This window comes from Lytechinus pictus, chromosome 11 (assembly GCF_037042905.1).
Source record: "Lytechinus pictus isolate F3 Inbred chromosome 11, Lp3.0, whole genome shotgun sequence".
Lineage (NCBI taxonomy): Eukaryota > Metazoa > Echinodermata > Echinoidea > Temnopleuroida > Toxopneustidae > Lytechinus > Lytechinus pictus.
The window spans coordinates 35,113,917-35,164,648 of NC_087255.1; the positions used below are offsets into that span (position 1 = coordinate 35,113,917).

At 35.7% G+C, this 50,732-nt stretch overlaps 2 protein-coding genes across 2 annotated transcripts; both read right to left on the reverse strand.

The window, feature by feature from the left end:
* Nucleotides 1-466: 466 nt before the first annotated feature.
* On the reverse strand, nucleotides 467-23,960 carry LOC135156026 (uncharacterized). The gene is made up of 4 exons (XM_064106929.1): nucleotides 23,642-23,960; nucleotides 14,755-14,966; nucleotides 6,814-7,026; nucleotides 467-1,743 (listed from the first exon to the last, which is right to left on the reverse strand). Exons 1-4 carry the CDS (start codon nucleotides 23,642-23,644, stop codon nucleotides 1,617-1,619), a joined length of 555 nt encoding a protein of 184 aa, XP_063962999.1. The 5' UTR covers nucleotides 23,645-23,960; the 3' UTR covers nucleotides 467-1,616.
* A 9,627-nt stretch (nucleotides 23,961-33,587) lies between these two features.
* On the reverse strand, nucleotides 33,588-47,315 carry LOC129271710 (thialysine N-epsilon-acetyltransferase-like). Its single transcript, XM_054908982.2, has 4 exons — nucleotides 47,176-47,315; nucleotides 46,069-46,245; nucleotides 37,100-37,140; nucleotides 33,588-35,416 (listed from the first exon to the last, which is right to left on the reverse strand). Exons 1-4 carry the CDS (start codon nucleotides 47,240-47,242, stop codon nucleotides 35,195-35,197), a joined length of 507 nt encoding a protein of 168 aa, XP_054764957.1. The 5' UTR covers nucleotides 47,243-47,315; the 3' UTR covers nucleotides 33,588-35,194.
* Nucleotides 47,316-50,732: the final 3,417 nt, after the last annotated feature.

Below are 50,732 nucleotides of genomic sequence, written 5' to 3' on the forward strand. Positions count from 1 at the left end.
GGCATAACCATGTAGGCCTAGCACTTCTCATGACATGTCTAGCCATAGGCGGCGGAAGCGGGGGGGGCGTGGGGGACGGTCCCCCAAAAAAAATTTCGTTGTTCGTTGATGACCTTTTTTTTTTTTTTTTTTTTTTTTTTTTTTTGCTTGTCAAAAATTTGTGTCGGTCCCCAAAAAAATGTTGGTTGATATATAACCTTTTTTTTTTGCTTGTCAACAAATTTTGGTGGTCCCCCCCCCCTAAATTGTTAGGCTTCCGCCGCCAATGTGTCTAGCTCATCCCGGGAACAGGCGGGCGTGATGTGCTGAGCAGCACTAGCGTACCTAAGGGGGGGGGCAGACTGCCCCCCCCCCTGACGAGTCACAACTGATACAGGGAACGTGCCCCCCTTGAGAAGCCAAATTAATAATTTGTAATGTAAAAATGCAATACAAACAGACGTGAACCTTTTTTCTTTTTTTTTTTGCTTGTCAAAGAACGGGATTTTCTCATGTCACAACTTGCGAAATGGTTATGCATGCATGCATGATAATGGTGTCGCATGCGGTGATATAGACATGTCGCTCTTTCCATACAGGTAGCATATATGGAGCTACTCCATGCATGTAGTATTAACAAGAATTTGCACACGAACCGAAGATCTATTGTTGCCATATACTTTAGGATGCTAAAACTCCGAATTTCGTTTAGGACGACGGATGCTTTTACGAAGGTTGAAAACTATATATAATTCTTTCATTGGGTGTGATAAGTGTTTCCGTCCTACGAATATATCGTTAAGATTTGTAAGACTAGAAAGTAGTTGTGTCGGCGTCCTGAAAGGTAACAGGTGATCAATTTGAGCAGGGTTATGTTATTAGTCTGACGTACAGATGGGGGGGGGATTTGGACACCATGGACATCCCAAATTTTTAGTGATCAAGAAAAAAAAGAGAAGGGTGAATTATGACATTATTTTCAAAACGTTATGTCAAAATCCATTACAAAATTGCAGTTTTGTAGTAAAAATTGTGAATTTTTTTGCTCGCTCGCAACTTTTTATAAATTTTGCCCGATACTCCATATCTGGCCCCTCATTTTTTTTTTTGCACATTACGCCGCTGGTAGAAAGTGGTGGATGGATTAAACCAAAGAGGAAGCGCATCTTATGCATATTTTCCAATCACCCTAGTACAGAACGAAAATTCCTTATGAAGGTACAATGATATGACAGGTATGGTCATCTCCCCCCCCCCCCCCTCTCTTACTCTCTCCATTCATATCATATACTGCATCTACATTTTGGAAAATGGCGAAAATCTGCACACTATTATAAACCTAATAAATTATTTACAAGATTTTACCATAGCTTACCACAATAATATATTGATTATTAAGTACAACGCACAAACACTCAATTTCCTGGGATACCATTACATTGCCTGCAATCGGAAGAAGATTCAGATCTACATCCATGCATCATAAACGTTTTGTCTCAATTCGAAAAATATTCACTTTTCTAGTATTCATTACAAAGATGATATAAAATGGTTGGATACATTGGCATACTATCATTTGAAAGAACTTCGTCTCGTATTAAATTGGTTCGTAGGACAATCGTACGGGGATATATTCATTACCTGAATTGACGAAGATGCTCTGGGTTAGGTTTCCAAGGTTTTGATAGTAGCTGCCTAAAGAGGTAGATCTTCTCTGCCTCCATCTTACTGAATTTCCATAACTTGTCCGTGACTGGAAAATTTCTGATAGAGAGTGAATAAAGAGAGACTGTGTTCAGGTTGAGGCAATCTGTCGGGAAACAGAGAAATATCATGGGTAGCACGTTGAACAAATCTTATATATTTTTTAATGCAATTGTTGTGTTCGTGTTTTCGTTTTGATAGGGTTGATCTTTTGCGGAGTTGGGATGTTAGCATCCCAAAAACATGGGGGGAAGTACATGCTTTATATTCAATCCTGTCGCACAAAGCTTTTGTTCATGATTATCAGTACCAATGAAATTTTATAACAAGTTTTGTTTTAGCCAATCACAAACTAGCATATTTTAACTTGGGGGTGGAGTAGCTCTCTACCTTCTTTCTTTTTTGAAGTCCATTAAGTAATATAGCCCCTCCCCACATCTTTTCAGGATAAAATGGAAAAGATGAAGACGAGGTTTATAGAACGTCCATCCCTCTTCCGTCCCCTTAAGCAAGTCCACCAACAACCTCAAAATGAAATTCGTCTGACTACGATAACAGAAATGAAATTAACGAGGCCTCAGAGTCTGTAATAATATCTGCGTTGAGCAATCGCTTCGTATGTTGTCACGATGGACGAATAAACATGAATAATAATGGATTCGAAAAGGAAAACATGAAACAAGAGTGGACTTGTGGAGATTTGGCGGCTTGAGAACCCTCAATATCATAGCAAATTTATGTTGTCCTATGGTTGAATGAGTTGATACAATTTTTCATCATCGTGTTGACTTTTAATCGAATTTCTATAAATCTGGCTGATCTTATATACTTCCATTTATTTTATTTCACTTGATACCCGTTCCTATTTTCACTTTCTCTGATTGGATTTGATTTGGAGGGTTTTCCCAAGTGGACTTGAATTTGATTTTTTTTCTTCATAGAATGTGTAAGTGAGAATCCATATATTCCAAGAGTATTATAAGATAAGATCAGTCTTAACGTTTCAAATGCGTGGAATTGTAATACTTTAGGATAATTTAACCATGTTGACCCCATATTAACCAAATTACGATCTAGGAATGATATTTGGGTGCAGCAAACTAATACCATGAAATGAACATCTGATAATCCATATTCCTGAATACAACCTTTTAGAGAAGTCGAAAGGAATATGATAGTAGTGAACCACATCAGCAGTAATGATGCGAAAGCTCTTAGAAGGTTAATGAGAAATAAGCAGTAACGCAAGCGAAATGAGGCTTCAACTGAAACCGGCTATGAGCGATTCATATTGAATGGCCAATTTCATTTTTTACCAGCTTATAAGGCAAGAGGACTGATAATACGGAAGATCGACATACCCGGGCTTTTTAAAAAATCACTATGAGTATCAAAGCTTTAATATAATGTGAAAACTGTATTGATCATGTCTTTAATCGGATAATCTTTCTAATTAGAATATTAAAGTAACACACTAACACCATATACAGGAAATTCAAGAGGTTTTTTAACGACCCTAATAACTGATGGTTAATATACTTAATTGCGAGGGGTTTGTGCGTATGTCATTGTGGGTGTGTGTAAATGTGTGTTTTGGTGTTTGTTTGGTTTTTTTTTTTGGGGGGGGGGCGTGGATGCAGGGTTGTGTATGTGGATGTGAGGGTAGGAGGAATGTGTATTGGGTGTCAATGTGAGAGTGTTATATATCAAGTGTTTTGAGTGTTTAATGGTAAGCCACTGCGTGAGTGGGGTGGGTGTGTGTGTTGGTGTCAAGATGAGGGTGTTATCTGTATAGTGTATTGAGGGTGTAATGGTAAGCCACTGTGTGAGTGGGAAAGGCGTGGATGTTGGTGTCAAGGTGAGGGTGTTATCTATCTAGCGTTTTGAGTCGGTAATATTAAGCTACTGTGTGAGTCGGAGTGCTCCCAAGGGGGGGGGGGGAGGTTGATGGGGTTGATACTATGAATATATTCTTTCTCATGATTTTTTTTTCATTCGGGATCCAAGGAGTGCGTAATATAGGTTTGGGTGGTATTTTGATGAAATTGTTTGCCTCATGTTTTTTTGTATGTGCTTTGTCGGGCAAGCAGTCATTCTAAGCACCGTTACAATCTACCTCCACGAATTGGTTAAACCCTATATGGAGAGTTTTAATCTGTTATAATAATAATGATAATATAGGGTATTTATATTGCGCACATATCCACCTTGTTAGGTGCTCAAGGCGCTCCTATATTACCCGGCTAAGCTAGGCGTTCATAGCGCACACAGCTTTTTAAGGAATTACTTCCTACCGGTACCCATTTACCTCACCTGGGTTGAGTGCAGCACACTGTGGATCAGTTTCTATCTGAAGGAAATTACGCCATGGCTGGGTTATGATTATAGAATGGCTCGAAAACTGCCTTCACAATTATTAATTTCCATGAAGCTGAAGAAAAAAAAATGCCTTGCCGATTTCATTAGAATGAAATAAATCGATCTTTGTATAATGCATATAGCAGAGTGACCCACTTCTTGCTCCGTGAGCAATATTCTATGCATTGCAATGCATAGTCCCCCCCCCCCCCGGTGATGAATAGTTCTTATAACCTTCCTTATTCCCTGTAATTGCATTACTCTTCACTGCATCTAAGCTAGATGCCCTCGGTTGCCATGGAGACTAAGATGCCCGACAACGTGGTGTGCTCTCTCTCTCTCTCTCTTCTCATGTGATGGAGACATCGCCCACTTTCTCTATAATATCCAAACCACACTATGAATTATGCGGAAATAATGATTTACAAGGGTATGAGACAAACATGGAGGACTCAACATCCAATTCCCACGTTTTTGCCCCCACTCCCCCCTCCCCTCCTCCCTCTGTATGTCTGTTTGTATCTCTCTCTCTTTCTGCACGCCTTGAGTCGCCCCCCCCCCCAAAAAAAAAAAAAAAATACAAAAATGGCTTTCTATGTGTGATCGCTGCAAGGAATCGTCTCGATTCAATTACACTTAACTTAGTATCAATTTATTTTGCCTGGTTTTCCGTTTGTTTTCAGGTATCAATTCCGTTTGGGGTAATACGATCACTTAAAATTGAACATGCATGGAATATTACGCGAAGACTTAAGTATTCCAGCAGCTTGAACCCTTTCACGTAAGTAAATAATGCAACACTTGTTCTATTTTATTTTCCAAACGCTATGGTTTCATCAGCTCCACTTTAGGCATCCCGCCTGTTTGAAACCACCCCATCGTCCTTTGCATGTTATCAACGTGATCAAGGGATCTATTCGTTCTCTTTTATGTATGTCCATTTCGGGGGGGGGGGGTTATTCCAACAATTACTAGTCACCTCTACTCTACATGCATGTAACGTATTAAAATAGAAAAATACATACTCATGAAACTGACAGAGCCCCCCCCCCCCCCCTTTGCATAGAAATGTTCAGCCTCCCCCTTTTTTCTTATGCATTAAATTCAATTGCAGGGGGAAGCACAATGATAGCTATATTGTGGCAGACAATGTTTATTAAACTTTTGATGATAATAATAATATTCATTTTTTGTATAGCGAAAATTACAGTTAATTCTCTATGCGCTCTGAAAAGGTAGAATGAGAAAAAAGAAAAACAATCAAATTTAACCTAATACACCATAATGCAATTTGGAACTCGTCACGCCTAAATTAAAAATAAAATGAGATGAAATTGAAAATGATATTTAACGTTTTAAACATCCTTCCCCTACACCCGGGCTGAGAGAAGAGCCAGAGTTCGCTGCGGATTCATCTTTAATGAATTCACCCTTTTCTTCTCCCGTTCTCATTCGTTCTCCAATATCTCTACTCGCTGTATTTGTTTCTTATTCCCAACAATCCGAATCCCCATAATCTTCCTCCTACCAATGTTTCACTATTACATATACAGTCACCGGAAATAGAAAAGCCACAGTTCGGCAGTCTCTAGTCCCCTATATTTCAATCGTCCGTTCAAATTTTAGAAAGATTTCAATTCTCCCCCCCCCCATATGATTGCAAACCTAATATAACGTTGGAGTTTTAAGAAGACAAATGCAAATAATATAAATAATAAAAAAAGCAATTTACAGTTTTTGTGTTTTTTTTCTATGATATTCATGCAGTTTTATTCCCCTCAGTGTGTTCCAACTTGTATTTGCAACAATGATATAAGGATTGCCGTATTAATAGTCACAGTAATATGAAAAATGAAAAGAACAAGTGGTAGTAGCAGCAGATGTTATAGTGGCAGTAAAGTATTGAAGGTAGTAAGATTGGGTAGAATAGTAGAAACAGTAGTGGTGGTAATAGTAGTAGTTAGTCATAGTAGACGAAGAAGAAGAAGGAAAAAAAAGAAGAGGAAGAAGAAAAAGAAGAAGAAGAAAAAAAAAGAAGAAGACGAAGGAGAAGTAGTTTAGTAGTAGTAGTAGTAGTAATAGTAGTAGTAGTAGTAGTAGTAGTAGTAGTAGAAGTAGTAGTAGTAGAAGAAGTAGCAGTATTAGTAGGTAGGAGTGGTAGTAGTAGTAGTAGTAGTAGTAGTAGTAGTATTTAGTAGTAGTAGTAGTAGTAGTAGTAGTAGTATAGTAGTAGTAGTAGTAGTAGTAGTAGTAGAAGTAGTAGTAATAGTATGATTAGTAGTAGTAATAGTAGTAGTAGTAGTAGTAGTAGTAGTAGTAGTAGTAGTAGTAGTAGTAGAAGTAGTAGTAGTGGTACTAGTGGTAGTAGTAGTGGTAGTAGTAGTAGTAGTAGTAGTAGTAGTAGTAGTAGTAGTAGTAGTAGTAGTAGTAGAATTAGTAGTAGTAGTAGTAGTAGTAGTAATAGTTGTCGTAGTAGTAGTAGTAGTAGTAGTAATAGTAGTAGTAGTAGTAGTAGTAGTAGTCACAGAAGTAGTAGTAGTAGTAGTAGTAGTAAGAGAAGATATACTAGTAGGACATGTAGTTCAATTAAATATACTAGTAAGCAAATAGTGTTGTGTGTTTTATATAGCAGTGTTGGCAGTGGTAGTAATGGTGGTGCTTGATAATAACAACAATATAGAATCATTAAGCGGTGTCAATTATGATACTAATGATTGCAATAATGGTGGATTGGTTTGATTATTAATCCAGTTCACTGCAAGTAAAACTAACCTGTTCTCGTTGTTGGATGCTGATACTGGGTGAAGCTTAGAGGCGTGACTAAAGAATTTGAGGACGTCCTTCGTTGAGGTTTGGTCAGCATCGGAGGTGACCACTTTCTGAACAACTCGACGTATGACCCTAACCACCTTAACCACCCGTTTAGGTTCGTCACCTGACTTCTTCTCCTCTTTTCCTTTCATACCAGCCAGCTGGTCACTGTTCCTGCAAAAACAACACCAAACGTGAATTTTATAAAATAAAGACTCATTCATCTTTTTTTTTATATTCGTCATAAAAATTATATTCAGAAATAATAAACTTCACCCAAATTAGTACCTTAGGCGCGAAACTGAGGAAGTCATTATTAGAGTATTAATCGATTTGGTTGAGCCATCGGGTCTGTTCTATAATTTTTCTAAAACCATCACCCCTCTTAAATTTATTCGTTCATTCACTTTATACATAACATAGACTCTTTGTTAAAACAAATATCATGGATATAGCTTGCCCGACGACTAGGAGCCGACCGACCATTTTTTATTATAAATGATAAAACAAATATCAAACTTGCAGAACACCGTTCTTGAGAGGCTTAGGAATCTATATAATGACATAACATACACCATTTATTGTATGGTAACAATGACACATGAGCCGATATCTTGCCCTATATTATGCGACAAGTCAGACCAGAAACTCGATGAGCAAAAAGAGTCTGGAAAACTGTGAGAGACTTTTGCATAAAACACCCTCTAAATCTATTTATCAAATTACCATAAACTGTAAGAATTTGAACATTTTCGCTTTGCTAATTCAAAATTATGTAAATTTGTCGTGACGAAGAGAACAAGCTAGAATGATAAACCCAACGTATCCTTACCGCGCGTTATTCTTTCTTTCCGCGCTCTAGTGCACCAATGCACTTTTAATTACATCCCACGGAGGCTTTGAACCCTACTGAATATGCATTCCTGCAGAATATACAAACATTAACGAAACAAACAACATTTACCTGCTATACAACCGTAATGCAGGTAAATAACATCATCAATGATGAAGTTGCAATGAATCCGTTGTAGGAAGGACCACAAATCGGGACAAGGATGTAGGTGAGATCAGGGGAGCATTCCATCAATATTTTTGTCCAACAAGTTGTCAGATCTGACATCCTTCCTAGATTATGATTGGCTGAGAGGCACTGTTACTATAGTAACTGTCGGATAAAACAGGATTTGTCAGAAGAAACGTCTGACAAGTTCTTTCATGAAACGTTAGCTACACAGAACTTCCCCAGACTCTCTCCTGCAATAACAACTCAACATGCGCCAACGTCCAAGTACCCTAGCTCTCAGAGAAACAGCAATCACAAGTGTCCTCTCTACTTCAGGAGTACGGTGACGAAGTAGTCTGCTATGCAGACTCTGAATGGCTCGTGAGGTGGGATCTGCTGGTTTGCGAAGCAAACCAGGCTGAAAGGGCGAGCGAAGCGAGCCATTTCAGCCTCAGTAAGACATAGTCTGCTATGCAGACTCGTTGAATCAGCTGAGGTACACACACTGCAGATGTGGGTCTACATTTGTAGACTAGTGACGAAGCAAGAAGCAAGTGTTCCAGGATGAGGTAAAATATGTTTAAGTGGACTGTTCGGTCTCCTTTCGCTTCTCAGATCATTTTGGTAAGCCCCCCCCCCCCCCAGGAAAAAAAATGGCAGGAGCAAGTTTGCTGTGATTCTATTACGTCACTGTGCCAGGGACAAAGCCATTCCAGACCTGGAGAAGGTATCCAGGAGATATCATTATGGGCTAATAGCAATTGCCACTCACAGAGCTTGCAAAGCATATAGAACTGCATATTTTAGCCAAGGCTGACTCTATTCTGGACAATGTGCTTTGGATTCATGGATGCACTGTCGGCATCAGCAGTTGGGTAACGAGGACAGGGCTCTAGCTTAATAGCTTTAATAGGAACGTCAATCAGACATCATTCCCGTGTACACAAACATGGTATCAGTATCTGACATCTCTGCGTTTACTGGCGAAGGGGTAAAACCTAAAGACAAATTAAAAAAGTGCTTTGTTGGCTTTTCCAAAGTCGACATTTTTGGTCACCAGTTGAGCAGAATGTATATCAGACCACTCTTCTCAAAGGTAGAAGACATCGGTACGATACCCTTGGTACCGGATCAAACTACCAAGAAAGAGCTGTAGCCATTCTTAGGGTTGGAAAGATGGAAAGTTTAAATAGCTCCAAATGCTATATCTTTGATTTTATCTCTTTTTTTCTCAAAAACGGTAAACCAAACTGGCTTGAAGTGGATGAGGTGTATTAGAACATATTCAACTGCCTGTAGGCGATGCATGTGCCTGATGTGAACAACGAGTTTATCCGTCGGAAAGATGCATCAAATAAGGTCATCGGCACAATTCTCCTGCAAGAATTTAATGGTGAGAAGTTTCCGACAGCGTACAGTCGTAAACTTTCTCTGACTAGGGAATATTCAAGAATGAGTATTGCTTTGAGGTAGAAATTTAAGGTATTTCTCTTTTGTCTAGAATTAATCATCAACGTCGACTATCAGTCTATGTTGGCAGTTAGGATGGCTCTGGGGCAAATCCTTTGTTTGGAAGGAAGTACACCGTCATCTATAGACATGATAGAAGTAAGACCTTGTGAACGTTTCATCAACATTTTTGTCCGACATGTTGTCAGATCTGATATCGTTCCTCGATTCTGATTGACTGAAAGGCATCGTTACTATGGTAACTGTCCGATAAAACAGGATTTGTCGGATGAAACGTGTGACAAGTCCTTTCACCAAAAGCTCCCCAGGTGCCTACATTGATTAGTTAGTATGTTTCCATATTGTGATATGGAGGTGATGATGATGATGCACAGCATTTGTATAGCACCATATATCTGTCAAAGACATTCAAAGGCGCATTGGAGGAGCCAACCAATCTGGGTCGCCTAGAAGGGCGCGCACACAGAACTGATAACTGGTAAGGTGTTTTATGAAGATTTTCAGACTTTGGACAACATGATATCGGGGTTCATATCCATCAATCTACAACTTCCTCCCCAATATTAGCAGGAACAAGTTTTGATGGATAAGTAACACTCTCTGAGCACCAGAGAAAATTTCGCTGATTATTAATTAATTTGTTAAAAGTCGTCTAATGTTATGTAGATAGGGAAAATTCACTTCAATTCCTGCTTGGTATATAATTATGTATTGTTTTACTTTCAGCTTGGAAAGAATAAAATCAAATTTTTTAAAAGAATTACCCTTTTAACCATCCGTTCTATGAAACAATTCGTGACAACGACTCTCTGTTTGGTAATCTCTTATAAACTGCAACCATAACTTAGTTGGTTAAACTTTAACAAAGCGAAGTGATGGCCTCCTGGTGATTATAATTATGATTGGTTAAGATTTTTTAACCAGCATTACTATGCTCATTATTTATGGTTAAACCTTTTTTTAAAGATTATAGTGGCAGATTTCATAGCAATGTAATGTGAATTTCGTTTGCCTGAACTGCATGTACACAAGAACACAGTTTGCGTACGAAAGACACAAGCAGGAGAGAAAGAGAGGGAGAGAGACAGAGAAAAGAGAGAGAGACAGATGGAAAGAGACGGAGAGGGGGGGGGGGGTAGAAGAGAGGCGTGCAGTTTTCGCTTCCCTGAAAATTGTCAACATGATTATTCTCGTTATTACAAATTGAAGAATGGCCTTCCCGTAGTGTTTCTATGCATCGTTATCGCATAAATCACCATGGAAACTAGCTAATTGCATGTTTTAATACAAATAAAGGCACTATGTAGCCTGCTCATTTCTTTTCTTTGAATGCTACTTTTTTTTCATTGTTTCTACGAGGGGGAAAGAAAAGAATGTTAGACAGGAATCGGAGAGAGAGTAAACAAGCTTAATAATATTGTTTGTAATGCATGTTCAACATGAGAGAGTGATAAAATGATAGTGGGAAAAGGTGAATTTGATGTATGAAGAGAGAGGAGAATGAAAAATAGGCAAGTGAAGTGGAGTTGAGTTAGGACAATGATTAATAGACTAAATATAAAAAATTTGTGTATTATTGATTGATTGATTGACAACGAATTTATTCATTCCAAAATTTCAACAAAGTTACAAAGTAAAGCAAAATATAATATAATTATTATTATGTATTATTTTAGGAATTAACATGATTAGTTTCTAATAAAACGGTTATGTACTAAGAAAATAATGGACACAAAACAACATTCGTATTACACAATTTTGATAAACGATCAATGATGTCGAACACTGTTGAGAGTTGCCTTTGTGCGATAATTATGCATTGCAAATTCTTATTGTGAAATCTTGTCTGAGGGTTTTTTCGGACGTATGGCGCTACAATAAACTTTACCTGCGATCAGATTCTAAGCTTTTTATTATGTTTTCAAAAATCATTTTAAGATATATAGCACGACATGGTTCTATAGCCGATCCACCTGTTTTTATTATATTCTATTACAGTCTTCTGTGAAAGAGGACATGCACCACAGTAAGAAAACATTGACGCATTGGTCTCATGCTAAAATGGCAATATAACTGTAAAAAAAAATCGATCGCTCTCTTGGCGCAGGCAGATTAGGTTGATTTATTGATGATCATAAACATAATTCATTTGATTTGATGTCTTCTTGTTTTAATGGAAATTACTTTACGGAGATAATGAATTCATTTTTTGTTTTACTTTCCGTGACTATTTGGCAAACAATCCACTCCCCATACCCTTCCCTCTACTCCTGCTCTCTGTCAATAAGAATACCATGGTTTTATTATATTTAGATCTGTGACACTAGGCATACCAAGCTCTCTATCGATCCAAGTAATAATACGTTGTCACAAGCTGACTTTAAAGGTCAAGTCCACTACAACAAATACTAGAGTAAACTATGCTTATGCTTCTACTTAACCATGATCCTTGCATACGTGAAACACGATTCGCAATTTGCGCTAGAGAAAATGTTGCACACTTTTTTTTATTCTATTTCACATGAAGAAAATCAATCCGAGAAATAATTCTTAATAAGATGGCATATCACTGATAATTACCCGAAAAGTTTTTGGTTATTTTATTGAGAAATACAAATATGAATTGGGTAATCTGTCCACTTGAAGTCTAAGTTATAATGAATTGAGTAGTAGTGTACAATGAAACCTTCGAGTCAATTTTTGTAACAAATCGATCATGTCGATACTGCGACCTTCAGTGTTTTTGCTTGACAACACAGGGAATAAGGAATCGCCTCTGCCATGTCTACGTCTATAGAAGATGGTACAGAAGGAGAGGGGTTGAGAGAACGTTGGGGGGTGAGAGAAAGGGAAGACGGTGGGGGTGGTGTGGGGGCACAAGGATAAAGATACAGATATGCACAAGAAGAGTAAGAGCATTAGGATAAGAGAGAGAAGGGGGTGAGAGAGATGCGAGTAGGAATAAGTAAAATCATTAATACAAGGTGATTCGTAACTAGGGGCATGTATACCAGGTTTTTTCCATAACGGATTACTAACACTATTCTCAGTCCATAGCTAGCAGGAAAATACATTCATTTTCATAGATCCCGAAATTGAATTATTTTTCCCAGTGCTGTGTCATCTTATATTCCTATATGGATGCTTACTCGTCAAAATCGTCATAGATTGGGTTTATCTCTTTTCTTAAACTTTACGATAATTATGGCCTACCCTGAAAAAATAATTCTCCTTAAAAGGTGATGATGGGGAAAAGCTCCCTTAAAAAGTTGACTGGATGTCAATACGGATTTTGATTTTGATAAATTTCATTTACATTAATGACAGTACTCTCATTTTTTTCTATCGATTTCGGAAAGTGGGTTTTCCCCCTTTTTAAAACACTCGTGCACCAAAGAGAAAAGACTTCCGCTCGCACTTTTTGGCAATCTATCTCTTCTTTCCCAGTGGAATGCATCCTTTGTGATTTCACTCATTTACATATACTTTTTACATTAAAAGAAAGCAAATAGTAGCCAGGGATCGAAAGAAAATGTTTGATGAAGTGGTAGCTCGTCCCAGGAACCCTTTTCATCCGAATGGAATGACTCAGTCGGGAACCCTTGAATATCATGAATCTTAATCCAAACACTTCAGAGACCGATTGGGAAGAGCTTTAAAGGGGGGTTCTCTAGGCTGAAAATAATATAATTTGAATATATTAAGAAAAATCAGGCAAACAAAACAAACAATTGAAAATATGATCAAAATCGGATAGGGAATGACAACTTTATAGCACTTTAAAAATTTGCATTATTCGGTTAAAACGGTTCGAGGCATGTGTTTATGAATATCAATCATGTCAATTAAGCAAACTGATGTCATATCCCCACTTCTTGTTTTGTATTTTATTATACGAAATTAGGTTTATTCATTTTTTTTTCTTCAAGAACCCAAACTATTGGAATATCAACTGATACATGTATAGTGCATTAGAGATTCATTGCTGCAGCTTATTTCATTGCAAAGGAGACATATCATTCACATAAGACAAAATGAAACAATTATGATTTCATGTAAAAACATAAGAAAAATGAAATTGGGGATGAGACATCATCAGTCCATCTAATGAATTTTCATGAAGACGTGCATATAACTTTTTCACAATATGTTGCTAAAATTCAAAATTGGCAAAAAGAAGCTGCTGAAAACTGCTTATCTAATAAAAGAGAGCCAATGGAGTAAATTAGAAAGTCAAAAGGGCCTAAGCTTTCGATCCTAGCAGAATCTTCGTCGGAGGCAAAATGACAAACATATAAAGTGGAACAACCATAATATAGACCACAGACAAGCTACAGCAACACTAGAAACAAGGAGACAAAAGGGGCATTAGTGAGTAGAGAAGACCAATCAGGTTAGTGAAGGGGATGAAAGAAAAGGAGTAGGCAGACACAAAGGGAAGTTAGTGTAAGTAAGGCCAGTAAAAGACCTCAAGCCAAGAGGGATTAAGATAATGAGGCAGGCAACATCAAACAGGATCTGGAACAAAACAGTGATAGAGGGTATGAGGAAGAGATGAATAACAAGAGAATTAGTGAGAGGTGGGTCAAACAGGTTACAAAGAAAGGCATAATAAACTGGTGCATAAGAGTGGGGAAAAAAGGAAAAGAATGGGGAACAACTGATAATGTGCAAAAGACATATAAGTATATATGATGAAGCATTAAACAAACTAAGAGAAGAAGGTAAGTGTAAAGATGTATCTATGAGTGATATGTTTATAAATATATCCAAAAAAGAAATGTATATTAAAAAATATAAATACACATATGGTGTAACTGATATTGTAATCCGCTATATAGGTGTGACGGGAAAAAAACATAAGACTATATAGTAGGGGAAAAAACAAAAAACAGAGGGAAAAAAAAAACCTGTATATGTGAAAAGGAGGAAGCAAATTGCCTAAAAAGGAGAAAGCAAATATAGAAGAGAGGGGGTGTATTATGAAGAAACCATAGTATACATTTAAATAAGCTAATGTGGTAAATCTAAAAGAGGTGAGTGGAGAAAAAAAAAAATATATAATAATTATTATATCGCCTGAATAAGGAAGGAAAAATTGGAGCTGAGCTAGTACGAGATATGGGAGGAAAGTAGAGGAAGAAACTGTTATGTAACTATTCAATAGAGCTGAGGGGAAAAAAATATATGTATATATAAATTGAAAGTGGATAGGAAAGAATAATCAGTCGTTCTATTTGTTATCAGATTTCGATAAAATTTTCAGCATTTTGCTCTGTGAATCTTACCCTATTTAAATTTATTCAGATATATAAATATTTTTAGCCCGGATCAATACAGGACCACAATACCCTTAGCTCGATTCTCGATGTATTTCAGACGCAAATTCTCAAAAAACAAAGCGAAAAAGGGACGTGCTAGTTACTTACTTGTCTCGAGAAGATGTCGTATCAGGATGCATGTTTATTTGTCTGCTAACATCGGCCCTTAAAAGTGGGAGGAGCTGTGATCTGGACGGGTCACGTGACATGTCATATTCGGAAGGGGCGCGAAACACACTGATAGCAAGACATCCGATCCCGATCCATATCGTCATGACAACAAGACGCTTCAAGGAGCACGTCAATCCCCGCTTGACACCCTTTGGACAAATTATTTTTAAAAAGTGTGAATAGGTTTTGATGCATCAAATTTAGTTGGTTCCTAAATACTTGTTTTACAAGAATTTAATTTCAATTTTATTGCCATGCAAAAAAAAATAAAATAAAAAATACATAATGACATATATAGGGCAGTCTTTTTCATTAATCTTTCATCATGCTTTCTGACGAGTAACATACGGAAAAACAATGATCTTAGTTCGAAGGTACATGCATCAATAATGACAAAATTGAACAATTTCAAAGTAACAGATATTAAGATATCGTAACAGATTACGAATTGTGCTTAGATGTTCATATCAAATATTTGTTAAGATATTTAATGAAATAAGATGTTCACATTGATGAAAATTAGTACTCGCATTAGCATTGAAATTTTTAATAAAGTATATAAATGCATCTTACCATTATTGCAATTTATTGTTTTATGTATGGGGTAACAGCTCTGTACATCATATGAATACAGTTTAAAGGGGTACTCCGGGCTTAAAATATTCATATCTAAATAAATAGAGTAAGATTCACAGAGCATTCAGATGCCGAAAATTCTTTAAAATCGGATAACAAAATAACGAAATTATTGAATTTTAAAGTTTGGCAATATTTTTTGTTAAATATTTATATGCATGGCATCATGAATATTCATTAGGTGGGCTAATGATGTCACATCCCCATTTTCCTTTTTCTTATGTTAGTACATAATTATGTGTGAATAATGTGTCTTCTTTATAATGAAATAAGTTGCAGCAATGAATTTCTAATGCACTTAATCAATTGTCAATCCAATTTTTTGCAGCTCTTGGTAGAAAAAAAATAAAAAAAGGTTTACTTCAAGCAATAAGCGGATAAAACTATAGGCGGGAGGATGTATATGATTTCCCTCTTCACTTCAAACTTTTTTGGGTCAAATATCGGGAATATGGTATTAGTCTTCGAATCAGTGATGCTGTACCACTTTGTCGTAATCATTAATGATAAATTTTCGAATGGATTTTAATTTTGGCCTATGTTCATGTGAAAACCTATTTTGAAACAACAGGGAATAACTCCATTACACAGTATCTGCTTTTCACTTTCTTTCTTTCTTTCTGTTCCCTTTTATTCTTGTAAATTTTCCTTCAAATTACGAACCATAAGATGCTGCAACTCCAGCGCCGCTTACAAAAGAAAAAAAAAACGTTCTCATTTTAAAATTATGGAATTAAACTTAAAGATCTTATTTACCACACCGAGATCTTCAAGAGATTTGCGTTTCCATAGCATTGTCACAGAAAAATGCAAATGTTATAGTAAAGGAAGCAAATCGACATTTAGGTGATTTTGTTATGCTGATACGAGACAGCTACCGCAAATCCGTTAGAATCTCCGATGGGGTTTTCATGTTTTTCCCCAGTTGCTTTTATATATTCTTAAGATAGGGTGTTGGCACCTTTTGGGGATTATGGCCCATTGAATTGAAAAAAAAACCTATAGTACTTCCTCCATACACCCCCACGCCTTAACATGCGGGAGCTCAATTTTCTCTCCTTAACTCTTAACATGCAACGTTAATTTGTTTTGAAAAAAAGTGCAATCTCTTTTCTTTTTTTAACTTTAACATGTTTAAGGTAATATGAAAAAAAAGCTTACTTCATGTGAATGACTGAAAATTAATATACAAACACAATGTAATGAGTATTATTCTTTTGCAAAGTCTGTACCGTTAGCATTAAAGAGAAATTAATTATGATGATTGCATAGATGATAATTACAATTGCATGAAATTGTGTCCGTAACACGCTTCGGGTTAAATATTCAAACCTTGTTGGGTGAAACTGCAACCAACAAAAGACATTGCACCGGATTGACTCGATGTAAACACTCTTAAAAACACGGAGTAAAATTTTACCCAATATTGGGTAGAAAGGGAACATGCATGTTAGCTGGGTAATTTTTACTCCATATTGGGCAAAATGCATGTTATAAAGTTAAATTTCAACGCTTTATTGAATGAAATTTACAAAATATTTGGTATCTTTTTACCTACCAATATGCATGTTCCCGTTTTACCCAATATTGGGTAAACTTATTTTTTTTTACAATGAAGGGAGGTGCAAATTGGCGCCCTTATTGTTGAAAATATTATGATGATTCTATGATTGTTTACTGTACTACTACTAATATTATCCAAACTAAGCTCGCATGACTGCCATTACGTACTGCTACCATCAGTGCACAATAAATGAAACCACCTTCAGACCGATCATTACGTAGTTGTTTTTGGTTTGGTTGGTGTGACATTGATTGCAGTCACACCAAAGGAACCTACTCCAAAAAATTTAATGGGATGTGATTAGAAACACTCGTAATAACTTTTGTCATTTGGTAAGTGTTTTCCCCGTGTGACTATGGCATTATTGCGTTGAAGTTTTTGGTAAAGGGAGCACGCACAGTGGCGTTAATCCTACAAGACGAGAATTATTATGTTTGGAGTGTCATCTATAAGCCAGTCCCGACTTTTCGCTGTACATCGCGGACGGACTTTGCGATAGTATATTGATTTTGGAATGGACTTTTGGGCCCGTCATAAAACACTGTCCAGCAATTCAAGTTGTGTGACATGAGAACTTTTGTACGTTTCGCATCCACAACGGAAACGTTCAATCTGCGTTTCGTGTGCAAAATTCTAGTTCTTTTATACTACGGTAACAGCGATATATCCGATTTAGGACGAGTTTCAAGAGCCACATTTGGTTCATCCCAGAGCTAGAGAGGCCGCGGGGGGGGGGGGGCACCCGGGGGAGGGGCACTTCCATTGACGAGTGGATACCAGGCGCGACCACGCGTAGAAAGGGATCAAGAGTGGGTACATTACGTAACTATATGTAACGTTGAAAGGGTGTCAAAAACGATATCTTAAATACTGAAAAGGTATATATTTTGTTAGAAAAGCTACGTCTTTTCGGTCAAATTTCCAATACTTGTTAAGGGTAGGGTTTTGCACGCCAAATACTTAAGGGATGCATTTTCATAATCTGGAAAATCTGGAAACCCGTGGTCGCGAATGGTATCCACTCGTCAATGGAAGTGGTCCCCCGGGAATCTGAACTCTAATCCCCATCAAGGGGGAAAGTAAAACATATAATGCTCATCGTATTGTGTGCTAGATGGCTTACCGTTTGTGTAGGAGGAGCGAGCAAACGAAAAAAAAAAAACACGCGCAAATTCGAATGGTTTTCAGACGGATAGGCCTATTGCATGATGTGCGCATAATCAACGCATGCGAAATGGTTTAGCTGGAGAGGTGATCCGACCCATGGAATCAATCGCAAGTGATCTACCAATAATCCACATTTGGTAACATATCGATTCGATGTACTGTAATGATTTACATTTCTAAGCCTTTATTCAGTAAGTTTTTCCTCACTCAGTATGCACTCGATTTGTTTGAAAAACCACTTTCTTATCCATGTCATAGTCCACCATGTACGCCTAGCATTTCCTATATCTCCAGCCAGCTGCCAGATCACAGCCAAGCGTTGTCAGGCGGGCATATGCTATGATGACCAGTCGTACATGCATAAAATCTGGATTTAATCTCACAACTTGGAATGGCATGCATGGTGTCGCATGAAAGAACTTTGCACGCGAAAAAAAGATCTATAGGGCCTGTAACACAAAGCTTAGCAATGATTGCAAAACAGTTTTTTACGTTTTATTCTATTGACTATAATGTAAAATCAATCTTAAAAATCGAGTGTATGATTAATCGTTAACCATTGTGTTACGGGACCCTAATGTCTGCGTCCTCGAGATTGCGAAAGTACGCTATCAAAAACAGTTGAAAATCGAAAGAGGGTTAATGGTGGCCAAAAAACCTAAATGCTTGAGAATAAATTTTCAAAAGGGTAAATATAAATGGCGTTCTTCCGACATCTGGAACCATTTTTTGATTGTCTTCCCCATTGGATGTATCACCCTCTTCAGCGTTTAATGGCTTGAATGGTGACTACCACAGAAAGTCAAGATACCCCGCGGTCACATAAGGCAAACTCGACTCTGATCAAAGTATTATTAAATGTGTCAGCTCAGAAAAATGGTCCGTACTCACTGCCATGCATCTTCTTCATATCAAGTCAGCCATTATTGACATTATTGTTATGTTCGTAAGGGAGGCGTAATGAAATTTTAAAGGGGCAAAATTACGTAAGAGGGACGTCATTTTTCTTTTTTGAATTCTAACGGGTATTATCGAGATTTAATTTCTTATTTTTTCTTATTCTGTATTCCTCTTTAAAAAATCTAATTCGGTGGACTGTTTCACTTTATATACAAATCAGGAACATCGCGACTACAATTTCGGAGTTCGCAGCTAAATCGCAAACGTCGCGACTACATTTGCGTATTTTGCAACAAATGTCGAGAACCTGGTGACTCCATTTGCGAAGTCGGCAACGAAAAATCGCGAACCTCGAGATTAAAACTTCGTGTTTTGCAGCGGAAGTCAAGAACTCCGCGACTAAATCGCGAATTTGCACTTCGAGCCACCATAATTCCCGCATGCTTCCCCCAATGTAGCTTAGATTGCATGCCACAACACACAGTTGTTAATGGAAACGCGATTAGTATACTACCAGGGGGTGTGAAATAAAATGGGGAAGATATTGCACTCTTTTCCTGTCTGCCTTCCAGATTGCAGTAAAAATAAATAAATAAATAAACCGAACACCGTCCTACACAATATAATCTCTTATCACGATGACGACGTCGATTCTGATGACAGTTATAACACTTGTTATCATTACTAATATAATCATTATTATTAATATTATTATTATCATTATTATTATCATCATCATCATAGGTATTTTTGATGCATTATAATTATTAGTATTATTATTATTATCATCATCATCATCATTACCATCATCATCATCATTATTTCGCAAAACCTCTCCCCCCCTGCCTCCTCTTTTTCCTCCTCGTAGTTAAAAATCACGATCATCATTCGTTTTTTGTCCGACATACCGACATGCATAAAGTATTGTTGCCTAACTCCATGCTACTCCCCCTCCCCTTCCAAGCTGTGTGATGTGCCATACTATCATACAATATCACTAGTGTTTGTTTATACAGATGTTTTACGAAGCAATGAAATACCCGTGTTGAACGTGATTTTGCTTCTAGTCCTAAGTTCCTCCTTCCATCCCCAGAAAGATCGTTAGTAATAGCATTAACGATCGCTCTAATCTAGAATTTAAATCCAATACTTTTTACCCGCTTCTATAGAACATCTCATCGGAGAACTTTTTCTAAGTCTGCATTGATGGGATTCTTAAGGTTTGAACTTTTCTTTCTTTATGTTTTAAATGTGAAAAATAAATTCATCAATAATCTGTTGCCATGGTACCTCTAATGCATCCATTATCTCGTATGTTTGGTTAGCTTTTTGGTGTAAAATATGGTCAAATGGCCCAAAGTCAACTCCACTACACCCTTAAAATGTTAAGCAAGATTCTGTCCACACAACAATTGGTTAAAACTTAATCCAATTCTGGGTAGTTTCAAACCAATAATGTGTGTTTTGGGTGAAAACTACACAGTATTGGTTAAAAACTTTCCAGAGTTGGATAAATTGTTTAACCAATTGTTGTGTGGACAGAATGTTGCCTAACATTGAGTGTAGTAAGTATGAAATTGAAATGATATAAAAACAACGTAATCACCTTTAGGTGATTTCAAAACAGAACACAGCGAGGTGATATACCGGGCAACTGCCCTATAGACCACGAAACACATATACTTCGTATATAATGGAATCAGTACAATTTGCGCGTTGTAAATGGCAAACTGTTGCCCTATGTCAAGTTAAAATAATTTATAATAGTTGAAATAAGTTTTTTATAATAAACAAGTTAATCAGAGTTAGATGTGAATGTATTATAATCGATTATTAAAAGACGTGGGTAATTTGAAACATGTTTGTATGATATAGAATAGCTGTGAATATCAGAGTCAGGTCTCATAAATAGTGTGTGCAATTTATTCAGTTATATTGTTATTCCTGTTAGCTTATTGAATACATGTATGTCTAATCTAAGACTATATTTGTATGCATTAATTAATTTTCTCTCATTTGATGTGCAATATTCCTTTGTGATGTTTTCTTTTTCTCTCCTCTCTCTCACTTTTTCTCCTCTCTTTTTCCTTGTTCCCTTGATCTCTCCCCCTTTCTTTCACTTTTCTACAACTTATCTTTTCTGATTTCATCACACTGTTATCTGCTATCATGTATATAAGTCTTCAGATAGCTCTATTTACACATGTGCTTGTCATTTTGCTCATCTTGGGGATGATTTTTGATTTTGATTTTGATTTTTGATTTTAATGTTTGCCCAAATGTATTCAAAATGTAATTTTTTTAAACAGCTATCTCTCACATGTATTGTACAAGTTTTGTGATTGCATTTTAACATTTGCATGTACCTGTTGTGCAATATTCCCTAACTGGAGGTGATGTATTTTTTTTTCTTTTCCTGTCTCTCTCTCCCCCTTTTTTCTCCCTTTTATCTCTTTCTCTATCTTTTTTTCTCTCTTGCTTCTTTCTCCTTTTCTATAGTTTTCCTTTCATCAGTGCATCAAACTCCCACTTGTTTCATTCACTTTGGACAGCGTTGTAATGTAATGTAAATTAGTTATGCAAATCATTAATGGTATATTTTTGCATTTCTTACTTTTATTTGGTGTCTGACCAGTATTAATAATTGATGCTTACCTTTTTTATATGTAATATCTTGTTTACTTATGTAACTTATGATTAGATATGATGTCCTTCTTTCAGACTCTGTGTGAACTTTCTAATTCTCTCTTTCTGTCTTTCTCCCTCCTCTCTATCTCCATTTTGCTCTTTCACACCATCTCGTCTATTATGATCGCCATCATGTAACTTTCTTCTCTGTTTTATTTTTGTTACACATAATTCTTATAAAATTTGTAATATCTGTATCAAATTCATTGTTTACTTGTGGGTCTTTTTTCACTCTTTCCTTTATTTTTGCTACATCCCCCTCTCTATTCTCACCTTTTCACATGCTTCCTCTTGCCATGCTTGCTCCCCTTTCTTGCTCCTCATCTGCTTTTTTTATATATAAATATTATATAAATAAATATATAAATTAAATCTGTCTCATTACATGCATCTGCTCATTCTATTTCTTGTTATACTATTATTGCATTTTACACATAATATATTATAGTATATTTTTTTTCTTCTTGAATGGTCACTGCATGTTATGTATTTATTTATTTCGCTGTTATGTATTTCTTTTTATTGTAAACTCACATTGTTAGTCTTCGGACTATTTGATGAGTATTGTTTAATAAAACCGAATTGAATTTGAATTAGAATTTAGTTTCGACTGATCAAATCCAACAAAACTTACTATGGAGAACCAGCAACACTAACATCTAATGTTATAACGTTTCGTTTTCTAAATATGATATTTATCCATACATGCATCGTTGTCTAGACAGTTCTGTGCGCTCATCTTTGTTTTAAAAAGGCACATGCAAAGTTATGACCCTGCGGATTACCATAGTTGAGATTGTTTGGATCAATAACAGCTATTTTTATGAGAATCTAATAATGACGGTTATCCTATAATCATTTCATACGAGCACACCTCTCAAATGCACCTGTCTTTTGATAATCGATTATACTATTTTCCTATCTGCCTCCTATGAGTTTGTTCATTATAATTTTTTTTTTCGATTAAATAAAACTTGACATTTTTTTAACGAATGATTACGGTGAGGAGTATATAGTTTCATTAGGTTATGTATTCTCTCAAGATAAGAGGTTTTGCAGTTTAACTTCATTTTAAGCTTTTAAATAAAGTGGTACCGATATTAACGTTATTATTGACAACTATATAAATATAAAAATAGTAGCAGTAGTTGTTGTATAAGTGGTAGTATTTAGTAATAGTAGTAGTAGTAGTAGTAGTAGTAGTAGTAGTAGTAGTAGCAGTAGTAGCATTAGTAGCAGTAGTAGTTTAGTAGTAGTAGTAGAAGTAGTAGTAGTAGTAGTAGTAGTAGTAGTAGTAGTAGAAGTAGTTGTAGTAGTAGCAGTAGTAGCAGTAGTAGCAGTAGTAGCAGTAGTAGTATAGTAGTAGTAGTAGTAGAAGTATAGTAGTAGTAGTATAGTAGTAGTAGTAGTAGTAGTAGTAGTAGTAGTAGTAGTAGTAGTAGTAGTAGTAGTAGTAAAAGTAGTAGTGGTACTAGTTTACGCAGTTGTAGTATCATTATTAATAACCCTAGTTAGGATTAAAATACATTGAACATTGGAGTAGAAATAGACGGAATATTAATACATTTTATTTTGTAAGATCCAACAGTACTTTTGCAGGCAATTAAGTTCATATTTATATTTGATAACAAATGTCCCCCCCCCCCTCTTCCTCCACACAGAAAATCGTATATTCCACGAATTTATCAATGTTTTTATCACTACAATATCAGGACATGGTGTTATTTCATGTTCTACACCAGAATCTTAAGTATGACTACAAAAAATATGATTTGACTCAATGACTGAACTTGCAAGGACAAACAAAAGAGTTATATCCTTGTCAACTGTCTTTAAAATAACAACGACGAGATAGAGAATTTAACTTACCATCGATTTGGAGTTTTACTCCCAGATAATTTCAGAGTAATCAAGACGATCAATGGTCCATAAATAGCAAGGCATATAAACCATTTTCACTATAAACCTCTATAGCTATTTTTCCTCCAAGATAAAAACAAAATATATCATAAATGTTTAACCGTCTTCTCGAAGTAGGAAGCAATCACCGGTTTCATCAGCCGTGCGTCAACAATGAGCGCTCCACTGTCAAATAAGTCATATACATTTCAGAAGACCATTTCCATATTTTTCCATAGCGCTCATGATTTTACCGGTGTCATCTTTTAGACATTCACTGCAGACTCTTTATAGTGCAAGATAGTGTACGGGTACTTGCGTTCTTGGTGTGCTAATCAATGGTTGTCCGCATCCAAGAAATTATTCATATCTGCCTCTCCGACCCCCTATTCCAACTCTCTCCCTCTCCCATTCCGCCACCCTCTCTCTTCCCTTCTCTCCCTCTCTCTCCCCCTCCCTCTTTCCCACATGTTCATGCAAAAATAATACCAAGTAATATAAATCAGATAAGGTAAAGTACTGTGAAACAAACACATGGAAATGAGTGGGGGGTCCACTTAATGAGATGATTGTGTAGATTCCCCTTGAAAATGTTGAATTGATTGGGATCTTAATGTTACACATGCATTATAATAAGAAAGAACAAAAAAGGAAGAAGTGAAAATGGTGGAGATAGGACTGAGGTGTACTTTGAATTGCAGACCAGGTAGATACAAGTTCAGTAACACAGATAGGTCTCCGCCATAATGCGGATAAGACAGTACTCAATAGAGACATATAAGAAAAAATGAAAGACAAGATATATATGACATGACAAAACAAGAGACAAGAAAGGACAAGGCCAACAATAGCATATATAAGAATAACATGATTAACAGATAAGAAAAGGGAACATTATTTTTAATCCATCATGACGTATGATTTATATTAAGTTGTTGTGTTTGTTTCTTTCAATTTTATTACATAAATGGATTTACTTCCTATCAATTTTTATAAATCCAAATTACGCTTTATTAATTATATACCTTATCCTCTTATAATGAGGATTTCCCTGATAAATTAATTTTCCTTCTCAAATGTAAACCTTACACATTACCTAAGGCCTTTTTCAGACTCTCATTATACATTCAAACTCTCATCACAATATCTTACATTTTTTCTCTACATTAAGTGACATCCCCTAATGCTGATCAACGATACACTTTCTTATAACAAGGCTTTAATGATGAATCCGGGAGATGGATTCTGATGGAAGTAGGAGCGATGAATAATCAACTGCCTAGCTTTACATCTACTCTAGATCTAGATTTAGTCTATACGCTAGAGATACCAATAATTAACCTTTTACTGGGCATATCTAGATCTATAGATATATTCCAAAATTTCCAAATTATATTAAGTAATCATTATCACTGGGTGAATTTAGATGATTATCAGGCCAAGATGTTGGTGTCTATCTATGAACTAATTTGAAGTATACATCGGGATGCCTTGTAGGGATGAACGACGACATAAAAAAACCCAACCACTTGATTAAGGTTGGGCTTAGACCGGTAACAGACCGGAATCACTTGATCTACACTAGGCCTAACAACTTCAATGAAAATGCAGTTGTATAAGAACTAGCTATTAAGATACATGATATAGCTTGTGAGTTTGAATTAGACACAATACTGTATACGAATGTTTGCATTGAGAATTTTCTAAATATGAAAATATCACCTCAGAAAATATATCAGAAAATATTGGAGCTAACTAAATTCCAGTATAGCAAGCATATGAGGGGACTTATTTGGACCATACGCATGTGGAAACTTTCTTTTTAAAGAAAAACAATGATTTCGGTGAAAAAAATGACCCCATTTTTTAAAGACAACTTAATAAGCAATAATAATTCAGATAATCTGGTATATTCAAAACTGCCATATTAATCTTCCAAAAAATATAACAACTGGCCCCTGTATTTCACCGAACTCACTACTGTATATCACATGATTATGTTTAATTTAATTATCAGTATTTTTAGAATTATTTACAATGTAGTGGAGAATTGTTACATTTTAATTGTATTCATTATATGTTTGTTAATATATGAATATGTTGATTTACATGTATTATCGATTTATAAATAAAATACAGAAACTCCTGAAAAAAAAACACAGCTCATTTTAAGTACAACCGAACCATGTATTCAATATTGTCGATAGAGGGGGTATGACTAGAATTCGGACGTTAAAACATTAACTTTCGTTACGATTTTGAATGCAGATTATTTTCCTTTCCTCTTCTTTCATCATAATACCCATATAAGATTTATCGATAATTTGTTAAAGGACGTTTGTTACTTCAAAAAGATTTACAAAGAAAAAAAAAACCGTGATAATCCAGGCATCAGCTTAGACATTTTAATGTCAGGTGCTTTGAAAAAAAATCTTAATTATTTTTTTATTTTTTTCTCCTTGGCTAGTTTTATGTAAAAATATGTACTTCGTCATGCAACTTATCATCTTTCAATATCCCACCTATTTTTTAAGAGGGGGAAGGGGGATAAAACGTAGCATAATAAAATTCAGAAACGACCCAAGGAGTGTTACTATGTAAAAGATATGGGATTTAACAAATGTCAGTTTAAATAGTAATTTAGCTATTTATTTACTGTAAAGTTGCACAAAATGAGGTTTCTGTCCAGGAAAATGTAGTAACTTCAGATCTAATTATTGGATTTGCATGATATTTTAAGGAAATGTGTATCTTGAAGAGTACATATAAATAATGATAGTTTAGGGCTCTCAGAGAGTGTCTTGACTATTATGAGCTACATAATTTAATTTCAAATATTATTTGTGCATGGTACCCCCACAGGTGGAGTTGTGTATCAAATTCTTTCCTGAATTTCCCGCTAATTTCTTGTTAATTCCATAATTTCTAAAAATAATCTACTCGGAATTTTTCTTAAAACCATCATAGATTTAAGAAAGAAGTAAGAAAATTGTTGTGGAATTAGACGGTAGAAAGTTCATTTATTAAAAGTCGTTATTTTCAAAGTCATGATTTTAAATGACCATATTTTTATTATGCTTAAAACAAACATGCTCCAAAGCAAATATTTGTATATATTAGCTCATAAGCTTCCCATGAATATATTGTTTGTTGGGGGTGCATGTATTTAGTAAGAATCATGTGCTTCATTATACACCAGTAGTCGATTTCGCACCTGGCACCTTAACAACTCTTTTGCTGAAGATGATGAATTATTCATAATTATTATTATTCAGTGTTATTACTTCCAATTGCAGTGGGCTCTGGAACGTGACAAACTTAATTAAGCTTTAATTTACTTTCGTATTTTCTTGTTGCATACGTTAATAAACAAATATATCGTGTGTTTATTCGTAATTACATTCATCTGATGTTTGTGTTAGCTAGACAGCAACTGGATATGAGTAAATATGGGATTTTGTGTGTGTGTGTCTTTTGACAAAAAACCACATTAGCTATCCGTAAGTTAAAGTGTCAAATTCGAGGTCTCCGCATTATCCTGCTCCACTACCCACCCGGGTCGCCACCTTCCCGTCTTCAATTACCATGACTGTGAGGAGCAAATATAGAGTCATACTTTAACGGGGTACGAATGTGCCTGAAAACACTGGCGTACAGCTGGGGGCTTGGGGCTCTTGCTCCACCCCCCCCCCCAAAAAAAAAAAAACGAAAGCAAAGGAAAGAGAGAAAGATAGTATTATGTCAAAATCTATCACAAAATTGGATTATTGAAATAAAATTGCCGAAATTTTTGCTCGCTCGCTTGGAACTTTTTATTAATTTTACGCTAACCGCCATATCTAGCCCGCTTTACATATTATTTGCTCATTACGTCACTGCTTAAAAAACAAACAATGGTCATCAATAAAATTGGTGAACTTTTCATCCCAGTAAACTTTGACAATAAAAAAACGAACCAAAAAAAGTGCCATCGCTCATTTTAGGGGGTGCGTGATACATCAAAAGCTGCATATTTCAATTAGGCCTATTGCAGGTTGTGCCCGTGCTTTACCCGCCTTACTTTCTCAGAAATACATCTTAAATTTACATAATGGCATGAAAAACGAAATTCACTAAATCTGATACCCTGTTTAATAATAATGATAATAATATGATATTGAGTGGACAGGGAAATATTTAATTAGAGTCTCTCAAGGGGTATTGCACGATATATTATGCTGTTGCAATTAAATTTTAACTGTAGCCAACTAGATTAGACTCCTTGCTTCAAGAAGCAAATTTGCAATTAATTGGAAAAAATAAATTATTGATTTAGGTACAAAATAAACTATATGGACTACTCCGATACCGTACCAAACTGATCGTCTCATCTTTATCTTGATAATTCAAAAATAATATTTCTAATGAATAAAACTATATGATATCTCTAAATAGCGTAATATACAGAATCCATTTAGATCCCTATCAATTGCATGACAAATGAAAATATGCTAATCAAGTAGCTTTTTTTCCAAAGTCGTCGACGACGCTAGAGTGCCTGAGACAGGCAATATTCGACAATATTTTGTATTTACTGGACACGTGTGTGTAGCAGGCCATGTGGACAGTGCACACACTCCTCACACCCCCACATGTAAAATGAATTAATGAAACAAATTAAAAGCACACGAAACACAGTAAATAAACTCAAAGAACATGAAATGATAAATACCTGGAATGTTTTATTAATCTTTACAGACTGACAGAAGCGCAAGCTTTGTCTGACTTTCAGAACACAGAGTTGCTCAAAATTGACTGGTTATTTAATGACTGCTCAAAAATGGATTTAGCAACTGTATTTGCTGGGTTTTGAAGCAAGTCATAAACTTTTACAACTTTTTGTTTATTGTGCACTTCTGTCACAAAAAAAAAAACTTTTACCGACAAAACACTTTCAGAAATTTGTCAAATATAGTATTTCGGTAGTACTTGGCTTTGCTCAATCTTCTGTCCAATGTCTACATTTATTTGTATCTTATCTAAGATACCAAGGCATGTCTTCCATAAATACTTTTAAAATGCATAACATTCAAAGCACATGCAGCAGTAATTCGTTGTTGACAGTACTTCATACCTGCAGTGATAATCACATTGTTCTACAATTTATAAACAAAACAATCTTCCAAGGTGATATAACATTTCATTATTGTTAACATCAATGATAGGCTACATTGAAAAAAATATTTCAATAGTGTAAACTATTTATAGTCTTAAGTAACATACAGAAGTTTAATTTTTTGTCTATATTCAACATTTTTGTTAACAATGCGACAGTTAAATATAATTTTATGTAGTCTTGTGATAAGTGTGCTTAAACATAGACATGAAAAAGCTATGATAAAACAAAGAGAAAACGTTATCTATTTGATCGTTGCAATATTTGATTCTGTGATCTAAACAAATTATGGGGGGAGTCACATTTCCCCTCCGAGTCGAAATCGTGTTTTTTTACATTGTACCAGCTACATAGATGGTTTGAATAAAACTTAATAAAACGGCTGTTTCGACTCGCCATACAGCCGCCGAAGGGGAAACGTGACTGAGATAATAGGGTAACTGAACAGTGTTTCACGTCCAATCAAAACTGATGTGTTTAATGACATTGTCCCAATTCATAAAAGACATGGTCACAGGGCCCTGGCCACGATTTCTTAACCATATCCAGGCCGGGGGGGGGGGGGGGGGGCTCGGAGCCCTTAACGATTCGCGCAATATTTTCGCCGCGCGAATTTGTTTGACCGCGCCGCTCGCTGACTTTTACTTTCAATTTCAAGTCTTGCGCAATTTTTGAGACCAGTTTTGCCTCACCCGGGTACGCGGTTCCAAAATTACGCAACATTATGTAAGTGCATGTCAGACCAATAATTGCTCAAAAACGTGATTTCGTGTACAGAGTCAATGCAAATTGTGTTTTCAACCAAATATCATATATGTATGCTTGTTTTTAGTTTTGCTGGTCTAAATGTATTTTTATGATGTTTATGATCTCAGAAGAGTCCCAAACAAATTTCATTGAAAAAATAATGAAAAACAAAAGAGCAAAAAAAACAAGAAAATACATTTTTTTTTAATCGCAAAAAGGCAATATAATACATAAGAAATTGATCAGATATCGCAATTTTTTTCATGTACACTTGCTAAGAACACCCCAAAGAGTTTTTATACCTAAAATTAGAACATTTGGACCTTTAATTATGGAGATAGAGGGAAAAGTATGATTTTGCATACTTATTACGCATTAAATTAGCATAATCACTTAATTTGCATGAAATAAATTACTATACAATTTTGTAGACTATGTCTCAGACAACCTGCGTTTGCCGATTTTCGGCGCGATCGCGCGGTCACCGGCCGAGATCTCAAGGGGAGGGGGGCTGGGAGGCCCCCCCCCCCAGCCATATGAACTCCCAAAATACCCTGGCCTAGATAGTTTTCACTACAAAATGGAAATCATTTTGGTTACATTTGTCAATTTTTAAATTGCCTGGGGTGCTACCAATGGAGAATAATCCACACAGCACCCCAATGAATTTTTTTTGGGGGGTGCTTCAGCACCCTCAGCACCCCCGCTTCCCAGAGCCATGCTCAGTCAGTCTAGACGACTTTCTTGAAACGGTCCCCAGGGCAATATTTTATGAGGTTTATCAGTGCTGGACAATTTTTATTCTCAGGTAGTTACCATGGTAACAGTTAAAGATCAGCGGTTCTCGGTCGATGAAGGACTTTGCTGACATTACCATCATATAATCATAATTTACGCATACCATCATCAACTGAAATAATTGTCTGCAATGATGAGATCAGTGAATACCAGCTCTTGATTGGCTGTGAAGCAATGATCATTGACTTCCCATTATCTGATTGGTTGGTGGAATCAAACTTACCACATCCCTTGCTATTTCCAAATTTATTTTATATTTCATCACAGTATATTTTCTCTCCAAATTCATCTGTCATTCGTAACTCTGAAAGTGTCTTAAAAGGTCAAGGGTGCATCACTGATCTACATGGCCGTACATTTTTTTTCTTTTGTTGGGGGAGAACGCATGAAGTTTAGAAAATAAAAATAAAAAGCGAGGGAGCAAAGCGAACGAACTGGTCAGTTGGGCGCTTTTGCATTTTGTAAAATGAAATTGAAGGGTTTTGTGTATACTTTGGGTGAATTTTGTAAAAGTTTTCATTAAAAAATTTGTAGTTTTCAGAAAATTTCGGGGGGGATCAAATTCCCTGCCCTGCCCCCCCCCCCCCCCTACGTAAGGCCATGCTGTTGTTACTATATTCCTTTTATTTTATTTCTTGACAATTTCAAGACCGAAAGTGGCAGCGCCAAAGTAAAATAATGCAGAATCCGGTATTGATAAATATCAGTGAAGATTAGAATCAGTGAGATTTATTTTGACCTAGATACCCACTTAAACTTGAAGTTATGTATGTTGCTTTCATAAATTCTGCAATATGGCAGTATTGAATTCAAATGACTGGAAAATAATTTGAGTTGGTGTCAAAAGGTTTTCTCGCGAGGTATTGTTAAACACTGATTGTATTTCAAAAAGGAATCGGTTAAAGACAAAGTATATACATTGATCATGTTGTTCTGAAAACGTGTTTTAAGAGTGAAAATGTTAATTACATAAGGTGCTGTATTTTTAACTAAATGCGACTAAGAATAAGACATCTATATTTGGTTTACCACAAGTCTATTCCAATCATTCGTATAGTTAAAACAGTTTTTTAATCAGCCATTGTATGCAATTAATTATTATTGTAATTTATGTCAAACCATGAAGTATAAACGTAATTAAAACCACTTGTTAATATGAATTCAATCTTTATAGGGTTTATGGCCTTAGAAGAAAAAAAAAATGTCACCTCACAAATCCCGAATTGAAGGAAAATTATGTCATAAATGCATAATCATTAAATATGTCTGGAAAAGGTATCTTCTCCAAAATAATTTGATACCATATTTAGGTTGAAAGCCTTCATGCTTGGATAATCAGTAGGTAATTGCAGTGATGTAAAAATGGACTTGAGCCATAGTAAGGCTATAACCCCTTTCATAAACCCATCCTCCAATTAGCCGCCTAAGAGTAATGCGGATAATTCAATAAAAATTACGTTCACAAACTTCAAAAATAATCCGCACTATTTTTACAAGCGCCCGTCCTGAAAAAGGCGGATAATCGTCATGGCAACCGCACATACCCCCTCCGATGCGGTTGTGTTGGAAAAGGGTGAACTTGTGACCGCACCATGGCAATTATCCGCATTACTTTGGAAATGCGTTCATAAAGTCAAAATCTGGTCCCGATGCCGCTAATATGCGGATAATTGCAGCATCAAAATAATGCGGATAACTCTGGTCCTCCTCCGATTTTACGACCAAATTATGCTGCTATTAGCCGCATAATTGGGTTTATGAAAGGGGTAATGACTGCAATGAATGAATCCAGATGCCCGATGATGTCATAATCCTACATGAGTTAGTAAACATATTTGCTAGTCCATTTTCAATGAAATTAACTTGAGAATCGATACTAAAATGTGTTTATTAAACGCTATAATATATATTATTGAAAAGGTGTATTGAAATGAATTTTAATGCAATACTTGTAGGATTAAGACATCATTGACATCTGGAATTATTAATCGCAGTCATGCCGTAATTTGGCACAAATCGAAATATACCTCCTGGTCATCCAAGCGTTAACACTTACCACATAAATATGGTATCAAATAATCAAATTTATTTGGGAGAACATACTATTTCAGGCCGTCTATAATAATTATGCCTTCATGGCATATTTTCTCCTTAAATTTGCTTTACTCATACGGAAGTGTGCAAGCCTACAACTCGAAAATTAGAAAAGGGGTTCAAATGATCTCCAAAAGCGGCGGTACGTGCATCTCATTTGACATTTTTCAGGTAGAAACACCCTGACTAATAAAATTGCAATCAGACACTCAGATCTCTTGCGCCAAAGAGAAGAATCGGATACAAGATATCTCATGGTAATTATCTGCAACATTTTAAAATAAAATAACTTCCGTTGAGCAATCTTATTTACATCTACGTCCGGTTTAAACTTACATGCACGGTAGTTTTTAGTGTGCAGTATCAATTCTAAATTATTTTGGAGGGAACGATGGTGAAATCATCTATCAAGATTATAGTAGAAAACATCCGGGTGTATATAGGAGCATATATTTCTCATATGATCATATCACCATGTTTAGTGTATCAAGGCGAATATGCATAAAGATTTTTTTTACTAAATATGTTCATTATTGCGGACTGAAATAATCGCTAGAGGGTATTCATTTGTCTCGCAATCTACTATAATGGTCAACAAGGAAATTCGTGATCACTCTCGCAAAAAGTGTTCACTAGCTTACAAGTTCACGAGCTTTCGAGTGTCGCTGCAACTCTTTATCAAGTGATAAAGAGTTGATAAAGAGTTGATAAAGAGTTGATAAAGAGTTGATAAAGAGTTGATAAAGAGTTGCAGCGGCACTCGAAAGCTCGTGAACTTGTAAGCTAGGGAACACTTTTTGCGAGAGTGATCACGAATTTCCTTGTTGACCATAGTAGATTGCGAGACAAATGAATACCCTCTAGCGATTAAAGATTTTTTGTTATTAATACACAAATCTGGTTAGATATCCTTGGCATCGTCGCATTATAGGTCACAGACCAGTACAAAAATGAAACGAAAACTTGTTGTATATCAAATAACGTAAGCCTACCCTTGACCTCTTCAAAATGATCGAGTTACGAAGTCGTCACAACGCACACCTCATTCATAAGTGCTTCAGCCATTTTACCGTGAGGTCCCGAGTTGAAATTAAAAATGAAATTCAAAGGAGGGGTGAATCTACGATCTTATTCAGTTATTTGACTTATCTATTTAACAAAAAAATATGAATAGATGAGGGCTTAACTAAGCAGAAGATGAGTCGAAGTGTTGGATCAAAACAAATTAAAACAACAATCAATTATTTGATTAGTTACACTAATATATCTATATTTAAAGGCATGCTGTATAATTGATTAATTTAATGAATAAACAAATTAGCAAGATGCCGAACGAGAAAGGATATTCATAATCCAAAGACTCCCCCCCAAAAAAAAAAAAAAAAAAAAAAATGCACGCACACTCATATTCATGATATTGTCAGTTTGTATTGAATTATGAAGACATATAAAACATGAAAATAAAGTATTTCTATTTGTGATTCTGTCCAACCAATCCACATAGAAATGTATGCATTTAAGAATTCAAATATACAAATCGTGGTCTTAAAAAAATAATTTTCAAAAGACTCTTTTTATAATACTTAGTTTAACACGTTTACTTTCTACCAATCAAATAATGATGTTTGAAGATAATTCACAATAACTTCTGCATGGAAAATATACTGATCACAATATGAACACAAGCAAGTCTGTAGAAATATATGCTTCGACCCGCGAAACTGAAAGGGCAAACAAAAGCTTGCGATACTTGCTAACAGACAAATCTTATAAACAAAATTATGGGGCGTGTCATGATGATTTCGACTGGCAACTGAAAGACAAGAAGAATGAAGATTTTGTCAAAATTCGAGAAGGCAAGACTTTGGATTTCATTGAGTCAACGAAGTCAGAAATGGAACGGACAAAAAAACCCATCTTCATTGTTCTTCCAAGGACGACTTCACAAAACAGAAATAATTAAAACCCTTGCTCATTGGGCAAGTCAATTAATATTAAGGTTCATGAAAATTAATCCCATTTCTTGTCAATTCAAGATGACAAATAAGATAAGAGAAATTAGCACATTCTTGGTTCCTTAACAGAAATCAACATATTCTTGGTTCCTTAATAAGGAACCAAGTATATGTTAATTTCTCTTCTCCTGACTGTCGTCTTGAATTGACAAGAACTGCGATAAATTTTCATGATTTTCTTCTTATTTTGCGTCCCCACAAAGTATGACGAGACCCATTAGTTTTATTTCGTATTTTCGTCTTGTATTTTTTCATCTTCTTGTCTAATAACCTTGTTATTTCTGTGCTCTTTATCACAGTTACCCTCGTGAAACCGACTCCAAACTGACCGATGGTTTGTCCTTGGAAATAATGTAATAGGTCTGGTCAATCAGGGGTTGGTTTCATTGGTGTAAATGTAGGTCTGTATCCAGATAAATGACGCTTTTATAATTTAGTTCCTCTTAAATAATTTTAGAGGCGGATCCATGATTTTCCAGGGGGGGTATTTTTGTTCAGAAAAAAAACAGGGCAAGAAAAATAATAGAAAAGATAAGGGTCTTAACTCCTGAATGATGGTGATTTATGCAACAAAAAAACTTTTCGAGATGAAAAAAAATCTCAATTTTGCACGACATTTTCCACTAGAAAATGTATAATTGGGGCTCTCAAGGGAGAGGGGGGGGGGGTGGGTAGGATGTGCCCCCACCTGGATCCGTCTCTAAATATTTAATTTCATAACAAGGAATCGATGTCCAGCCCTAGATTGTTTGGTTTCGTAAATGGGTCATGGTTGTGAACAAACTTTTCCAGGGGGTCGTCAGAGAGCGAGTAGATATGGTAGTCGAACTGACGAGAGAAATCAACGAAGCCATATCCCTGGTACCACCGGGGTAGGTTGGGGTCGTTGTCGTCTACGTAGCCGGTTACCCGACGGCAACCGAGGTTGTATGCGTGCTGTATTAACGATAAACATATTAAATGACATTATTAGCTCGCTGGAAATGCTGATAAATAAATCATAAACATCGATGTCTGCTTCGAGCCAGGGGGGCCACTTACATTGACGAGAGGATACCATGCGCGACCCAAAAAGCACGTAAAAGGATGTCTTTTTCAAGATAGGGCACGTTACGTACGTAACGTGATAAGGGTGTCAAAAACACTAAAATAATGAAAAAAGGGTATCTATTTTCGCTAGGAAAGCTACGTGTTTAGGGTCAAATTTGCGAGGGTGTAAGAAATTAAGACTAAAATGTAATATAAAGGATGTACTTTGCCCCAAGAGTCAACACTACGTGTTTAGAGTTCGATTTGGGCGAGATGTGGGAGGTGGGGCTGAACTAAACCCAATGATGTGGGTGAAGGTAGGCCGACGACCGACGTCCGTGACAACAATAAAAATATCGCTGTACTTGTTTAGGGGGTCAATTCAGGGAACTTGCCAAGAGTATCGTTTTGTTTCCAATACTTGTTAAGGGTATGGTTTTACACGCCAATACTTGTTAAGGGGTGCATTTCCAGAAAATTGAAAATACGTGTTTAGGGTGCTTTTCGAGACCCCATGGTCGCTCATGGTATCCACTCGTCAATGGAAGTGCCCCCCCCCCCCCGGGGGCTTCGAGTGAGGCATAATCATGTTTGCCTCAAATGGTCATTTGATGAAGAGTTACATTTTTCTATAAATAATTTGAATAAATCCTTATTTTCATAATTTTGACGATTTTATCAGCTGTAAATATGTACCAGAGTAATCAATTGCGTTAAGTGTCTTCTAAACAATAAACTCTCTCTACCATTATCTCTTGACGTGGTACTAGCCCTAGTCAACCTCCCAGTTTAGTGGTCTTTTTTTTTTTTTTTCATTTATCATTGGTTGGTTTGTTTGTTTGCTTTGCAAATTTATGTTTTGGTTTTTAGTGAGCCACAACCCAAGTACAAGACATAAGCCTTCATCCTAAAAAATAATATATTCATTCTTTTTTTAAATAACGACTTTCTTCAATTCTCATCTCGCTTCTGTATTGAGTTAATTTGAAAATATATGGAATGTTCCATCCTCAATTACTCGTTTTGATATATCATGTTTTATTCCATTTTATTTCTGAAAAGTCATTCAATTATTGAGTGACTCCTTATTTTGATATTAGGTTTGTGTCTATCATAATAAAGGACTTGAACCATTTTTTTTTCAAAAGGATCACTCACTGTGCTCTCTCGTGCTTTCGCGATAGTAAAATTTGAAGGAGTTTTCAGTCTCTTTTATATCTACACCCCATTAATAAAAACGTTATTGATCTCAATAGATCGTATAGTCTGAACTCGGGTTTAATTTTAACCCTGGTCTAAAGCTGTGATCTATCTATGTGAAGCAAATTGTGAGTGAAATCTCTCGCAGTATTAGGATAAATTTACCAGTTCATTTAACATGTTTGACACTCAAACTATTCGGATCTGTCTGGGAATAATAACTATAATAGCTGTCTACATCATAAAAACATAAGAGAAAAACAAAGTAAATATAGAAAACATACAATGTGAACAAGATTTTAAACTTTTTGACCTCTAATAATTTTAGTTACACCATGACGTAAATGGACTTCTGAATTATACGGGACTATGTATTTTACATCTACATACCTTACTAACTTGATGTAGTACTATTGCACCGAGTCCGAAACCTACAGAAAGAACAAAAAATCTAATATTTTATTTCATTTAAACATTTCTAGTTTAAGTCATGAAAGGAAAATATCCAATCTGACGTGAAGTTAGTTAAATATAAAAGCAGACAGGTAAATGACACGTGTAAATGAAGTTCCACAAAATCTGTAAAAATATTAGATTCGTTATGATTGATTCAAATCGAATGTTAATGGGCACTGATTGTAAAAAACAAACAAACAATGCATTGAGCATTCACAAATCATGATTCGTTGAGTAGAATTCACCAAGTTATATCTACGCTGTGCCTATTAAGGGGTGAAAAAAGGATAAAAAGGGGAAGGCAAAATTTCACAAATGTAAGATTCATAACACATAAAAAAGAGGATCATCTTCAGTTCCGAAAATGTGCAAATTATAAAGTGTTGCCTTAGAAAGGGTTCATTTCTAATTCGAATAATGTCAATCGTCCATTTGCCAACTCGTCTACTATCATTTGGTCTACCATCAGTTCGTTCACTTACCACATGGTCTACTTTCATTTAGTCTAATGCCATTCCGTCTAATAACCAGTTGGTCGAATAGCCATTTAGTCCATATACCATTTGGTCTAATTAGACTAAGTGTTAAATTGTGCAAAATGAATTAAAAGGGAATGGATATTATATAGACCAACTGGTTATCAGACGAAATGGTCATAACAGATATGTTGATGGACGGAATGGCATTAGGCTAAATGAAAGTAGACCATGTGGACAGTGAACGAGTTGGTAGTAGACGAATTTACAGTTTACTTTAGAAAGGGCACATTTCTTTTTGAAAAATAATATATTTTTATGGTCCAAGTAGTGCGTGCCCCCTGTTCAGCTCTTGTTGAAATTACCCTATAGATTATAAGATTAACAAACTGGACACTTTGAAGTAACTAAAAAAGAAAAGGGTCATTTATCAGAAGTAAAAAAGGCATATTCACTTTTCAAACGGTGCACTTGATCAGAAGTGAAAAGTAGCACACTACTGAGAAGGGGAGCTAAAAAAGATATAATTCAATTAAACTATGTATACACAAGTCATGATAAATTAGGAGAACGGGCTCTGATCGGGCGTGAAAAGTTGCGGTTTTCAGAAGGGCAACTTATTTAATCCGAAAATGGGCGATTATAAGAAGGCAAATTTGCGCTTGCCAGAACACTAAATAGGTTCTTATGAGATGAAACGGGCACTAAACACGTTTGGAATATACTTTTGTTTTGTAAAAGGGGCACTTTTAGTGCTTAAAAAGGCCCTCAAACTCGATGAACCTGGAAATCCAGCTAATATCTATCAAATCTATGAGTCAACATTATATACCTCGTTCATGATTATAATGTTGACTTATTTGTAATCTATTCACTGATTTATGCCAATTAAACTGCTTTGTAAATTTTGAAATTATTATTATTTTAAGATATATTAGTATGGAAAAGATAAGACTTCAATACACGCATAAATCCAAAACTAAAGTCAAATGCCAACAAAGTTTATTTCTTTCCCATCAAAATAACCATGGCTATATCTGATGAAGAAATTAATGTCATCGTATCACTGGAATGATTCTTTCTCTTCTTTCTCTTAATGAATGCATTTTCCATGTAATGATATAAAGTAACTAGATCCGGTGGGTATATAAACATGTATTATTGGTGAAGCAATATGATAATGGATGTTTCGTTGATAATTATAATGAAGTCGAATATCTTATACAATTATTATGTATTATTAGTGAACGACTTTCATTGGGATGGTGATGTAATTTCCACTTGATGAGTGTGAAATAAGCATCAATTATTGTATATCACTAACGTCACTGGTGTGAAAAGGAACAGAAGTGGGGACAACGAGAAAAGGAAAGAAAGAAAGAGAGGAAGGGCGCGAAAAGAAAGGGAAAAAAATAAATTTGTAGGAGATGTTCAACCTGACCAATGTCAAGTATTCTGTGCAAGATTGCTTATAGTCAAATTAATTTCTTCCCCCACCCCCCCCCCCTCTCTATTTCTCTTCTCTCTCGTATTATCACCCTCTTAATCTTATATTAGTTTGATTACGATGAAACCAATTTTAGGAACATTTACATTCAGGCCACAGGAGTAAACTCGTCTCCTTCAATCTCCCTATAGGAGATGGCAGTTGGTTCGTGCACCAGGTTAAGACCATTAATATATTGATGCATCGGCTATTACATCGAATGTATTATCCTCAATCTTGATATACCTGTGGAAAATCTTAAACACTGTTGAAGATCCCAGTCACATCAAAGAAGCAGAACACCAGACCGGTCGATGGATATAGCATTACGAATACGGATAGGTTTGTATCCGGTAAGGTGTCGGTTGTGAGGTGTGACGGTTGTATTAGCGGAAGCTGAATGATATATGACCAACAAAAATATGTCACATTTGTGGAAGTTCGCCTTAATCACGATGATACAAACATCCTCTTTAGTCTATGTTGCTTGAAAATTAATTGATTCGTAAAATGGCACATTTTATAAAAGTCTTCTTATTAGGGATATTAGTGTTTATATCATCCACGAGCGTTGTCAAATGGATGATGTTTTTATAAAGGAATTGGTCATTGTTCGATTGAAAGCAAACTTTGTTTTTTTTAAACAAATTCAAAATCTTACACAGATAAAAGAAAGAAAAAGAAACTGAAGGTTACACGCCATCCTCGGGCATATCCCTGCATGCACATTCATATTTTTGAAATTCAAAATGTTAATGATTATAATATTTTCATATTTTTGATGAACTCCTGTCTCTTTACTATCTTTTTCAATCCTTTTATTTATTGAATTGTTATGAATCAATTTCGTGTATGTGCCCATTTCCTTAACTCGTTATAATATTTATGTATCATATTTATGTATCTATACATAAAGTGCTCGTATTGCTCTATCTGCGAGAATATTTATCCATGAAGCCATGTATTTCAACAGCTTTAGGCCTTCACGTTTACCATGTTTAGAATATTAAGTTTAAACAAGATCCCGACCCATTATACTATTAAGTGCATCAGATAGTACAAGTGAAAGCTAATCGATATTAACTACTAAGTTCAATTACAATACCAAAATATTTGATCCGATGGTTTAGATGCTGTGTCAGCAACGATGCGTACTAATTAAAGGACTTTATCTTTAGTTAATTAATCAGTGTTAATACTGCACTCCGTGTTTGATGATGCCACTTAGGCAAGCCTATTCGGTTGGATTTTTCGGACACGTAAAGGGCCCCCCTCACCACTTAACAGGTTAGGAGGTAATTGCGAAATACATCATTAGGAAGGAAGATGCATCAGTGAAAGGGATTGATGGCAAACTACTTGATTGAGTAATGAACTTATAAAGGGATGCATAATCAGAACGTTCACTCAAAGATAGTGCTGCACATATGCATGGGACTGAGCAAGGAGGATTTCGTTTTACCAGAAGGAAATTTAGTAAAACATATAAAAGCATTTGATAACCATTGTCATTAATTGTGTCAGGCTACTGTAAATATTGAAGGTTTGGGGCCACATGCCCCCCCCCCCCCTATTTGTTTAATCCCATATCATCAACCAAGAGAAAATAGATAATGCAAGGTAGACGAGTGAAGCATAGTATTCTGTTCTCATCATATTGTCAAGATATGTCAAAAAATTAGCCTTTCGTCTTAAGAGAACCAAGACTTTTGATCGTTTATTTCGCTCGAGAGCGACCTTTTAGCAATTTTTCCTCCATTTACCAAGTTTGGCCCCTGATTTTGTAACCCTTCTTCTTAAACTATTTCTTCTTTTTCTTCTTCTTTTTCTTCTTCACTTATTCTCCCCTTTTTCGTGATTTTAATGGTAATGGAGACTTCCCTTATAACTTCCAACTCGCTTTGGTCTCATTTCATTCAGAAAATATGTTGATTTTCTTAGAGACAAACACAACCAATATTTGAAAATAGCCACACGTAGCCCTACACAATGTTAATCATTAGAATACATGAAATAACCAACAACTCACCGCTTCACCCCTCCCCCCACCTCTCCCATATATCATTCTGAACCTTATATCATTACACACGGCTAGCTAGGTCCTGTAGGTTAGTAAAATAGTGATTACACGAAAGCAGTAATCTTTCCATATCATCAGATGATGTTAATGGCCAACGATGCTGATGCACTGGTTTGTCGTTTGGCGTTGTGTCTTCCAATCATACGAGAGAACTCAATTACCTAATGGATGCTCTTTTTTTCTTAAAAAACATCCCCAAAACGAGTCCATATCAATCTAATCGTTGGCATGAGCAGGAATATGTGACTTGGGAATAATTTACTGTACCTTACAAATCTTTTTGTCAATTTAGAAGTAATTCCATTGATCACCCTAGTTGCTGCATGGATACTGTATACACCAAATTAGATCCACATCACATAATTATCTTTCCATATGAAAGTGAATATACTGATGACACAAACATTAAAAAAGAAGGATATAATACAAACATGATAAATGACAAAATAGAATACATACAAAGTTCGATAGAGTGAACATGATTGATAGGCAGACAGTCAGATAGTCAGACAGACAGATGGATAGATAGATAGACAGACAGACATATAGATAGATAGATAGATTCATCGATTGATTGATAGATTTATTTATTTATTGATTGATTGATTGATAAAATCACCATGATCACGACTCTACGCCCTTTTCAAGCAACAGCTAATACGATATCAGCACTCTCAGAAAACCTTCTTTTTACAATTAAAATTTAAATATTGTACGCCTATCTACAATGCAGCATACAAGTATGATATGAGAGAAATGAGGAAGGGAGTGGGAGGTGTAAGAGATTGAGAGGAGGGCAGGGGGGGGGGGGAACAAGAGACACAAGGATCTACGGGTAATCAATGTTCTTCGGAAATTCATCATGACTTCATGGAAAAGTGTCCTCAGGGTTTGACGCACGACCAGTCATTAGCTTAATGTCACTAAATGCCGTAATGATGCATAAACGGTGGGCATATTTGCTCATCTTACCATTTGTTTTAATGAAGGGTGTTTTCCCAGACTGAATTTGAATGATAGATCCTGTATCCGGACCGGAAGTCCATGAAAGACATTTCATATTATTCTATTTTATATTTGATAATATATGTATATCTAACAAAACACAAACTTGATTACGAAAGAACATGCATGCATGTATATTGAGTAAATGCAGTGTATAATTAAATATAAAGGAAGTCTGAAATTTAACATAGAAAAATCTAATCTATACCAAGGGCAAGTCTACAACAAGACATCTCTAATCAAGGGCAGGTCTACAACAAGACATCTCTAAACAAGGACAGGTCTACAACAAGACATCACTGATCAAGGGCAAGTCTACAACAAGACATCTCTAATCAAGGGCAAGTCTACAACAAGACATTTCTAATCAAGGGCAAGTCTACAACAAGACATCTCTAATCAAGGGCAGGTCTACAACAAGACATCTCTAATCAAGGGCAAGTCTACAACAAGACATCTCTAATCAAGGGCAAGTCTACAACAAGACATTTCTAATCAAGGGCAAGCCTACAACAAGACATCTCTAATGAAGGGCAGGTCTACAACAAGACATCTCTAATCAAGGGCAAGTCTACAACAAGACATCTCTAATCAAGGGCAAGTCTACAACAAGACATCTCTAATCAAGGACAGGTCTACAACGTGACATCTCTAATCAAGGGCAGGTCTACAACAAGACATATCTAATCAAAGGCAAGTCTACAACAAGACATCACTAATCAAGGGCAAATCTACAACAAGACATCTCTAATCAAGGGCAGGTCTACAATAAGACATCTCTAAGCAAGGGCAGGTCTACAACAATACATCTCTAATCAAGGGCAAGTCTACAACAAGACATCTCTAATCAAGGGCAATTCTACAACAAGACATCTCTAATCAAGGGCAAGTCTACAATAAGACATCTCTAATCAAGGACAGGTCTACAACAAGACATCTCTAATCAAGGGCAAGTCTACAACAAGACATCTCTAATCAAGGGCAATTCTACAACAAGACATCTCTAATCAAGGGCAAGTCTACAATAAGACATCTCTAATCAAGGACAGGTCTACAACAAGACATCTCTAATCAAGGGCAAGTCTACAGCAAGACATCTCTAATCAAGGGCAAGTCTACAACAAGACATCTCTAATCAAGGGCAAGTTTACAACAAGACATCTCTAATCAAGGGCAAGTCTACAACAAGACATCTCTAATCAAGGGCAAGTTTACAACAAGACATCTCTAATCAAGGGCAGGTCTACAACAAGACATTTCTAATCAAGGGCAAGTCTACAACAAGACATCTCTAATCAAGGGCAAGTCTACAACAAGACATCTCTAATCAAAGGCAAGTCTACAACAGGACATCTCTAATCAAGGGCAGGTCTACAACAAGACATCTCCAATCAAGGGCAAGTCTACAACAAGACATCTCTAATGAAGGGCAAGTCTACAACAAGACATCCCTAATCAAGGGCAGGTCTACAACAAGACATCTCTAATCAAGGGCAGGTCTACAACAAGACATCTCTAATCAAGGGCAGGTCTACAACAAGACATCTCTAATCAAGGGCAAGTCTCCACCAAGACATCTCTAATCAAGGGCAGGTCTACAACAAGACATCTCTAATCAAGGGCAAGTCTCCACCAAGACATCTCTTATCAAGGACAGGTCTACAAAAAGACATCTCTAATCAAGGGCAAGTCTCCACCAAGACTATACTACGACGCGGCCAAGATATCTCTACAACGTGTGATGACCCCGATTGGTTTAGACAATAACGTAATGAGCAAAAGATTGAGGGGGCGAGCCAGAAAATAGCGTATTGGGATTTTTTTTTCTTTTGAAAATTCATGAGCGAGTGAAGCGAGATATAAAATTGTTTTACTTTTTTCAAATAAAAATTTGATTTTTGACAGACTTTGATATAATACCAAATACAGAACAACATTTCTTCCTTTCCTTTTTTTTTTCTGTGTTCCCCTTCTTTTTAAATTTGTTTTCTTGGTAGTGAAACCTCTTTTGTTTGGGGGGATCCGGTACCCCAAGTGCCCGCCCCTTCCTCATTCGCCACTAATTTCAGAAATTAACATTGATCATAAAACAAACATCCAAATTAACCTTGTTGCTCGCGTACTATATCCCATTATTCCCATTTATACCTAATAACTTTTCCCGTCACCGTTAATAGATTAGTGATAATTTTATTTTCTCTCTCTCTTTCTTTCCCCTTGTCCCTGAGTTAGCTAAGTGAATGGATGGATTTTATCCAGATAAATGGTCAGATTTACTGAGTGGACAGGGTTTCTACGCTTCGTTAAAAAAGCAACGATGACCGATAAATGTTAGCGTGTTATCAATCTATAGTCGCTCCGCTTTCAATATTTTAAATTCAGAGGAAATTATTATTTTGAAAGAGAAGAATAAATGGAGAAGATATTTCCGATCACCAGTGATTATTTTCGTCAGACTGTCTCTATTAGTTTGCTGTGGATATCTCGTTTACTATCGAGTTTTATTAATATGATATGTAGTACATACCTATAGCAATAGGCACTTTTACAAGGCCTTCATTTCTTTTCTGTAGTTGATTACCAAAACTTAAATATATAACAAACACTATAGCCTTCCTTATTATTCATTCATCTAATCACCTTGACATACACGTCATTATTAGGAGGGTTATCGATCTATGATACGGTTCTCTTTGTCCTAACACTTTTAGCTAATAATTGTCCACCTAAAAAAAAATGGTTCTGAATCCACCATCCATTTTCTTTCAAAAAGGTTTTGCGTCTATATGGTAATTCCCCAAACACTATCCGATATATTATTCTAATTAAGTGACACTTCTAGTAATAGTGTAATAGCTCATAGGACTTTTTTTCATCCAGAAGTGGTAAATGATCTCTTAAGATCTCATTACAAAAGTGTGAAGGTATTTGAAATTTCAACTAGTTTCACAGCGAGGATAGCATAGAATAACATTGAAGAAGGTGTAAATATAGCTTTAATGGAGAGTTGATTTAGGATTTGATTATGACCTGACGATGATGAACAATGAATTAAAAAAAATGGTACTAAAGAGCAAGTACAAAATCAAGAAATTGTTAAAAAATATACTCTCTTTAGAAAATCGCTATGCACAAAAGATACAAAGGATAAAATATAAGCAAAATGGGACCTGTGCTCAGTTTGCATATATGTTCTTGCCTTTAAAAAAAATTGTTGATAACTGACAACGTCACAAGTTGACTGAAAGGTCAGACTCGTTATATGGTCATAAGTGTCACAGGGTCTTTTTTAACGAACTTCTTCGACATCCCATCCACGGGAAGTTGTTGAATATATTCATCTTCGTAACGTCACAGTCACATCGTTAGAACAGATTAAACGCTATTACACATGGTTTGTCATATTTTTTTTCTTTACGGGGGGGGGGGGGCAATTGTACGCTAACAGTTTTCGAAGAAACTCAAAAAGTGAGAAACTGAAGCTCGCCCGAGCTTTCTTGGGGGCGTTTTGCAATTTCTAAAGTGAAATTAAAGGATTATGTGCTCACTTTGAATTTTGTCAAAATTTTCAGTGAAAAATTGTTGATTTCAAATATTTGGGGTGGAGGTAGTGCTTCCCGCTGCCTACGACCACGCCCTTATTAAAACAGCTTATCAAAATCATCCAGACGCGTTGTATATCTAAACGTATCGAGTACATGCATTCTTCGTCGTAAACAGGTAAACGCCGCATATCGATGCAAGAGCACTCTCGTATGGATGAGAGAATATTGGACTTCAGACAATTTTGTGAAAGCTGCCTCAGTCTGTATTCATATCTTTCATTTTTTCCATTTCAATTTGTTTAGAAAATTACCTCGATAGGCTTGGTGAACATAGATATCTTCAAATGTAACCATCCTCCCTTTCCAAGCACAGTAGATGAAGTTGTACATTCCATAAGCTACGAGTGACGTCATGTCATCCCTTCCCTGTGCTTCGGCTACCACACATCGGTAAAATGGCAAATCACCGAAACCATCACGAAGAAGGTCTAAAGATATTGGAATTAACAAAAGAATAAACCGCTTGTATTGCATAAAACATAATAATAGGGATTCTGTTTTTATTTAAAATTCTTGGCTATGCCTAAGTCATATGGTTATCTATTCTTGTCAAATTCCTTAAATATTGGTGAGTATTTGAATATGCGAATATATGGACTATCATTCTTAAATTTTGAGTTAAGTTTGGCATTTCAATCATCATTATCATTTTTTGTTAACATTTGAATTTTCCTATTATATCAGCTTTAGCGCCCCTCTCTCATTCTTTGTGACCTAATTATTTTATTACAAGGCCCCCAAAACTTCTAAATCTTAGATTTTATGTATTTGTATAGATTATCGTGAAAACTATACTAAGACTTCAAAAGGTATCTTGAAATTTTAGTCCAATCCATAATAATAATAACAAGAAAAGGGTGGGTTCCGTTTTATGATAGTCACTCTATCAAAATCTTGCAATGAATTCAAACTTCACAGATTAATGCTCTTGAGATTTGCACAAGAAAAAATATAGACAGACTGCTTCCAAATTTACTGATGTATATTATCCAAAATGCAAATTTTGTATAACTATATAATTATTTTGAATATCCCTCTGTGGCAACTGATTGGTTGATTGATTTTGATTAATTTATTGGATTGGGTATCATTATACATTATGTTGGGTGGATTTTTTTTTCATTCACAATAACGTCTCCTGCAGGATTTGTTGCCTTCTGTAATAGTTTATTTTATAGAAGCGTGACCTTTGATTATTTTGACTCACCGGCGACTATGACTTGCCTAACTAGTGGCGCAACCAGTTCAGATTTTCAACTCGTTATTAATCAGGTAAATTCTTACTTATACTGTACATTTTTGCAATGTAGCAATTGCCAGATCTTGAATTCCATTTTAATCAAAACATAAGAATTTACCTTCTTCTGTTATTTCTAGGTTATCCAGACTGTCCTCCCATGCGGCGAAGTCACGAAGTAATTTCATTATTCCGCCACAATCGTCAGGTCTGGCTGACCGGAGACTAATTTTGGTGGCTTGCTCTGGACTCAAAATACTCGACTCTAGTGTTAGGATTAGAAAAGTGAAGCAGAGGAAATAAAATAATGTAGTCGAATAATGATTCACAATGACCTTCCTTTTCATCTCTGGTTTCCTTTCAAGACAAATTTCCGTTTCTAAATTCAGGTTTGATTAAAAATATGGTTGAAAGTTTTGGTAAAACTATAAACTTGATGGTGATGATAATGATAATAATACAGTAGTAACAATAATACTTATTATAATGCATTATCATTATTATCAACCAATGTAAGGTGATGGGTACCCGACAGGATTAATAAATTCCTAGAATTCACTGAGTGCTGGATATATATATAAATATATATATAAATATATATAAATATATATTATTATTATCACGAAATATTTGTATTGTTACGAAACCTAAATCATACTCTTTTATTATTACGTAACTTACGTCATTAATGGTCTATTACCCAAAAGCGCGCTATATACATTCATAACAGCATTTTGCGCACCTAGCAGCAGTTACCCTAGTCCCGCTGAGATCGCGCACGCTTTAATAAAAACAACTGTCATTCAAACTTGTCACAATTCACGAATCTTCCCTGAAGAAGGTAGATGTCTACCGAAAATTTGGAGAGTGAATAAAAGAACTTAATTGTTGGCACTTCAAAAACTGCATTACTCGTGAATTTGTTTCGCATTTCTGATGTCTTATTACATATATATATATATATATATATTTATATATATATATTTATATCCAGCGCTCAGTGAATTTTAGGAAAGTATTCATCCTGTCGGGTACCCGTCGCCCTATATTTGCTGATTGCAGTGCAATGTGGGTGAATTTGAGTACTAGTAATCTATTGAGATTCAATTATGATACAAATATATAGCAGTATACAAATCCAATAATTTATTAGCTCATTTGACAAACAAATTATTATCAACTCTTATGAAATAATAAATAAAATTGTTTTCTTAACCGTAAAAAGCATGATGAAAGAGGCAAGTGAACATAAAAAATACACCATAAAATTTTGACATTTATGCTCTCCCACAATTCGAGCACAGAGTTAAATTTAAACCAGATTAACATCAGATAATTTTTTATTTGAATCCATATGTATAATTAATTTTGTTTGCAACGGATACAAATATTTATGTTTTATATATGGTATACAATTTGTTTTTGTTTGATGGAAGTGAAATAAATGAATTTGAATTTGAATTTGAATAGAGAGAGAGGGGAAAAAAAGGCCTCACCGTGAAAATTTTATCAAAATCAGATGTAAAAATAAGAAAGTTATGATAATTTAAATGTTTTTTTCACAAACCAGTTACATGCATATATATGCAAATGAGAGGGTCGGTGATGTCCCTTACTCGTATTTCTTTTTTTGTTCTCGTTGTTTGAGTTATACAGTATTTCATTTTTTTAAAGAAACGGCAATAAGGAACAACCTGTCTGAACCATATAATGTTGAAACAATGGTAATTCCACATTTTCAGGGAAGAATAAAATTCTTATTATTATTTCACATAATAGTATACAAAATAAATAATGAGTGGATTACGTCACCATTCCTTTCATTTACATACTTGCCAGGATGTGCATATAAATGTTTTATAATAGTGAATGAAATTTCAAAATGTTATAATTTTGTTATTTGATGACATTTTTAATCTTATGCTTATTGGATTTTTCTATTTTTATTGTAGTCATTTTTTTTTGTTCGGGATGTTTTGTTCCTGGCCTTTAAGAATATGGACCAACGGGTTACAAACTAAAGACTCTACTGTCAGGAATGTCCTCTCTCATTCAATGTTTCCAGAATATCTTGTACTTATTTATTTTTTTATATTTTTTAATTTAAGCATTGCTTTGAAATTTAAAAATAATCCACTACCCCGTCTCCATTGCTGTCGTCTCCATTTCTCCAATACACGTGTATATTAGATAATTTGTATTATTCCTTTAACCCTAATTATGCAGTTTATCATAATTGAATTCAACCCTCAAATCATGAACTTGAATAAGTGGTCACTGATTAACCTTTGTGGAGCTCTGGCAATCAGTTCCTCTAATAGTAATTATCAAGGTAAATACCTGTTCAAGTTAAGGATACTATTGGGGAGTCCAATCACTTCTGAACTTGCAAGAAATTTAAATCATGGGGGGGGGGGGTACTCCTTTCGTTTCCAATACAAACACCAATCATTACTCTAACATGTACACTGTGCACGCAATATTTATAAGAAGAACCATCAAAACGAAAGCATATTTCATAACTTGCATATCTTTGGGGTCAAACGATGCGTGGTTATTTTCATTGGAATGGTTTAAGTGATCTTATAAGCTCTCATTGATTGAATCATATTCAACCATGCAGCCTCACCCCCCCCCCCCCCATCTATCATGTGTATTTCCTTCTCTTACTGCTTCCCCGCCTCTATACCACATTTAGGAAAAGTTTGTATCCTCTACCCCGACTATCATGTTCACTAGTGCTATATACATTAAACAATAATCACCAAATGGAGTTTTAAATACCCCTAATTATCAAAGCTCAGTTGTTTACTAATTCACGCCGCGGAAACCAAATTTTCCTGAAAATCTGTATGAAAGTGACGCTCTAATAGCCATGCAGCCTAATAAAGAAACGTTATTTGGTAAGTAGAAGTATGAACGTACCATGCCCATGAACACTGTGCATCTATTGATCTATAGGCCTATATATTTCAGGGGGTAACATGTGTTATCATCTCCCTCCCCCCATATAATCTTAAAATACTGTATGCCAAAATCTACCACAAAACTTTAATTTGTAAAAAATTGTCATTTTTTGCTTGCTATAGCTTCGCCCGCTCGCAGTTTTTTTTCTTAACAATAAATTCTGCCCTATACGCCATGTCTGGCTCCCTAAAAATGTTAGACTAGCAAAGCAACGGACCCCCTCCCCCGCCCCTAAACTAAAATAAGAAAAAAGGCCCCCAATTTTGTGTCAGTCATTCCCCCCTCCCCCCTTTCCATCATGAACACCGATCGACACCAATGCATATATTGGTAAAGTGAGGGGAAAATTACAAAGTGTTGCTGAAAAATAATAAGGCTTTGGTAAGAAAGGATTGCATGGATGCATCGTTTCATATTGTTCGTATGAATCTCACTGTCCGTATTCTGGAGTTTGTATTGTAGATGGAGCATAGATTCTGACTGGCTTCTTAAGAACAACTCAAAACGTTCTTGAGAAACGAAATAAAATTCGGTTATACAATGGTCCAGGGATTCGAACGTTCTTTATAAACTGCCTTGAGTTATTATTTCACCAGACTTATATTACGGCCATTTAAGGATTTCTGTAGTCGCAAAATGGTTGTACGTGCAACTCACGACAGTGCTCCCATGTCATTCGTAAGAAGTGCTTCATGTTTTTACTAAAAATTT

Coding starts and splice junctions, on each gene's coding strand:
- LOC135156026 (XM_064106929.1), bottom strand. Junction 7,027..14,754: donor ACGACATCTTCTCGAGACAA/GTAAGTAACTAG, acceptor TTGTTTTTGCAG/GAACAGTGACCAGCTGGCTG. Junction 1,744..6,813: donor GCATCCAACAACGAGAACAG/GTTAGTTTTACT, acceptor ACTCTCTATCAG/AAATTTTCCAGTCACGGACA.
- LOC129271710 (XM_054908982.2), bottom strand. CDS start 47,242: ATGAAATTACTTCGTGACTTCGCCGCATGGGAGGACAGTCTGGATAAC. Junction 37,141..46,068: donor TGTTCACCAAGCCTATCGAG/GTAATTTTCTAA, acceptor TTCTTTCTGTAG/GTTTCGGACTCGGTGCAATA. Junction 35,417..37,099: donor TACTACATCAAGTTAGTAAG/GTATGTAGATGT, acceptor TCGTTAATACAG/CACGCATACAACCTCGGTTG.